Source organism: Pyrgilauda ruficollis, unplaced genomic scaffold, assembly GCF_017590135.1.
Source record: "Pyrgilauda ruficollis isolate IOZ18807 unplaced genomic scaffold, ASM1759013v1 scaffold165, whole genome shotgun sequence".
NCBI lineage: Eukaryota > Metazoa > Chordata > Aves > Passeriformes > Passeridae > Pyrgilauda > Pyrgilauda ruficollis.
In genome coordinates this window covers 1,714,924-1,782,008 of record NW_024515320.1, presented here as the reverse complement: position 1 = coordinate 1,782,008, position 67,085 = coordinate 1,714,924, and the positions used below count along the sequence as shown (strand labels likewise).

Genomic DNA, 67,085 nt, shown 5'->3' with positions numbered 1-67,085 from the left:
ACCACCCCTCACCTCTCAGACAGGTTTCCTGTTGAAGTATTCAGCAAAAATGACACTTGAGAGGTGACACAACTCATCCCTGAACTGCCCCAATTCAGCTCTAAACCTTCAGGCTCTGAAAATGTCCCGTTTTTCTGAGAGACGGAGAATGAGGCCGGTGGAAGGGCCGGGGACAGGCACGATGGCGTGGGAGGGCTGGCCTTGGACTTCTCTGATCCTTGTGGGTCCCTTCCAGCTCGAGACATTCTGTGATCCCCTAAATCTCTGCTGTGACAGCATGGCCGGGAGCTTGCCTCACACCCAGTGCTGAGCAAAACAGAGTTCTCACCAGAAAAGAATGTTTGGCCCAATTCTGCAACAATCCTGAGCACGTTCCTTAGGAAAAGGCAGCTCAAGCAGTGGCTGCTTCCCCCCACTTCAGCATCCCCAGGTTTTGTGCCTTGGGGTGCTGACCCCAGCAGATTTCCGGGCTCCAAATGCCTTAGGGGGCCTCAGCAAGGAAATAAAGCCACAGAAAAAGCAACAAAACACTGTTTCCTCAGGGGCTGATTCCCAGCTGGAATTCCCTGGATTGCCCCATAGCTGAACTCAATGGCACCAGGAAACAGCCCTGAAATCAGTGATGCTTCTGCCAGCTGCCACCCGGGAATCAGGGAATCACCCGTGTGGAACCCTGGGGCAGAGGAGGAAGGAGCCCTTCGCCCAGCAGCTGATAATTGCAGGGCATAAATCAAGGATCAAATCCTCACCGAGAGCATGGATATCCCAGACAGATTGCAGGCTGAGATAATCACACTGTCCCTTTGTAAATTCTGGGTGAATTTTAACCATCCATGAATTTTCCTGTTTGGACATCCGGCTGTACAAATCCATTCATACAAATCCTCCAAATGCTGATGGTTTGGCTCAGATGCTGCACCCCCTCAGAGCATTGCAATAAACTGGGCTGCAAGAGTTGTGGTTTTCATACTATGAAACAAAATCCACAGCTTCCCCAGGAGGCATTTGGCTTGGGGGGGCTTATTTCCCATTTGGAGAAGTGGCCCTGCAAACCTGCCACAGGCAGAGGGGCTGGGGTGGAGAGGCTTTCAGTGGAGCTCAGCCAGTTTGATGGACAAGAATATCCCTTATTCCCCTGTGATAAAACCGGTTGTGGACTTGGAAAATCCTGAATTATGGCAAATCCTGCTTTACCCAATTAACACCATCCCAGAGGACTACTTAAATTAGCCCAGAGAGCTGATGAGGCAAAGGACCCACACCAGAGAGGGGGAAGAGATTTTGCTGAGCGGAGTTCCCGTCTGTCAGCATCTCTCTGATTCCCACACAAGTTGCATCCTTGTTCCCTGCCTCGGTTTCCCTACCAGCCCTGTGGGGATTTCCTCCCCTGCCTCAGTGCCTGCCCATGCTGGGGTTCCCCAAAAAGCAGCACAGAGCAGCTGCAATCTCTGCCAGAAGCTGTCTGCTGATTGCTCACTACCACCAATTCAATCAGAGAGTCTCCCTGAGCGAATGACACAAGCAGCCTCTTTTCCCCCCACCTTCTATTATACATCACTTGCATTTTTTATTCCCTGCCATTTGCCTTATTTTGCTTCTAAATAAAGGTGAACCACCCATCTCATGCCATGAGGTATTTGAGAGCAAAACACAGTGCCCAGCACACATGGGGAGAGGGATGGAGCATCCCCAAATGCAGGGGGCATCTGGGCACTGAGGAAGCCCCACTACCAAGAAAACCACCAAACATGGTCTCTGCTCAGCTCTATCTCCAGCCACAGCCATTCTGGAGACCATGGGATCTTCCTCCACTCCCAATGCTGCATCTCACCCCCTCTGGTAAGTTGGAAATGGAGGATACTTTGCACTGGCTGCATTTTCTCCCTGCCCAGCTAAGTCAGGATGGAAACAGTAAGACACAGAATGGTGATTTCTAGCCAAGGCATCAAAAAAACTGTCATCCAGGAAGAAAGTGGACCATGGAATCACAGACTCCTCAGACAATCTTATTCCACCCCCTACCATGGGCAAGGACACCTCATACTAAGTGGTTGCTGTTCTCCCTCAAGTTCTCTCATTTTACTCAAGGAAGCACTGGGAATGCTGAGACACCCAGAGCCATGCACAGACTCAGCCCCAGGCTGCTCCACACGTCCAAAGCCTCCTGCCAAGATCCCACACATCCAAAGCCTCCTGCCAAGACCTCCACCATATGAGGCATCCCACAGCCTCCAGCAGTGCCAGGACACCTGCACAGCAGCAGGACCAGTATGGTGAGGATTGTCAATATTTGCCCACTTTGGGCTCCCCAGAGGAGGGGCCCTGCTGAGGGTGCACGGCCATAAAAGGTGCGACCAGCAGCACCTTGGGCTCACCAAACCCTGGAGCTGCCACTGCCAGAATGAAGCTCCTCTCGCTGCTCCTCTTCTGTGAGTATCCCCCACCAGCTCCCACCCCGGGGAAGCTCCCGGGTCCAGGGCCACATGGGAATGGTGAAATACCCATTTTTGCTGTGGAAAGGTGGGATGGGAGGTTGCTTTTCCTCATGCTCTTAACCCCCCTTCTCCAGTCCTAGGACTGGCCTTTGCCAGCTGCAACCTGGCCCAGTTTGCAAGGATGATTGAGCTGAAGACGGGGAAATCGGCGCTGGCTTACAACGGATACGGCTGCTACTGCGGCTGGGGCGGCTCCAAACAGCCCCTGGATGCCACCGACAGGTACGCTGGGAGGGGAGAAGGCAGAGCGGGCTCCCTCCTCACCCCCCGGGTACAGCACGTGCAATGTCGCTCCTGCTCCTGAGGGTGGAAATAGCCATGAGAAAGTTGTTGCTTGTCCTTAAAGCCTCTGTAGAAGCGGCTCAGCAGCAGCAGCCGATAGCGGAGATGCACGTGGCTGATGTTTGACCGTAGTGTCCCAACTGTCCCCTGCCCTGACCTCGGCTCTCGTGCCCCCAGGTGCTGTCACGCCCACGACTGCTGCTACAAGAAGTTGGTTGCCTCCGGCTGCAGCCCCAAAACGGTCACCTACAAATACGCGTTCCAAAGAAACCAAATAATCTGCGGTGAGAGCGGGGCGGGCGCAGAGCTGCAAGCGGGGAGGCACGGCCACCCACTCAGGGAGCTTGACTTCCAGCATCCCCTTTAGATCATCCTGGCCTGGAAATCACACACAGTGAAGTGGGTGGAAATACAGGAAAAGTGCCAGGAATAAGGCAAATTAGTATTTGCTGGATTATGGTGAAGTTTAGAGCTTGAGGAGGAGCCTTGTCCTTCCCAAGAGGCCAAACACCAAGGGTTTGAGAGGACCCTCCCATCCCAGACAGGGACCTGGCACAGCTGCCCTGACTCCCCCAGAGTGAACTCATTGTTCCACAGAGCACAGCAAAGCACATCCCAGAGATCCAGGCAAACACCCAGAGACACATCAGAGGGAAAGTGACCTGAATGCTCCCTCCAGGGCCAGGTTGCTGCACACCCCAGACTCAACAGAGAGGCTGCACACGCTGTGGGGATGGTCAAAAAACACCCCCTGACCCTCACACCCTTCACCTGCCTCCATCCTCCCCAATTTTCTTCCAGGAAACGGGAGCTCATGCCAAAAACGGGCGTGTGCGTGCGACAAGAGGGCGGTGGAGTGCTTCCGGAGGGCAGCCAGCTCCTACCGCAAATCCTACAGCAACTACCCCAACCACAAGTGCCGGGGCCGGACACCCTCCTGCTGAGCACTCCTGCCGTGCTGCAGCTCCAAACCGGCAGAAACCATCAGAGCTGGGGGCTCTGCCTTCCCTCTGGCCAGGCAGGACACGGCACAGCCCTGTGGCACTGAAAAAGTGTCCAGCACCTTTCCCTTAGCACAGGGAAAACCTGCTTCCCGTTGTTTAATAACTCATGGAAATGAGGTAAACCCTGCAAATAAAGATTTTAAATGTTTCAAAATTGTGGCCAGTGTTGTGTTTTGGGAATCAGTGGTGGGAGGGGTAGGTAACAGCATGGAACTCGGGGGTTGATTTTTTTGAAGAAAATGTCCCTTCCTGCATACATTTTGTCTTAAAAAATGACCAGAAGTGACATTTTAGCAGCAAACCAGTACATCTTAAGAGCTCCAGAGTTAAAAAAAGCCCACAGAAACAGCAAGTGGCTGCTGCACCCCAACCCTAAAGCAGGCTCCGAGCCCAGCTTCTCTCCAGGGGTTGAGCCTCAATCACAATCCAACCCCATCCCACATCTAATGACTGTTTAAGCAATTAATACTCACTGAAGGCATGGGGGAGCCCAGGGGTGGGGCCTCAGAGGCTTGGGTGGCTCTTTCTAGTGGACAGACATCTCCTCAAGCTGCAGCTCCAGGCAGCCACCTTGTCCCACACTACAGCTGCACATGATCCCAAATGAGCCCTAATTACCTCCAACAAGCCAGGGCTGGCTGTACCCTGGGCCTTGATGGAGGCACCTCCAGCTGTAATGCTGCCTCTGGAGACGCGACCTGCCTAAAATAAAGGAGTTTTAAGGGTAATTTATTTGATTTCCACATCAGTGCTGAGGGCTCCTACCTGGCTTGATTAAGTGTTTGACTACAAGCAACAGCACCCCTGCCTCAAGCTCCTACAGTTAATGTGGTATCTTTATAACTCCAAACCACTAATTTCTTCTCATCTTCTACAGGCAATAAGGATTCTAGAAGCTGAGACAGAGCCAATGCTGCCTTCTAAGGCTGGTGCTTGCACCCAGGAAGCTCCAAGGAACCACCCCACAGCTCAACACCAGCACAAACCATCTTCTTTTATCCCACACTGGATTATGGATCATTCTTCATCCCCAATTTCTCTCCCTTTCTGCAGCTCCCAAAGCTATGGAGACCATGGCTGACGTGGCAAAGCTGTGAGATAAACCAGAAGGCAACTCCTAAGTAGGAACAAGGGAAAGGAGACACTGAGCAGCACGGGCAGAAGATCTTCCCCATACACAGACAAGTTTATGGAGGTCAGCCAGAACCTGCCTAAATGCTTAAAACTTCCAGTTCAACTGAATTCCTGACCTGCAGGGGCAGGATTTGGGAAAGTAAGTCCAGGGAAGATGATGGTGGGAGACAGGAGGCAGGGAGAGTGGCTTTCTGCATCCTCCTGCTGCCTATTCGCCCTCGAGAGGCTCACAGTGACCCTGCTGCAGCAGCAGCCAAAACACCCTGATATTTGTCAGCCAGCTGCTAAGAACAAACAGTCATCCTCCTCAAAGCCCAAGGGAATATCCAGAGCTTATTGTCCATCCCTGGCCCGTGGATTACGGAGCACTCAGCTCCACCAAGGAGTAAACACACATGATGTATGAATCACGGTGTTGTTCTGCTCTGCTTTCTTGCCTCCCTTCCTCCTCCCAGGAAAATCCACCACCAGTTTTAAAAGCAAATTCTCTGCGTAAACTGAGTTCTGTGAAGAATGTTGCACAAAGATTCCCTAGGGAAAAAAGTTTAGATTGGGAAGGTGGAAATTTCAACGGGAAAAATGTGAAACAGACAAAATCAGTTTTAACATCTTTGGATATGGAATGGCTGTGCAGGCACAAAGCTACCCTGGCAAGATAAAGGGAATTTGACTGGTTTGTCAAGATTTATGAGCCCAGCACATTAGGAGTTTATTTTAATCATATTACACTTCAAAATTAAAGCATTTTCAGCTGCAGACTTTGTTCCATGTATCAGAGGCCACGAGCTGCAGGCCATCTCTCCCTCTGCTGTTGGTGCTGCTTTGCAGACCCCCCCCTTTCATCCAACACACGATGGGGTGAGGTTTGGGTTCCCTGCTCAGCCTCCAGACCAACTCCCTTCACAGCCCTCAGGCTTCAGGCAACAACGAATGCCTTATCAGCTCTGGCTCCACAGGACAAAAACCCAATTCATTGAGATCAAACCTCTTACTCACAGTGTACAGCTGCAATTTCTTATCTTTCCAAACCTGTAGAACACACCTGCCTTTCAGACCAAAACACAGGACTGGGCAGGACACATGTGACACAGTCACCTGCACTGCCTTGCCAAACCTGCTGTCACAATTTATCACCCCCTGAAAGAACTTGCACTTTCTCCCCACTAAGCTGTGACTCACCTCCCTTTCCACTACTGTAAAAATTACTGTCTTGGAGAAAAAGGAATTCCTACACCACCAATTCTTACAGGAGATCTCCTTTCTTTTTATTCTTCAAGTAACAGCAGCAGACCACATCAAGTACCAGCCCAGTTCTTAGCAGTTCAGTAAAAAAAAAAAAAAAAAAAAAAAAAAAATTAATATTTCCATGCTGATTTATAAACTTTAAAGCAGAGACAAATTTTTCAAATGCAATAGTCCTTAATTTTAAAAAATCCCTTTCACCTGTGCCCTGGCTGATGAGGTGTCTCCTGTGTGTAAGTGCACATGTGCTTTCTTCAAGCTTAGTGTTTATTACAAGCCCAAAAACCTGAGTCGAGCTGAAACACTGTGAGCTATAAATCAAAGGCTGAGTCCCACAGTCCTTTCACCTCAATCCAAATTCTCAGTCCTACGGTGGAAAACATCACAGGAGTCAAGCTGTGCATCCTACTTGGTGACCTCACTAAAAGGGAATTTAAGAAGAAAAAAACCTACCCTGGAAAAAAGCTTGATTTATGAAGTGAAATCGGCAGGTTTCCCAGGGATCACTGCTGCCTGGAAGCTTCTTCTCAGGACTCTTGGTCCTTTGGCTATACTAATTTCATTTGGAGACTAATACCTATCCAGCTCCTAACTTGGACTAAAGCCCTGGAGTAGCCCAAAAGCTCTGGAACAGGGCAAAGGGGACAAGATTCCAGGTGTCCGAGTAACAACACTCATCAGAAACTTCAAGCCTGCTCCTGTCACATTTTACCAGATCGAAGAATCAGCTCTGCATTCTCATGAGTCCACTGGGATTATTGTTTTGGGGGTTTTTTCCCCCCTACAGGTCTCATCTTAAAGGAGCTGATCCCAAACCTCAGCAGGCATGGATGCAGCAATCCCTGTCTCCCTCCATGTATTCATCACTTCTGAACCTGCTCAGTGCAATGCCAGCAGTTCTAGTGAGATTAAAACTTGTCACTGTATTCCTGCATGGCAAACAAAAGAGGAATGTTTTATTTGAGACAGTGCTGGCTGACACACTTTGCTTTGGAAAGGATTCTGAGACTCTGTTCCCTTACTTTATTTGAATTTAAATACAAAAAGATCCACCAGAGATATTCCTGAGTTGAGATTTGTTAAGCTTTCCCTGACAACAAGGTAAAATAAAGCTCCTCCAGGCATAACCAAATAAAAGAAAAAAAACCCAATGAAACAAAACCAGGCACATCAAGAGATGTCAAAACAAATCTGACACCGTTGTGTGAAGAAAAGGTCCTCACCTTCATGTAACTACAAGATTATAGACCCAAGTCTCTACTTCCTGTTAAGTTTAAACAGCTCTTCCCACCACAGGCTGATGCAGAATCAATGAGCAATTGTCCTCCCCAAAGCAAAGGAAGAGGAAGTTCTCTTGTGTTTGGAAACCCCAGCAGAGATGGACTTTAAGATAAACATGGGTGCCTGGAAATTCTCCTGGGGGAATTTGGTCTTCATCAGTTTTATTTGCTTTTCTCATCAGAGCACTGAGTCATATGTTTAGGGCTGCCATGGCCTTCACCAGGGTGACGTGGCTGGCTGGGTCTGTCTCTGTCCTGGTGTCTGCACTGTCCCTCTTGGTGGCCAGGACCTTCTGCCGGTGCCTCTCCTCCTGCCGCTTCTTCTTCTCCAGCCGCTGCTGCTCCTTCCTTTGTTTCTTGGCCACCTGAAAGGGAAGGATGAAAACACAAAGTTCAAACCCCATGTGCTCTGCTCAGCTGGGGAAAAGTAATAAAGGAGACAAGCAGATACCAAGGCAGCTGCCAGAGGACATTCCTAACTATTTATCAGGACTTTATTCTGAACTGTTTTGGGAAGAGTGCTGCACGTCACCAGGAAATGTTTGTGGCAGAGCAGTCACAGCTGCAGCAGTGACAAAATGCAGTGAGCAGAAGCTCTTTTTAACTGAAAGGTGAAGAGAGCTGCTGAGTAAGCAGTGCTAAGGCATCCCCCAATCATTGAAGGGTGCTCGCATTGCTGTCAAACCCCTCACACACCTTTGGGTTTCTGCTGGCTCGGTTCTCTTCCCTGGATCCAGCTTGACCCTTGTTGTTTTCTACTTCACCTTGATTTCCAAAGATTCTTGAACCAGTTCCGTTCTCTTCCCACAGTGTCCTGCTGCAGGATTTCTGCTCCATGCCCAGGGGCTCCTGCTGCTCCTCAGTACCTGCCAACAGCAGAGGTTTTCCTCAGACATGCTCTACCCAGGAGTTGTTGCACTGTCAGCCAATTCTTTTTCCCAGAAATCCTGGGGATTTTTGGAAGCTGGATTGAAGCTGCCCTCACTAACAACCTTCCTCAGCACAGAAGGCTGAAGTGGCAGTACATAAACACCACCTCTCCTGCTCCCATCCCCAACACCAACATTATGGTCACCCGAAGCCTCCAGTGACAAACTGTGCACTCACCTATTCCTTCCCCTTCCTTCACCTGCAAGATGGCAAATATTGCAGATTCCACGTTGTAGTCCTCCACCTCAAGAATGTGGCTTACTAAATCCATGTCCTGTCCACAAGAGGGGAAGGAGAACACTGAAGAAGTTCAAATCTCTGACCTACATACACTTAACAACACCTGCACCACTGAGAGGGGGCTGCTGCTTTTATGATCATTTACTTGGTCTGTGCTCCATTTCTGAAAGGATGAGGGGGAAAATCTTAAATTCCTGAAGCTATCAGAAAAAAGGAATATGCTGTTTTCAGTGTAAGATTCCCCTTGGCCCTTTCTGTTCTATGCACCTGCACAGTGCCAACAGCCAGGAGTCACAGATTATCCAGTTATCTGGGATCTTCAACACCCCCAAAGGATTTCAGAACTTACAGGATTTGTTTCCAAGTGAATTTTTATGACAGCCTCAAGACAAACCTTCCAAAATTATCAGGCATCCACAAAAAAGTTGGTATTTCACCTGCATTTAAGGGTTGATTCTAGGATGAGATGCACCCTGATTGATGGCCATGGTACTCAAGTTTGTACGATATGAGTTTTTTAGAATTTTTCCCAGGACTGCTTCCATGTATCAAGGTTTGAACATTAAGCCCAGAAAGGCTCCTCAATACTTACTGAACACCCAGTTGCACTGCACACTTTTTGTACAGCATCTTCCATCTCCACCTCAGTCTCATCTTCAGAGTTGCCCTTCTGTGGCTTCACTTCCCCTGCCTTATTTGAATCGTTCTTGCAAAGCATCTGAAGAAGATCAAAGCCCAGCAGGTCACACTGATCACACACCCAGCAGATCACACAAGCATGCAATACAACAAAGTCTGGCATCCTAAGAATAGTAATTATCATGGAACACTTTTCTCAGGAACATCCCTTGTCAAACCCTCTTGGAAACTGTGTAACTGCCACCATCCCTGAGGGCTTCCCACATCTCCTGCACTGCTGAACAAACTCCAGTGTACTACAACATAATGAATCACAATAAACGAGCTTTTAAATGGAATATTTTTAATACAATACCACACCTCAGCTGTGTGCAGAGAACCTCAAGCACAGCACAACTGCTCCTCAACATCAAAAAAGGAGATACGAGGAAGACAACCATATCCAGCTGTTGCATTTCCAGCTCTTTCCTCCCTTCCCTCTGTTTTTCCATTTGAGGTGCATGATTACATAATTTGCTTCCAGACAGCCCACATCACAGCATCAGCTTTGAATTCATTTCCAGCCCAGAGGCTGAAATCCTCCTTGCAGCCCCTCCCGAGAGAGCCAGCAGCATGAGCTACAACCTCAGGGCTTTGCTGTCCCAGCACAACACAGCAACCCAGCTCCTCCCTCCATCCCAAGTGAGAATGGAAATCAGCTGGCAGCATTCCCCAGCTCTTTGTTGTCACCATGATATTTTTATGAAAATCCTTTGCTAGGATTTTTCTCCTATTCTAGCTGAGAAGCCTCAGAAAAGAAATATAAACAATAACTATCTGATGGCTGTGGAATGTGGTCCATTGTTTACCAACAGGTGCATCTGTGATTGGTCCATGTGAGTTGTTTCTACTTAATAACCTGTCACAGATCCAGCTGTGTGGACTCTCTTGAGAGTCACGTGTTTTTGTTATTCATTCCATTCTTTCCTTTCCAGCTTTCTGATGGATCCTTACTCTCTATTCTTTTTAGTATAATTTTAGTATAGCACTTTAATATAATATAATATCATAATATAATAAATCAGCCTTCTGAAACATGGAGTCAAGATTCTCATCTCTTCCCTCGTCCCGGGACCCTCGAATACAACCCCACAGTGTGTCACCCCGAGCTGGCTCATTCCATCAGAACCCACCTCCATCCTCAGGCAGGCCGGCGCCTCCGAGTCGTCGCTGAGCCTCCTGACGCTGTCGTAGTGCTCGCCGTGCCTGTAGGCGATGTGCAGCTCCCGGGCATCGCTCCTGTCTGTGCCGCGGATCTCAACAAAACAAACAAACTGCAAGTGAGCCTTTGGAATCGGCTTCAGCGCCCCATTTTTCTGAGTTTTCGTTTTTTGCAGCGATGGCAAACACCGGGAAGGAAGAAGGACTGGTTGCTGGAGCGTTTGAAACGGGAAGAGAAGAAGGTATGAAAGCCAGATGTAAAATATTGGGCAGTTACATCAGAACAAACAAAACGTGGAATGAAAATATTTTTGTGGAAAGCTCAGAACTATTTCCTGAACTTTCCACAGGAGCTGTTTTCTGATCATCTTCCCAGAACCAGCTTCAGCAAGAGCTCCCAGGGAATGTACCATGTCATTTTACTCTCAAATACGAGGGAAGAGAGGCCATTCAAGTGACAGCAACACTGGAAACAGTCACTCAGAGTAAATTTTGATTTGCAGCCGGGACAAGATGCTGTTTTAACAGCATTCCAAGCAGCTGTGTTTTGTTTTTAAAGGAAAGCAAATCCATGAAAATGTATTAACTCCATTCAGGAGCACTGTTAACAACCAAATGTTGCTTTGCTTCGTCAGCACCAAGTTACAGCAATTTCCACAGAAAATTCCTGCTCTGAGTATTATCTATACTGATGTGAGAATAGTTCCTACCCTGATTATCGGTGTCTCAAACTATTAGATAAGAGCTACACAGCATTCCAGCTCCTGCCAGAAATGCAGAAAATCCCACTGCACTTGCAGACCAGCTTGGCTTGACCTGCCAGCCCAAGTTCACCCAACAGCTCTCCAGACGTCAGCAAGCAAAGGACCAGAACTCCTTGCTTTAGGGCTTCAGAGTTTCCCAACCCTTTTACGTCTGTGAACTGCCTTATCTCACTCAGCTCCCAGACCACACACCAAGCCACCTTTCAGCCCTGTCTGCCATCTGTGCTGCATTAATGACTTCAGGTTTTCCAACAAATAATTCTCCATTCATCTACTTTACACTTGCTCACTTTCAGGTTCCAACTCAACACTTGGTTATACTTAACTCCTGCTTTCTATTCTATTACACTATTCCACTGCAGAAACTTGGTAAGACTTATTAAACATTTCTCCTCTGCCAGAGCCTGAGTAGGTATCTAACAAATCCCAAAGCTCTTGAAAGATTTGAAAATGAGCCAATTTAGCTCTCATTAGGGAAGCCTCTTTCCATTCTGGAGTGGGCCCAGAGGAGGCCATCATACTGATTTAGAGGGATGGAGCACCTCTCCTGTGAGGAAAGGCTGGGAGAACTGGGATTGCTCAGCTTGGAGAAGGCTCCAAGGTGACCTCATTGTGACCTTCCAGTGCCTGAAGAAGCTGACAAGAAAGATGGAGAGAGACTGTGGACAAGGGCGGAAGGGCCTGGAGCATCCCTCTGCCCAGGAAAGACTGAGGGATCAGGGGCTGGAAGACAGGACCAGATGATCCAGTGTGATCCCCTCCAACCCAACCCATTTTGGGATTCCTATCAGAAAACTCAGCTCAAATGCAGTATGACCTTCAGGAGACAGAGCATGGCACTGAAGGTCATAGCTTAAAACCCAAGTAAAACACATTGCTCTGCCCCCACATACCCATCTCCTAGCCAAAATCTCAAGTGTTCCCCCTCTTCAAAAACCAAGCACAGCTCTGCACCATGCCCAGTACATTGCAGCTACTGCTCTTTTTTAATAAATCAGGAATTTTCCACAGTATTTATATCCTCCAGGTAAAAATTAGGCAAAAATGTAGAAGCTTTGTGTCTCACCTGCCACAGTGGAGTGTTGAGCTGATGAATAACCACATTCATTTGATTGTTCCTTGCAAAGGCCACAATAGCATCATTGCCAGCAAAAGTACCAGGCTTGGCCAAATTGGCAACTAAAGGAAAAAGGATTCACAAGAATTGAAACCTAATTTCTGATACTTCCAAAAGCAGTGGAGGGATAACAAGGGGTGAGATTTCAACATGAGCCCAAGAAATTCTGGAAGGGAAATCCCACCTGTGAAACAAGAATTTGGCTGCAACATGAGGTAATGCATTTTAAGGACCACAGAAATCTCTAAAAAAGGCACTACACCCTTAAACAAAGCAAGGCCACTGGCTCTGTTAGCTCAGAAGGAGGAGTGCCATGTACTGCATGACCAAACTACCTTCATGCATCATCTCCATGGTACCTGGCACATCAAAGGCTGTATTTGTCTCTGGTTTGGATCTTCCTAGGAGGAAATACTGAGTGTCAAGGAGAAAGAAACCCAAAGAAATCAGCCACTTACTGGAACAGCCAAATACCCACCAGTACTCAAGAAGAATGAAACAATTTTTCTTAAGTTCCTTTTGAAAACACCTAATTTTTACTCCTTGCCTTTTTGGTCTTCTTTCCTTCTCCAAGTTTCTCCCAAATGTAAATAATGTCTGGGACAAATTCAATGCAGATTAAACAGCTCACCTTCCCACAGCATGACAACAACCATAAATGCAAAGTCCCTGATTCTAAAAAGTAGAGAGGAGCCCCAAGGTAGCTCTGGGATGAGGACCTGGTTAGTAAGAAGCTGCTCTGAGGAGATGCACGACACAAGGATGCCTCCCAGGACGTGCCCTGGAGCACATACCATGTTTGTCAAAGGGCACATCATCCTCCACGAAGGGCTCGAAGTCCCCCCGCTGCCTCACCATGAACTGCACGGTCTCCTGGCGGTGCCGCAGGTGATTCCGGGAGTGCCCCTCCAGCTGGTCCCCCAGGGCCCGGAACAAGCAGTTCCTGCGGAGGGAAAGGAGGAGTGGGTGTGTCTGAGGCAGCAGGAGGAATACAGCTCACAGGGAAAGGGGCTGTGCTCATTGTGCCCAGTTTAGCAAGGCTGTGGATGCAGAGGAGTGCTCATTCCCTGGGCCTTGAACGGCTGCGTCTGAGTGATCGTGTCATGGTCAAACTGCTGGGCCAAACTGTCCCACACCGACAAGGGACACAAAGCAACGACGGACAAACAAATGCCCCACTGAGCAACTTCTCAGCAGGAACGTTTATTACCTTTTCACCTTCTAGAAAAGAAGGGGGTGAAAGTATTCCTTAAGAACATTTATGGACCTTCCTATGCTCAGTTCCGCTGGACACCGGAGCCCGCGGCCCCCCGGGCACCAGGGATGGGACGGGCCGAGCCGTCGGGCCCTACAGCAGGCAGAGAGCAGCGGAGATCCCTGAGGGGCACAGCGGGGAAGCCCTCACCCCTGCGGAGGGCAGGGCCCACTCAGCCGGGAGGGGACAATCCTCGGCCCCCGGGACACGGGCTCACATCACCCGGGGAGGAGGAAGCCCTCAGCCTTCAGGGCTGGATGTCCGGAGAATCCCCGGGGTTGCTGGGGTCACCCGTCGCGGCGCTCACCCATCTCCCGGCACCTCCCGCAGCTTGAGGCCGAGGGCCCGGAGCTGCCTGGCGAGGCCGCCGCTGCCGCCCGGAGCGGGGCCCGGGGCCGGTCCGGCGGGGGAATGCCGGGGCCGCCGGCCCTTCTTGGCGGCGGCGGCGGCGGGCCGGGCCTTGCCCGCCTGTTTGCGGGACATCCCCGCCGGGGCCGCCGCGCCTGCCGCACCGGGCCGTCACGTGATCGCGCACCGGGCGCGTCTCACGTGACCGCGGCGCCGGTATGGGGTCACGTGAGCGCCCGCCCGGCCGCCCGCGGATCCTCGAGGAGGAGGAATGGAGGAAGGGAGAAAGGGAGAGGGAACAGGGCACAGGGGGGTCTCGCGGGGAAACTGAGGCTGCGGATGGAAAAGCGGGAGTGGCGCAGGGAAGGACGGCGCAGCCAAGCTCCGGGAGCGGTGTGTCCGCGGGGAAGGGCTGGGGAGGCTGCGGAAAGCAGCGCCACAATCACCGATGTTGTACTAAAAGCTGCCGGATTCCGGCTAATTGGCCTCTGCTACCAATTGCACTCCCTCCGCCCGAGAGCACTTCCCTGCTGCCCAGCCCAGCTCCCGGCCTAGACCTCACGGGTGGGCGCTTTCTGCTGCCGCTCTGCACCGGGACACGCCGCCCCAGACCGTGTGTGCTCTGCCCCAGATCAGCACTCCTCACCCCAAACCACCGCTGCTCTGCCCCAGATCAGCGTGGCGAAATGAATTCGCAGCAAGCAGGGAGGTGAGCAGATGGACTACCCGCGAGGTGGCACCAGGAGAACAGGGCTGACAGCAGCGGCAGGGCAGGAGCGGAGCCGAGACAGCAATGATTAATTAATTAAATGTGATAAGTGCAATAAACTGAACCTCCGCGTCTTGCTTCCTCTAGCACTGAGGGAGACGCCTCACAGGATGCTGGAAAAGGGGCACAGCAGGATGGGTGATTTGTCTGGAGCAGGGCTCTTGGGGAGGATTTCCTGTCATCCTCCTGCTCTTTGGCTCTTCTACTTGTCCCACAGGAACCGGCTCAAGGAATCACCCAGCAGGAGCAGCCCCCAGGGCATCGCTGTGCACCTGACTCTGGTTTTCTCTGCTGGTGTCGTGACAGAAACTGCCCGATGGCGTCAGAACTGCTGCACATCGAGTCCACAGGAGGCCAGGATGAGCAGAGGGCACCTCTCCCATGAAGGAAGGCTGGGAGAATTGGGATTGTTCAGTTTGGAGAAAAGAAGGCTCCAGAGTGACCCAATTGCAGCTTTTCAGTACCTTTCTCATCTGGGAGCTGACAAGAAAGATGGAGAGAAACTGTGGACAAAGGCCTGGAGTGCCAGGGCAAGGGGGAATGGCTTCCACTGCCAGAGAGCAGAAATAGATGGGATATTGGGAAGAAATCCTTCCCTGTGAGGGTGGGGAGACACAGGTTGTCCAGAGCAGCTGCCCCTGGATCCGTGGAAGTGTCCAGGGCCAGGCTAGACAGGGCTTGGAGCAGCCTGGAACAGTGGAAGGTGTCCCTGCCATGGCAGGGGAGGGGGCACTGGATGGGCTTTAAGGTCCCTTCCAGCCCAAACCAGTCTGGGATTCTATGAATTTCCAATTCCTAGCTCAGAGGGCGCATCCAAACAGCTTTGTGAGGAACACCAACAGAACAGTCCCAGGAATACAAGAAGAGGCTTCACAGGGACTTTTGTGTATCATTTTTCTGTTCCTCTTGCCCAGAGTCAGGACGGCCTGAACCACAGCTCAGCACAGGGAGAAGCTCACGGGACTATCCCCAGGATCTTCTGGGATGTTTGGCTTGTGGCACATGAGGATTTTACTAGGAATGACACAACTGCCCTTTTATATCTATTTCCTGCTATAAACAATTCCACATAAAGCATTTCTAGAAACACATTTTGTTATGCAAACACACTAAAAGAGGGAAAACAGTATGAGTACATAAACTTACTGCAAATGATTAATGAGGCAGTAATTAGCCAGAGGAGCGTTAATGGGCTGTGAGCAATTCAGATAAGCACAAGGCACATGCCAGCCTGGGAGCATCACTCGTGACACCAGAGACAAAGAGGAGCCGGAATCAGGGCTTGGCTGAAAACTTTGTCAGTGGAGGACAAGGAAAAACCATTTTTCCAGCACAAGAGACAAAAGACAGACAAGTCACCCCCACCCACTGGTAGAACACAGAGCAGATAGACATGGAGCATAGATTTATCCCAACTAGTTCTAAACTTTTTATGTTGGGAGTGTAGTTGTCCCTCTTGGTGTCTGTTCCAACTTCCGACATCTGCAAGGTGTTTTTATAATGTTCTAGTAATTATAAATCAGGAGATTTTAAGACATTTCCATTTTGGACGTGGGAACTGACACAGCAAATTTGAAGCTTCTAAACTATTGTAATAGTGGTAAATCTGTTTTTCTAGTTTCCCAGTTCTTTTTAACAGCATGAGCTTGCTGACAGAGTTACATGAAATGCAAAAGAAAATTTTCTTTTTAGAAAGATAAATGAGTCTTGCAGTTCACCAGCCTACTTCCAGACATTCCTGCACTTTGATACCAACTTCTGCAACCTAGAGATACTCAGGCTTCTAAAATTTGGGGTCATCCAAAAGTCCATCAAGCACCACAACATGCCACATCAGCAGAAACATAGCAGTGCTCAGGCACTTTGACGAAGTTTGCTTACGACAAACCTTGTATTTCTCAGCAAATAAGAACAAGTTCTCACCTCATCCCCCTCCAGCGAGTTCATGAGATTAGAGCCTTCCTGAACTCCTTGCCCTCCTCATCTGCAGTTGTCTCATTTCTTTCTGCTGCTCCTCTCTGGGAGGGAGGGGCTGGGGCTTGGGGGCACAGGCAGTGTGAGCATTCAGGTGCACTTGAGGCTACCAGTGTGGTACTGCGTGTATTCTGCTGGTAACACTGACCTCATCTGTCTTTTTGGGATTAGTGATCCTTCCCTTCTTTCTTTCATTCCTTCCTTCCATGGGATTCTTGCTAAGAAACAATCTGTATTTTACTGCTCAAATAAAATGGCAGAAAGAAATTAGAGACTGAGGGATTTTGTTCAGGCATTTTTTTTTCAGTTGAGATGAATATTCACAAAATCAGTCAGGAAGGGCATTCCCAAGTGCACAAGGTTGTTTGGTGAACACCACAGGAAAGAAGATTGTCCCACCATCTAGGACACTGGTCTTGCTTTTAGTTTTCTGATCTCTTTCGTGGACTCTGAGAGACCCTGTGTGGGCCTCAGTCATGCTTCAGTTTGTACTGGAAACCTTCTGATGACTAAAACAAACAGGAGGCTGAAAAAAGAGATACCTTAGGATAAAAGAGCTAATAACAATTGGACATTCAACAGTCAAATTAATTATTTCAATCTCATTCTTCACTTGGTGTTGTCAGATAGTAAGTGTTTCTAAACCAAGAGCAAATTTCCTACCCAGAGAGCCCAAAACTGGTGATACATATGCTTTAATCAAAGCACTGCATTCAATACACCAATGTCAGAAACAGGTAATTCCCCAAGCCTGTCACTGTCTAGCAGAGCACTGTTTGGAGAACAATGAAATTGCTTTCATCTAAGAGAGTTCTAATTTAATAATAGTGTCTGGCTGTCACAGTGGTCTGCTAATGCCATGGAGTCTGCTTCCGGACAGGAATTGCCCACTGATATTATCAGTCATTGTAAACTGTCTTGGCTGGGAAGTCAATCATTAACTCTGGTCCCCATGTCATAAAAACATCATATTGTAAGAGCATGACTCGCTTAAGGCTCTCACTAATCAATCAGGCATACAGCAGAAATACAGCAACACATAAAAGGAGCCAGAGACTCGGGAAATCCTTCAGCTAAGGGGAGAGAAGCTGCACCGAGGTTTATCTCCATGGAGAAATCCACTGACAAGCCAAACAAGGAAAACAGATCGTCAGCTCCTGGAGTACTGCAGGCTGAGGCAGACAGTCCAGCGCCCGTGGCAGGAGGTGCTGCAGAAATGAGCAGAGCAGGATCCGTAACACAAAACTCAACACATGAGAAGAGAGTGGGATTCACTGAAGAGTGTACTGAAGAAATGGAGAGACCTTCAGGAACCGAGAGAGACAGTCCTGCTGCCTTTAAACCAGCAGTTTTGGAGCGAGACTCTCCAAACTCAAGGCCGCTCGCTGTGCTAACGGACACAAACTCTCCCGAAATGAGCACGTTGGAACTGAACCACCAGTGCTCAGACACAGCCACCCTGGACATGGACTGCATGATCTGCTTCAACAAGTACAGCATCTACAGAGTCCCAAAGCTCCTGGACTGCCAGCACACCTTCTGCGCTGTCTGCCTCAAGCTGATCCTCAGGAAAGAGGAGAACACCTGGACAATCTCCTGCCCTCTCTGCAGAAAGCCCACCTTTGTGTCAGGAGGGCTCATCCGCACACTCCAGAATAAAGAAGACGTCCTGGAGCGCTTGGAGAACCTTGATTCAAACCCTGAGGTTTACGTCTGTGCCATGGGGCTGGATGGCAACAGCTGGACTCAGAGCAGCCAAGACATCTTGAACACAGAGGAAACCGGCCCAGCACACAGCAGCCTGGCTGTGCAGAGACTCCTGCTGCTCCTGCTGCTGGGGGTGATCCTCGCCATGCTCATCCTCCCCTTTATGTACTCAGGGAGGGTGAAGTGGGTAATTTGTCTCCTGCTTACTTTGGGGTTGCTCATGTCTATGGTGCTTTGCTGCACTCCTAAATTCCACTGCAGGTGCAAGAAGGACTCCCCTGCCTCCTGTGACAAGGAGATCCAGGTTGTTACTGTTGCCTGAAACAATTAATGTGTCTGTTCCAGAGATCAGGGACTGGGCCAAGGTGCATGCTGGGCACACCAGTGAGTTTTGGACTTAAAAACAATCTCTCGGAGAATAAATTCAATAGTTGGCTGAGCTGGCTCAATGCCAATGCACACTGTTGTTAAATCTCATTACTGCAAACAAAATTAACTATTTATATGTTGATATTTATGTGTTTTCACACTTTTTTTTTTTTTTTTTTTGTAATTGTGTTGGTTTGCTTTTGCCATTTTGTTCATGTCTGTGTCCCCTCCTGATTAGCTCTGCAGGATGTTATCTGGAACATCTGGGAGGTGATGTCCTGCAAAACTCCACGGTTGTGGTTCCCACTCTGAAAACACGGACATCTTTTCTTGGGACAGAGTGGGAAATAAGGCTGCTAAATCAGGGAGCGGGTGTTTGGAAGAGAGATTTTTAACCCAGATTATCACCTCAATCCCTGGCAGGGATGGGAAAAGGGGATGTCAGTTGATGTCATTTGAAGTTACACACAAAATTGGAAAGGAAGAGGCAAAATCAATATTCCTGATCTTGGTTTGTGGCTTGCAAAGGGCAAGGCTCAAAAACCTCATGACCCTCCAAATTCCCCATTTCCCACATTATTTAGCACTGAAATAGTTCCTCTCACCTGTATTCCTTTATCTGGCAACCTGCAGGACCTCTTTTCTTGCCCCCTTTGCATTGCCCTTGAAGACGCTCACAGAGGTAAACAGAAATCTCTTGACTGCGCCACACCATGTGTGATATTTTAAAATGGAATGTCTCCATTAAATTTAAATAATATGAATTGCTCATTGACTTCTTTGTTTCAATTCCTCATTGACAATTAATGTCAAAACAATTCCTAGTTTCCTTATTGACAGGAATTGTAACTGAGAAAGTGTATTAGAGAGTCTGCAGAGCTGAGGTGGTGAGTAAAGCAAAGCAATAAAGTGTTGGAGTGTTCCTTCATTTAAAAAAATACTTAGTTGCTAAGAAAATACCCTGAAACCCAACTAAAATTAAACTGAGGAAAAAAATAGATTTCTCTGGTTAAACTGCATGTTTAAGAGTGTCAAGGATCTCAGGAGACCTTGGATCAGGTAAATATTTGTGTTTGATAAGAATGGAAACTGATGTCCTGCAGTTGCTCAGTATATAAATACACAGAGTGTCTCACAGCAGATAAAACAGATTAGACTAAGAGGGTAGGAGCTCTTGTGCAGCCAAAGTCTTGGAAAACACAGTTTTGTTTTCTGCCAGGAATGGGAGCCTTCAAGGGATATAAATCCTTTGGATATTCTCATATCTTTGGACAGCAACAGGCTTACTGCAGAATACATATGACATTTGCTAATAACCAACCAGAAAAAAAAGCTTTCCAGCTGGGAAAAAAGGCAGGTAGTTTTAAACCCAAATACTGTATTATTCCAAATATAAAGACTGGACCAGATATTTAGCTGCACTGAAAATAATTTCAGAAACACTGGGCAAGTCTTAAAGCTCACAGACAATATTGTTGTCGAGTTCCCTTCACCAACACCAGTGGGTGACTGGTACTGTAAAGGTCTGTAGCAAATGAATTAATATTGGCCTGAACAGATCACTCACAGGGGATCCTGAAAGCCCATGTATGTTTTCAGCACATGGATGTGAAGAAATCAAAACAGAATGAACATGACCAGTGAAATCTGTTACTATGCTTCACCCTGCCCTTCCAAAAGATTTGTTTCACTACACTACTTTCTACAGAGCCCCCTTTCTTTTAAAGAAAAAAAAAAAAAAAAAAAAAAAAAAAAAAAAAAAAAAAAAAAAAGAAAGCATACAAAAGTTTGATTTCCAGGGCAAGACTGGCCCTCTGAAAGAATCCTTATGGATCCACAGAGTTATAGAGCAGCACCTTCCAAGTTTTCCTTCAGCAGTTGCACTGAAATGTTTTCCAGCCTGAGAGCCACTAACAGCCAGGTGGTTCAGAGCTCACCCATGCTGGTGGCAGCCATGAGGCTCTGGAACCTGCTATCTTTTGAACAGATTCCCATCTGACAAGATAATTAGGCTCAATAACCATGCAAGACTTTGAAGCGGCAATTAAGTTTATAGAGAAAAGGCTAATGGGATTATATTCCTATTCCAAAATGTAAAGGATTTGCTTGTACTCAACTTTAATTCATGCTGGTCATTTTGTTAAGAAAGTTTCAACTCTGAAGTCCCATGCCCTGCTTACCTTACCTGGCTAGCTCCTGATTTCATATAGGGACTGGGTAATACACTGTGGCCTGATAGAGGGAATTATAATGAGAAATGGGGCTAGGCAGCATCACCTCATCCCTCACCACCCCCTCATCCCTCACCATGCCCTCAGGGGATCCCGGGGTCAGCTCGGTTGGTTGGAGCATGGTACTGACAACACCGAGATCGTGGGTTTGATCCCTTCTATGGGCCATTCACTTCAGGAGTTGGATTTCATGACCACTGCGGTCCCCTCCAGTTCAGAATATTCTGTGATCCCTCAGTGCCCTCCATCCCCTCAGCCCAGCGCCGCTCCCGCCCTCCCCACGCACTCGGCAGCGCCGATGGCGCAGTGCCGGCGGCCAGCCCGGCCCGGGCAGGAAGGGGCGGGCGCTGGCGGCGGTAGTCGGTGCTCGGTTCCCGGTGCTCGGGACTCGGCCGGGTCGGCGGCAGGTCGGGGCCGGGCCGGGCCGGGCGGGAGAGGGGCTGGGCGGGGGCAGCGCCGCGGGCTGAGGGGCGAGCGGGCGGGACCGTCCCCTCAGGCCGCTCCCTTGTTCCGGCCGCTGCTTCCCTCCCCTCAGCGTGGCCCGAAGCGCCGCTTTCCGTAAACAGGTGCTGTGTTGGATCAGCAGAGACTTCAGACGTGAAGGACTTGTGGTAAATGTGACCACGGGCAGCTGTGGCGGTGTCCGCCCTCACAGCTTCCCCAGCTGAGGTGCTGCCTTCACGCTTCTCGATGTGCTGTTCCCTCTCCGCAGCTTTGCTCACTTCACTGTGAGGACATCGCTTCTCAGCCGTTGCTGTGCACACCTTAGGATGCAAACCTTAACTGAATTAAACACGCTCACTTTTCTAACTACTTCTGCTTTGGGCTTCTCCGTGTCCCTGTCCCCTCGGGCTCTGATCCCTGTGCCCATCCATAACATATTTGTGTGTTCTTCTATGGAGACAGAACTGGATTAGTGGCATTTCATGTTTATACCTCATATCTACAGATTAAAAGCAGAGGCTGTGATGCTTCCAGCACCTCTGGAGTCATGTGCAGGTGCCCAAAAAAATCTCTTTTGCCCAAATGTTTCCACAGGCACAGCGTTGTGTGCGATGCGTAACCACAGCTGGGCTGTGCTTTCCCCACTGTGCCTTACACGGAGCTCTTTGGCCAGCCCCGTCTGAATAATTACCTACGACCGCTCCTCTGAAGTTAATGAAATGCCTCATTAACTTTGGGAGGTTGTGGAGATGATGGTTTGGTTGCCTTTGTCACAGTTTAGTACAAACACGATGCCAGCCTATCTCTATTTCCTCTTTCAGCTGCAGGGAGCACGTGTATCGTACAGCTTTAGAGCCCAGAGGAATAATCTTTCTGCTTTCCAAACAGGATTGTGTTATCTGCTGTATAAAATACATAATTTCTCAAGAAAACAAAGAGCTTTGTTTGAAAAATGAGAGCTGGAAGTGATAAAAAATTCTCTTTCAAGCGACATTTCAGATTACGGCAATGCTGTTGATTGCTGAACTACATTGTTCGAGATAGGGATAGGAATTCCAGTGCCATGAGACTTAAAAGCTTTTGGAATAAATAACTTCTGGAATATGTTTCTAACTCTCAATTCCCTCATCTTGGATTTGTGGCAAAACTTCTTGGCCCAAGTTTTCTTTAGTAAATCGTACATTGCCCTTTTTTTAAGCTGTATGTCTAAAAATTCCAAGCCTATTATTTCCTACATGTTTATAAGGAAAAATATACCTGTGTAGAGGGAAGTACATTGATCATCTTCAGAGCAAAGCCTTTCAGAAACTTTCTCTGGGTATTTTAGCTACTCAGCACTCTGAATGATTTGTTGCATGCCAGGAGCCATTGTGGTGTTGCTCCATTATTGCTCTATATTTTATGTTATTAGGAAATTAGGTTAAACAGTTGTACTGCTCATGGATCTGTTTTAGCTGCTACTCTTTTCTTATGAGCCCAAGTTAAGAAATCAATACATCTGTCAGGGAAGGGAGTTTTATTTTCAGTGCTGTCTCCCATAATGTATACAGAGGTAAGCAGACATGACAAATAATTGTAGAATTATTGAAACTTTAGCGTTAGATTATTCCTGGGAAAACTGGTCTGGAAGTTTGGATGTTTAGGGTTTCTGAGTGGGAAGGCAGGACAGGCACCTTTCCTAAAGGACCATGACAGATGGCATGCAAATAATAAAATCTCTTTTAAAAGAGCAGCTCCTGTTGCAGTTTTTTCTTTTAGGGCTCTGAAATGATCCATAAATGGTCTGCATCCCCTGGGAGTCACTTGTAGTGTCATGGGCTCCTAATTCCTATTTAGCCAGGGTGTGGAAGAAAGGAAATACTTTAATTTGAACTATAAAATAAAATGGGTGATTTGGGCCCCTTAGAAACTGATTGGATCTTAAGGTAATCAGTAGAAATTGCAGGTGATGGAAGTGAGCCCTGGACCAGGTTGTTATCCAGGCTGTATCTGAAATGAGCTAGCTGTTGTCACCTGCCTGACGTCTCAGTTTGCTGCTGGCACCATCAGGGGAGCAGCTGGAAGCCCATCACTTGGAAGTGTGCACATCTACATTCTAAAAAATAACATCTTGGTCCAGCTCATGGTCCATGTGGTGCAGGGATCTTATTTTTAGGGAAAGAGCAGTGGTAGGTTTTACAGAGGAGAAATACTACAAGCAAAGCACAGCAATGACTGTGGGACACATCAAAGTCCTTCTCAGAGGCTGCAGCTGGACTCAACTTTCCTAATGCTGTCAAAAAAACAAACAGGAGCAATTTGGGCTGAGGATGAGAGAGGAAAATTATTTCCCAGGCAGCTGTACTGGTCCCTGCACCAGGGGCAGGACTTTTATTTTCATGTTATTTTTGCAGTAAATGTGGGACTGATAGGCCTGAACGGCGCCCAATTCTTTTGCATCCCAAAGGGAACTTGTCCTTTTTCAGGTTGAAATATTTATTGTCAGCTAATTTTGTGCAAAACATTTGAGAATTGGTGAACTGTTAATCTGTGTGCTGTTCCTGTGTCTTCTTCGGTCACAGCAGTGTGTTGGGGGCAACAGACAGGCTGGACCTGGTCAGACCTGACTTAATTCCAGCAGCAAGTGTGGCAGTAAAAAACAAAGGCAATTTGTCTCCTCACTTCCTGGTTTCCAGCTGTTTGCTATTGGTTTTTTTCTGCTGCTTTTTCCTCCTTGAACTTGCAGGTGAAAATGGCTGCGGAGAAGTGGAAAGGCTGGGCTTCGAAACAGCAGAAGGAGGCTGAGCACGGCGGGGAGAGGGAGCCGGGCGTGCTCCTGGGCCGGCAGCTGCCTGAAGCCGGGAGATTCGCGTACGCGGCGCTTTGCGGGATATCCCTCGCCTGGCTGTTCCCTGAAAACGAGCAAAGGTACAAGTGGAGCTAGGCCTGGGCAGGCCAGGTGGAGTTTGGGTGGTGGCTCAGCCAGAGCTGGTATCACACTCTGTGCGGGGCCTCTGAAGCTGGGGGAGTGGAAGAGCCTTTCTGTCTTGCACCTCTAAGGCTTTTACAATTCAGCAGAAAACACATCCCTTAACACTGCAGACATCAAAGCATGTTCTGAAGCAAGGTCTAGTCCCACTCAGATTGTTTCCTTGTTTATTTAGCCAGTTTGTTTAGCAATTCACCTTCTTCTGACTCCTGATGCTTTGATTTTTGTGTGAACTGATGTTTGAAACCAAGGGCTGTTCAAACCTTCCAAAAATACCCAGTTGTGGAGCCTTGAAATACCCACTTGTGATGCCTTAACTGCTTCTGTTACCTTACAGCTCCTTCAGGACAGAATTCATCAAGGGCTTTGTGAAGTGGCTGGACCTGCCTGATGCTGTCTTACCTGCCATGACAGCCTTTGCTGATGGCTTAGGAGGTGAGGGCACAGAAACTTTCACTGAAATTTTGCTGAAGGATCCCATCTTGAAAGAAAATCCACTTCTCATTACCCAGGTAAGTCTGTGTGCTCCCCTCGCCCTTGTTTGCTTTGCAAAAGAGGTTTGTCATATCTGTCTGTTTGCAGCTGAAGTGCTGTTTGTGCAGTCAGGGAAATAAAATCAATATTTCTGATAGGCATTTATTTGTAAGTAGCTGTGGGAGGACTGGCAGTCTATCCATAAAGACCTAACGGAAATGATGAATGTGAAGCATGGTCACTGTCTGCTGAGTTGTGTCTTTGATGGTTTCACTCTACAGAACAGAGAACTGACAAAGTTTTTACTTTGGTTGTGTTACTGCAGTGGTCTCCATTCATACATGTGTTGTACAGATTATAGTGACACCCTGAGCACAGTAGACATGATTCTCACTTGTTTGAAAGCCCCTTCACTATATATGTATCACAAACCACCTCCACACACATGCTCCAAGGAGCACAATTTCCAAAGTCTTTTTCCCAGAGTACATTTTGACCAGAAGGAAATTATTGTGACTATTTTCTTTCACTGAGGAAGTGAAACTGCTCCATAATGTTCTGTTGTAAAAGCTGATGGAAAGATAAAAGAGGTGAAGCATTTTGGCAGCGTTTGCTTTTGCTGGGGAAGATCTCTCCTCATCCAACCTCATGTTATGCCAGGCAGGATGAAGAGAGCATTAGGCTGCTGCTGGTGCCACACAGAACGAGAGCACTGTCACCCTGTGCCAGACACCCCAAGTGCACCCAGTGCTCTGATATTGGCTGATTACGGGTTATCACACACTCACCTTGAGCAATGGCCTGGCAGAGCAGCAGATGTGAGAACTTGGCTGTGCTAGGGGAGATAAGAGAGCAGTGAACTTCTCTGGTCACCTTGACCGGCTCCCATTTCCTCAGCCACCTTTTTTTCTCTCCAGTCTACAAAATGCCTCAGAGGATCTGCTCCTGGTCCAAATGTTCCAGTGCCCAAAGTCCTACAATAATACAAGGACAGCAACAGAGATCTTAATCTTAATAATTCAGAGCAGATCTTCTAAGTGGCTCTTTGGATGATGTTTCCCTAAAGTTCAGTACATCTACACTCATATTTTTCTGCCTTGATATGCTTCCTGCTTTGTTTCCCTCATTCTCTCTGCCTCAGGATAGAATCTCTGCATTGAGGCAGGTTTTCCTGCATTGCTGCTGAGTTTATTAAGGATGAAATTTAGCTTGTGCTTGCTCCGAGCCTATGCTGCATGAGGGCTCCATGTGCTTGTACAAAAGTGGCTCTGGATCAGCGGAAGAATACAGGATTTTGCCCTGACAGGAAACTGAGGATATCCCCTGGATTTTGGTGGAATACAGAAACAATAGACAGCTTTGATCAGTTGAAAGCAAAGATGAGGAAAAACTATCAGTCTAATGCCACAGCAGCAATCCCTTACACAGTCATCTGCATGTGGGCAAGATGATTGATTTTGTCACAGGACAGAATGAAAGTCTTGAGTAGAGCAAGGCAGCAGAGGTGTGTCTGGAAAAAACCCTGGTGTGTGGCAAACATAAATGATAAGCTGAGATCAGCTTTTTCCTTCTTACCTGGAAATAAACAAGCTATGGGACAAAGCTTTATGAATTATTGATCTTTTGCTTTATGGTTCTAGTGCTCCTTTGTATTCAGCCGCTGCTGATGCAATATTTACTGTTTATTAAGTATCTTCTTAATTGCTCAGTATGTTCAGTGGCAGGGCCTTACTGGCACTAACGCTGCATTTTTGAAGGCCCTTTGTGTCAAAGGAGCTGAAGAGATGATCCATGAAGTCAGGAGATTAGATGTGAGCTCACCATTGATTCAGTGAACATCTGAGGATTATGGATTGTTATCTTTGTGTCTTTTGTGTCATTGCAGATGACTAACACACAGGCAGATGGTGGTAACTGAATCCTTTAAAGACAGTAGTCATAGCAGACTATGGGTGTGGTATGGGAAGGCCATGTAATAAAAGAGGTGTAGAAGCTGTGATAGCTGATTAGATGTTGAAAATTCTTATTATGAATACGTTTTTTCTCTCAACATACTTGGAATGCCTATTTTCCAGTGGTTTCCTACCCACATTCACTGTAATGTGGATTTGGAGCTCTCTGTTGTTAAGGAAATGGGTTTTGAACTTGCATCAACTCAGAAAAAGCTGGCAAAGACTGAATAAAGACTCCCTTCTTTTGTGAGGCTTCTCAGTCATATGGGTGGTTGTCTTGTCATGGGATTTTCATGGAGATTCAAAACACTGACTTCAGAATAAGGCTGCAATATAACAACTGCTGCTTAGGGAGGAAAACAAACCAGTTGTGAACTAATCTAATCACTGCTGGTTGGATTCCAGCTGCCTGCATGTGCAGTACGTGCACAGCCTAAACTGCAGCCTAAATTTGAGTGTGCTAACTGGCACGGATGCCATAAAAACAGTTGTTATAATTTATCTTCTGTTTACCTACCTGCATCCCTGACCTTTTGAAAGGCACGTGTGTACATGCTTAGGCCAGATTTATCTGGGGTGGTTTGATACGAGGTGCCATAGGTGATACTGGGCTGACAGGACAGGACATCAGTCACAGCCCCAGGTCCCTGAGCCTCACTCAGGGAGAGTTTATTGCCCACAAACCATCACCTCTTCCAGAGGCTGCTCATGGCAGTCCATGGAGAATTGTGGCAACAAGGTCACAAGCTTCACCTTATTCTAGACTCGAGGCCTTTTGCTTGGTCAGCTTTTTGCTCAAGGCTCCCAGCCCTACACCTTCTGCTGGGCTTTGACACCTCTGTGCCGACTCTTCCCCCAGAAAGGAACCGATGAGGAGCTGATGGTGCCCACATAGTTGATCCCTGGGCACTCCCAGTACTCAGCCTTTGGGAAACCAGTTACATCCCTCCCTCTGTACTGGTGTCTCCAATTCCCACACCCCACCAGCCAGCCTGGGGAGCATTGTGCAGTTTGTCCCTCTTCTGGTTGGTTCAGGGTGGTTTGTTCTGCATTCTGCACTTCTCATGTGTAGGACTCTCAGGTTAGAGACGTTTTTACTATACAAACTGCTTGGGAGCTTACAGGACTAATAATCATAAACTCCTTGGCAGCCTTCTACATCTTTGGCTGCATTTTTTGTGTTCCCAGAGGGCTGAAAGGATTCTGTGTAAAATTCAGCTGTGCTGTATTTGTGTGTAGGAGAGGGAAGCAGCTCAACTGAGCTGGTACTTAATGTAGTCACATAAAGAGCTTAGAATTTGTCCAGTGGCAATAAAAGAGGAGAACACAGTTGTAAAAACACTGGCCTCTTTTTCATGGATTTATCCATAGAAACCATCTATTGATTTGTTTTTCCATTTTTTTATGGTAAAAAGCCAACACAGAAGGCAAGTCCCTCAATCTTGACAGATGGCCATAAATTCTGAGTTTTTTAACTCACTTAATCCAAAAGAACTTCATGCCAGTTCAGCCTTACTGCCTGAAGCTGTGAATTCCCAGAATGCCAAAGAAAATAGGGGCCATTAGAGGAACATTCAAACCTGTTGGTGATGTTGCATATGTGACTGTAGGGAGCAGAAGGCATTAGAGTGGGAGGATTAGAGCCCTGCTCCTCAAAACTTTGAAGTCTGGTGTAAGATCAGGATCATAACAAAATAACAAAAAAATGTGGGATGCCTCAGCATATACCAAGCATTATCTGCTTTTGTCCAGCCCTTTGTACTGGCCTTCAGAGAATTTTGGACTGGTTTTGCTCTGTGCTGCCTCACTGAATTGTAACTTTCTGCTCCCCTCTTATGAACTGAGCTGCTGCAGTAATTCAGTCTGATGGGTTTTATGCCTCCATTTTGATCCCTCCAGACCTACATCATCAATTTTAAATTGAGGTTTTGGTTTGTTTTTTTTTTTCTCTTTAGGACCTTTTATCGTTCTCTCTTCAAGATGGTAAGTTTACTTTTTCTTTGTAAAAATAATATAGTTGAGTTTACATCTGATACTTTGAAGTGCTCAAAAAGGTACTATCCTATTTAATCTCAGCTTCCTCTCTGGCAAAAGCTGCACACTCCTTCACTGCATCCCCTTCAGGAAAAACAACTCTTCTTTTAGGAATGGTTAATAATACCCACTGAAAATTGAACAGCTCTTCACCTCCTTACCTTCACACATCACACATTGTCAAGCAGATGTAAATGTGGTGGAGTGGGGTGATTTTGCTCCAGTGTTTCCAGGGAATCAGGTGATCTCTTCCTTTAGGAAGGCAGTAAAGCTGTTATGAAAATCTCAGCCTAAAATATTTTCTGCTGGTTGCCTAAAAGAAAAAAAATATATCAGGGTATAAATTCCAGAGTGTCCTGTGAAGCCCATTATAAATAAATGTGATTTTTCTCATATATTATATTACACATAAAACATTCTCTGGCTTGCAATCCATTACATGGATTAGTCTGATAAAATTAATGAAATAAAGACTGTCTGCTGAACAGAATGTTCATTTCTAAAAGAAGCCTGGATTCTATCACTACTTGCATTTTTTAAATCTCTGTGTTTTAACATGTTCTCACAGGAAAGAACTCACTGGTTGCTGATAGCCTGTTGCACTGCAGAACAAAACAAGTTTTGTTCTTGCTTTATTTTTAATGGACAATTGACAAGTCAGCTATTGCAAAACTGCTTATTTTGTGAAGCTGGAATTTAGGAGAAATCTCTTTCCAAGCCTCACTGCCTTCCCATCAGGCTGGTGAGGAAGGAGCCCAGCAGTGTCAGCAGACAGAAAAAAGAAGGGGGCTCATTCCACCTGCCTGGACTTGCAGGACGTGCCACATTTCGGGAAGGAGTGAAGATAAATCCTGTCCTCATTTCTCAACTACGCACAAACCTGATCAAGGGTGTCATTTAAGGCTGTGGAATTAGTTTGGTATCTTGGTAATGATGGTAATAAATAATCTTAATAGATTGCCATAGTTGATCTACGTGCAGCGGGTATCACAAACATTCTTTGTAATTGGATCTTGCTGATATCTTCACCCACCTTGAGAAAAACAACTGTGTTTTTCATCCCAGAGTGCACCGAGAACCCTTTATAAAAGCCAAACATCAGGAAGTAGTAGGTGCTGCTGAGAGAAACATATTGAAAAACCAAGAGTTGGCACAAATTATTTAAAGTCTATTACATTTAAGATGCCTTTTCTTCTAAGATGTCTTTTCTTGAAGAACACATGCTTACAAAACCAGGAGTATTCACTTCTGTTGTCTGCTGTTGTCTGAGTGCACTGTCCACTCCTGCATCTCCAGCAGGGACTGTAAAAGCAAACATTTGTCTGTGGTGCTGCTGGGGGAGCTAGTGTGTAGCTTTACACTCCTGAGTGCCTCTTGCTGCCACCAAAGAAGACAAAGCTTTTGCATGGAAATGCATTCTTACAAAATGCCACCTTCCTGCAGTGGTGCAGTTGAGGTGGGCTGTGCCCAGTTACCCACACAGACATGTTTGATATTTCCAGTAAGCAGTGGTCCTGCTGCATCATTTCTCTGTTGAAAAGTTGCCAGCAGGCCTCTACCACAGAGGATGGAGACCAAAGGATCTGAGATCTTTTTCCTGCCACAGAGGAATTACCTGGTGTGGTGGCTCTGTTTGCAGGGAAGAAGGATTTTCCATTTATCAGTCTCTTCTCGTGTTCCTGGAAGAAAAAAAGGGCCTGGGGGAAGGAGCTGCTCTGTGACACGTTCCTTGAGTACTCTGCTCCTTAACTGAACTGTGTCATCAGACTGGTCAGACTGATTTCCTGGGCTTTTCTCTCTTCAAGGATCCTATGATGCTCGAGCCAGGGTGTTGATCTGTCGTGTCAGCTGGCTGCTGAGAATTCCCTTGGAAGATCTGGAAGTCCTGGAGGAATCTCTGCTTGAGAACCTGAAGGAACAAAAAGAGGAAGAATCAGAGTAAGAACATTTGGGTTGATATGGGATCAAAAAACACTGCCAGTGCTCAAAAACTTAGCAGTAATTACTTGTGCCTAAGTCCAGTCTCTGATTATTCCCCTCATGGCTCTTACTGTAATCATTTATGGCTTGATTAGGGTTGCAGAGCCCTCATAGCACTGACAAGAAGAAAAGCTCAGCATTCTTAAAATCAGAGCTGAAACCTGGCCTTGCACACTGGTACAGGCTGTTCTGCTCTGAGCTGCCTCCTTTCCTCTTTCCAGTTGCTTCTCAGAGACTGTAGATTTTGCACAAATACATCACAAAGATCTTGTTGTCTCTTGGCCCAATATCCTTCAAACAGAACTGCCTCTTGCAGAATGAAGTTCCTACACATAATCAGGATTAGATCCTCAGATCTTAGATCCAGATCCTGTTCATTGTCTCTGGATCTGTCTTTAAGCATCTGTAAGAGACAGCTGAATAACTCCTATTGAAGGGGGATTTCTGAGGGCAAGAGGCTGAATCTTCAGATATGTACAGACCTGGCTCTTAATTCTATGTTATTAACATAGGATTAATTCTTGGTATCTATAAAAAATGCAGTATCTTTATATTCCTCTCATCAGGCAGGAATTGTGTGACAGTTTAGCAATATTGAAGGCAGTAAACAGTCTGTAGTAGACTTTCAAGGGAAATATTTTCATCTGTCAACTCAGCAAACGGGTTATGAGATTACCCTGAATGCTAATAAAGTCTTTAATCGACACCCTTGCCATGGTTCAGCTCAGATGTTTACCATGGGGTCCAGCATGTGATGGGTATCTTCCAGTAACAGCTGTGTTTAAATAATGCTTAACTTTATAGCACACTGTAAAAAGGGAAAGTCAGAATAATCTCAAAGATCGTGGACTTCTAAACACTTGGTGTGCAGGAGCAAGGGTTGGTATTAATGGGGACTGTTTTGCTGTAGTTTGTGGAAACCAGCTCAGTGCTGGGCCTTTAAGCTGTGTCTGATAACAGTGAAAGAACAGTGTGGATTTGAAACCCTGCTGCCAGCCCAGTGGGCTTCCTGTGTGTCTGCTGTGGGATTCCTAGCTTGTCCTTTGCCCAAAATGCAGCCATGGGAGTAAATGTCTGTTGGATAAAAAGAAAAATAAAAATCCTTATGATGAGAGGAGCCCAAGACCACAGTGTGAACACATTGTTGTTGCTGTGCTTAAAGGAGGCTGAGATTTGTGGGGAACCAATGACCCTTTCTTTGGTTTGAAGTCAGGAGTCAGTGGGGAAAGGAAGCAGAATATAAACCTGTCACCACTTGACCTCACAGATTTTGGGGCTGGGAATACCATTATGTGCTTGGGATGCTTCCAGCTTTGACCAGCAAGAGGTTTTGGAACAGAAGTAACCAACCAGGGGTTTGGCAGCTCCTGCACAGGTGTTTTTACTGATATTTGTTAACAGGAGGTTTTTCTCCTGCCTTTGCTGCTGTGGATATGTTGGATTGAGGCCCAGAACCTATGAGATTAAATGCACAATCCTCTAAAGAATAACACTCCAACAACTTAAACCATGTTAGTTGCACCAAATGTGCTCTGACCTGCAGGTGAGAACCTTTCTTTTGTACACAGTTCTGCAAGAAACTGGAAAACATCACAACATTCGCTTGCTGATGTGTGCTCCTGCACCTTTCCTTACTGGAAAATCACCTGAAATTCCCCATAACAATCTCTCTGAATATAATTTGTGGTTCAGGCAAGAAGCTGCACATCTGAGCTCAGTGAGGGTGGAGAAATACCAGAAGCAGCAGTTAATTACCACAGTGGATAAAAGCAGTCTGGTAATCCAGTGATAATGGCAATGGAGGAGCCATTAGGAAGCAGCTGCTGGCAGCTCCAGAAGGGAAGCAGTGACAGGCAGAGCTTCTCCTTTTATTTACTGCATTGGCAAGCATTTAGCTGCCACTCTCTTTCTCCCCACATAACTCAAACTGCTTATTATTCCAACTGACTCCAAGTTAGCCATGTTCCAACTCTCTTGTCATTATTCTCAGCCTGAGACATAGTGCAGTGATTGTGAAAGCTGATGAACCTCCTGTAGAACAGAAATTACTGGGTATTGCCAGCTTAGGTATGAACAGCCTGGCTGCAGCACTCATATAAGGAACTCCAGGAGCAATTTTATCCAAAGCCAAGCATTCAGACTGGTGACTAAGGCACAAAGTAGAGCATTTGGAAAGGATGAGAGGAAATGGCCTCAGGCTGTGTCAGAAGAGGTTCAGGTTAAATCAGGAAGAATTTCTTCATGGAAAGGGCTGTCAGGCATTGGAAGGGGCTTCCCATGGAGGTGGTGGAGTCCCCATCCCTGGAGGTGTCCAAGGAACAATTGGACATGGCACTCAGTGCTCTGGGCTGGGGGACAGGGTGAGGGCATTGGGCACAGCTTGGACATGATGGTCCTGGAGATCTTTTCCAAACTCAGTGATTCCATGATTCTCTGATAGCCAAACCTTGCTTTGTCCGTGGGGCTGTAGAAGTGGCTGTGGCTGTGCAGAAATTGGAGAGGTGCTGCTCTCTGCAGATACCACGTTTGCAGCTGCATAAAGTAATGAACCATGGTTTTTTGGAGGGGCTCTGTGGAGACAAAGTCTCCATGACGTGCAGGTCCATGGGAGTTCTGCCAGTGAGTGCAGTGACTCAGGGATTTCACCCACTGAGCTCCATTCCCCTCCTGCTGCGCCTCACAAAGCTGCATATTGTTTGGGACTCGTGTAAAATTGTCTTAATCAAAATTACAGCATGCTTAGGGGGTTCCAGGAAAGATTAAGCAATTATATGGATAATGAAAATCCAAAATTAGGGTAGGATTAACAGGGAAAATATCCAAGTTTGGAAGCAAGATAAATTGTCATGTTTCAAGGCCTAGATTAACTGCTGTGCAAACAGGCCAGAAGGAACCTTCCTCTTGAAACAACTTATTCCAGTATCCTCTGTTTCTCCCACTTTCCTCTGAAATGGAAGGACGTCTTGTAGGAGAAAAAACAAAGACACTGGAGAGAAGTCAAAAGTAGTGGCTAATAACTAGTATTTGTTCATTTTTGGTTTATTTACCTCTTTCTGATAAGCTTGTTAAAATACAGCTTAAATGCACACTGATGACTGTGTTTAATTCCTATTGTATTATTGTGATGTGCAATTAGAAAGCAGCTTGTAATAAACACTGCTTTTGAAAAACAGTTTAATTGCATCTCTGTATTCCCTTTTATTTCAAACACTTTTCCCTGTTTCTTCTTAGCTTTCTTGTGGTTTTTTAGGACACTTAGGCAACATATAGTTAATGAAATGCTTTTGACTTTTTGTTTCTTTCTTTTCTTTACAAGCTTCAGCCCTATTAGGAAGGGTTTTCTGAGTAAGTAATATCTGTTGGCTTTTGTCAGCAATTAAATTGTTTCAATTTAAATCTGTGGTCCATTTAATCCATTCAATTTAAATCTTAAATCCATGCTCATAAATCTCAGTGTGCTGTCACAGTCCACACCTGCATGTTCCTTTTTACTGTTCCTGGGAGGGAAATTAGACTGAGGAGAATAAAAGCAGATTCTGATGCAGCATTGTTATCCGTTGGGCTTTTCCCTTAGTTTTTGTCCTTTTAATCCCCCCACAGAACTGCAGAAGTCTCAAGAAAAAAGAAGGAAAGAAGGAAAAAGCTGAAGAGATACCTGCTGATCGGTCTGGCAACTGTTGGGGGTGGAACAGTGATTGGTGAGGCTGCCCCTGGCATTCTGGGGACACAGCACCAGGGACAGAGAGGGGTGTGACTCCAAGAAAAGTATTTTCAGCCTCACAAAAATAAAGATGAAAGAATTAGCTGGAAAAGTTATTCCAGTGTAGCTTCACTAACTGGGGGAAGTATTAAACTGAGGTTGTCACCCCTTAAAAATGTTTTCTCCTTCTTTGCTGTCATAAGAGGATCAGATCTTAAACTCTGAAATCAAAAGTGTGAGATTAGATCAATGTTTCCTGAGCAAACAGAGCTCACCCCAGATCACCACATAGTCTTCCTTTGACTTTGAAATTATTCTTCATTCATCTGGAGTCAGTCATAGAATTTGGGCAGAGATTCAGGGCCTGGGGAGGGTCTCAGAAAGCCTCTTTACTGGACATGCAAAAAGCTCTTCCAGCAGCAGTAGCAGCACTCTCCCAGCACAGGGGAATGCCTGCCTGGGGTTTTTAAGGGATAATAGTTTGGTGATATCTCTTTCTGTGTCCTCAGGTCTGACAGGAGGCCTGGCTGCCCCTCTGGTTGCTGCGGGAGCTGCCACAATCATCGGGAGTGCTGGAGCAGCTGCTTTAGGATCCACTGCTGGGATTGCTGTCATGGCATCCCTTTTTGGAGCAGCAGGAGCTGGTCTTACTGGTAACAGAGTGACCACACCATTCTCAGCCAGTGGGGCACAGTATCATGTGTGCAAACACAGTTAATGACCCCACTGAGCTCTCTGCAGAGTGAGGGAAGCAATTTGAGATGTAATCCGTGAGACTTTGTCTCAGTGCTGATTAAGGTACTGTGCAACCCCTGGTGACCAAATAGAGAAAGAATATTTGGTGTGTGGTTAATGAAGGAAATGAAAACTTCCTGCTTTGGGTTAGAAAGATGCTGCCATGTAGAAAGCAGCTGTTACAGCAAAAAACCCCTTCTGCTGGATTCCCTCAGATTGCACAACCTCAGAAAGATCATTTTGGCTCCTTACCAAGCTATAAGAAATGCATGGGCTGACTGAGGGTTTTGGAAAGGAAAAAAACCCCTCTCCATATTACCCAATTAATTTCTTAATGAACTCCTACTGTTAGCAGAGGATGTCCTTTCTGTGCCATCCCTGAGCCATGTGTTTCTTCCTGGCTGTGTGTAGGATACAAAATGAAGAAACGTGTGGGAGCCATAGAAGAGTTTGAATTCCTCCCACTTACGGAAGGGAAGCAGCTCCACATCACCATAGCAATCACTGGATGGCTGTGCACTGGCAAATATGGTAAGAACATGATGAGAAGCTGAGAGGAGCTCCAAGAGCTGTGGCTGTGTCCTGCTCCAGGCTGTGTTTGTGCTCACAAAGCACCATGTCTGCCCCATATTTCCAAGGCATGGTAACTGAACCATGTGAATTCTCACCATAAGACTTTGCAACTCAATCTGCAATCCCAAGCAAACAGAGGAAAAAAAAGAGGGCATTATATTGGTGGTGATAGCAGGACTGAGAGTAGTCATAGCAGGATTGTTTCTGATAGGAACTCTTGCATGGTTTTGCCAGAAGAGATCTGTCTGGGAGATGATTGCCAGCACTAGTACAAAGTGTCTCTGAGACCTTATGTTTATCCACCAGGAATTAACAGAAAATAGTGTGGTTTGGCTCTCTCCGTATCTGCCAGCTAATGAGGTTTATTGGCAAGAAAGTTCTGTCAAGTGAATCCTGTTAAGCACAGCACTCTGGAGGTGACTTACAGGGGAAACCTTGAAAGGTCTGTAGTACTTTATTTTCCAGTGTAGCTTGTCACATAAAATATGTTACCTGTCTGCTAATGTGCTCAGCTTCAGCTGATTGAACAGCTGCCAGTTTATTGAGAAGCACCATAATTAACTCTGGATATCATTAATGCAGAAGGATGCCTCGTCCTGTCACTTGCCAGGCTGCAGCTTGCTGTCACAGGGAAGTTCTCATTTTGCAGTGTTGTGCTTTGGCTTCTTTCTTCACTTGCCAGAGGTCCAAATCCTCAGAGCTGGAGGGCTCCCAGGCACAGTTAGAGAGGCAAGTGTGTCCCTCCAGGAACATTTTGTGTCTGTTTGCCCGTAAAAGGGAGTTACAGATGATACACATTCTTCTTCCATAACTAGCAATCTGCTAGAATGTTTTAAAGAACAAAACAAGGGTTGTCATCCATTTTCCTCCTTACAGGAGTGTGTGTCTGTGTACACAGTCCTTCAAACAGAAGGACTGAGGCCAGGAGTTTTATGGAATTTGCCACCTTGTGATTTTGGAGCTGCCAGTAGTTGCCAATCCATGTGTCCCCATATAAGACAGACTACTGGGGGGATCTTGTGTCACTTTGATCAGCAGCTGCCTCAACCTGACCTGCATTGTTTGGGGAAGGAACAGTGTGGGAAGGCTTTTAATTAACTGACAGTTCTGCTCTGCCCTTCAGTGTTGATCTGTCATTAACAGCATTGCTAGAATATTCCAGTGTCCTGCAGCTCTGTTGGCCTCCTCTTGCCAGGAATCAGCCATTGTGTTCTCTCCAAACATGAATTCCATCTTTGCAACCTTTCCCAGGGAGCTTCACAGCCCCGTGGAGCAGCATGTTGCACTCGAGTGAGCAGTACTGCCTGGCCTGGGAATCCAAGTACTTGATGGAGCTTGGCAACGCTTTGGATTCCCTGCTGAATGGCTTTGTGAACATGATGGCTCAAGAAGCCCTAAAATTCACTGTCTTGTCAGGTAAGAAAGTAAATCCTATCAGATCTGTTTGAGTGGCTCTTGTGCAGTTTCAGTGTTAAAGGAGCTTTCCTAAAGAAGGAATGTTTTGGAGGAGGCAGTGCTGGCATTGCCCAGCAGAAGTGACCTGAGAACCTCCTCTACTACACCTGTAATTTAGCTGTGCTTTCCTGGACTGCTGAGCCACCATGTCATTGCATCATTCTGTTACAGTTACAGCTGGAAACACCTTCCTTCACCTGTGACTGTTCATTTCCCTCTATTATTACACATTTACTGCTGCACAGAAACGTCCCAACACACGGGTTGCACACACCCCCCCTGTGTCAGAACATCAGATTCTTTCTTATCTTTAGTACAGCAAAGCATTTCTCAGCACAGCTAGTGGGAAAGAAGAGCTGGAAATGACATAAGCTCCTAGGCTTAGCCTTTAACTTCAGTGAACTCTCTTGCTTTTGATGTTTTCTAAGGAACCTCTGTGTGTTGCAGGGATTGTGACAGCCTTGACTTGGCCAGCGTCACTCCTGACTGTTGCCAGTGTCATTGACAACCCCTGGGGAGTGTGTCTGCATCGCTCTGCTGAAGTGGGCAAACACCTCGCACACATCCTCCTCAGCAGACAGCAGGTAACTGGCCACAGTTAGCCAGGAGTAACAGCTGGAAGGGAACTGGCCCAGGGAGGTGAAATTTTATAGTCATGCTGGTTAAATGGTGTCTTTCTAAGGGGACAAAAATTAATAAAACAAAAACACAGAGAGTGCTGCATGAAGGTGACCAGCAGATATCTGGCTTACTGGGGAAAAGGAGGAGGTCCCAAGTGGAGCAGAGAAATCCTGCTGAGATTTGTTCCATTTAACCTAAGGCTTTTGTCATTGAGGAAGAAGAGATCCAGGTCATAAATGACCTGTGGCTTAACCATGTCACAACACAGCCAGGCCCACTCACCTAGTGGAAGTCAGAGAGCAGGAGGTGAGGATGGGTGAAAAGGAAAGGAAAATACAAAGTTTTAAAAATATTTATGGATCATTAAGAGGCACCTGCACAGCAACCTGAGAGAAAAGTGGGTGGCAGCCAATGCCCAGTGAGCTGTGGCTTTGCCTGCAGAGAAGGGAAAAGGCTGGTACCAGACAGAAGTGACAGAAGTCTCTCTGAAAAGGCTTGAAAAATGACATTTCTGCCCCCCAAGAACCTGCTGTCATTTGGTGGGCCAGAGCTGGTGTTTGCTGGCCATGTGTTTGTCTCACACCAGTCACTGCTGATCATAGGGGAGCCCAAGGGGAGCTGTGGCCCCAGCAAGGTGGAACAGCAGAGGAGGAACAAACTTGATTTCTCATAAAAACCCAATCCTAGAAAACTCAATAAACTTTTTTTTCATACAAGCCCTTTCTTTTGCTATGGGGCATTTGTTCTTGTCTGTTAAGCATTTGCTGTTGTGAAAACACATTCCAGTGTGCTGGAGAGTCTGAAACTAGTTAATGAGATGTCTGGGGTGTCCATTGCACACCTGCTCCCTGGATATTACAAAGACCATTTTTCATTGATGTTGGGATTAGGCTCCCTTTAATCTTACAGAAAATCTTATTAGGCTGTTCAAAATAAAAGCTTGAAGCTTAGAAGCCACATAATCTTTTATAACTATCGCATGCTGCTGCTGTCACTCAGCCTGAAATCTGGAAGTGGTCAGTATTTTTGTATTATGGCTTCTTCCTCTGTGTATTGAAACATTTCTAGGAAAATTTTGTTCCTTGAATAAGGTTTTAATTTGGAAATTTCAAACCAAGAGCAGCATCTCTTTTGGTCCTGTTTGAGACATCCCCTTCATTGTAACTTCTGATCACTAGTTTTCAGTTGATTTTCTGAAGATCAAAACATACAAAATACACATATGTAGCATTCTCCACGTTGAACTGGGCATAACTTTGAGGAGACCTGATCCCTTTGAAACCAACCAAATTGCTCCACTATTTCAAAGGTGATGCACAAGCAGGTGCTCTGTGTCTCGGGCTCTCAGGGATCCCCATCCTGATCTCTTTCCAGAGAAAACACCATTTGGTGACATTTTTTCCTCTCCTTCTTTCTCAGGGCCAGAGACCTGTCACACTGATTGGCTTCAGCCTGGGTGCCAGAGTAATTTACTTCTGCCTGCAGGAAATGGCTCAGGAAAAAGGTAACATTCACCTTCTAACCATTTTTTCCTTTATTTTCCTTACTCATACTGGAGAAATTTTTCTTCCAAGAGGAAGAACACAGGTTGGCTCTTTTAGGATAGGATGAAAACAAAAAAACCCCCGAGGTTTAAATGCCTTTGGAGCCAAATTCTTCTGTCATTTTACCCCAGTCCAGCAGAAAAAATCCACTGTCTTCACTTGAGGGGTTTCAGTTGGTCATTTTGGTCTGTAAACAACAACGTGACATTTGTGATCAGTCTGAGCTGCCCGTGCACTGCCTGATCCCAGCAGAGGATGCTTTGCCTTTCTTGGGAGCTCTCTGCAGCTCTTGTATCTGATTCCCTGAGTCCTGCCTTCCATTTTAGTCTCTGAAATGCCACTGTCATCTGCTATTTTCGTGGTAATTTTCCCCCAAAGTCAAGTATAAAACCATCTGCCAATTTATTACCCATTGTGGTTCTCTTTATTAATAGATTTCTATTTTTAATTTAGGAAAAAAAAAAGAGTAAAATCGTTATGATCAGTTGATGGAAATTGTATCTTGGAGTTGAGTCAGCAGTGAGTGTGTGCAGCCTGCCTTCCCCCCACTTAGCAATTTAACTCATTAACCACTTACTTCACAGTAAATCATAACTAAGAAATTTTATAAAGGAAAATGTCCAGTAAAGTCCAAGAAGGTGGGAACAGAGTCAAGTGAGCATGGAGAAGGTCAGGACTGACAGATGCATGCCAGAACTTCACTTCTGATTTAAGATAAAAGTCTTCAAATACAGGAATTCTGTTCTCAAAATAAATATAATCAAATCCAGAATAATCCTTATGGAGTTACACTGGAGCCAGAACCAGCTCTTAATCTGGCCCTAGATCTACACTTTTTGTGTCCTGAGAATGCCAAGGGCTGAGGTATTTCCAGGTTTTTATTTCAGTCTACAGGCTCTGGAATGACACGGGCCCATAGCTTAGGGAGGAAATCCTTAGGGGTCTGGAAGGTTGGCTGCCACTCCAAAGAAACGCAAGTATCGTGGTGATGCATCAGAACAGCTCCCACCATACACTGATTTTTCAGTTCCTTAATTGAATTCTGAAAGCTGAGCTGTTTGTGAGATGAAAAGCAGCATGTTCAGCACAGATTGCCAAGGCATTCTCACAGGCACATTCCAGAGCAAGCCACAGAAGGAGCAGAGCTGGGACCTGGGACAGCTGAGACTGATTTGGGTTTGGACTTGGATGTCTCACACGAAAGGAACATACGGCCTTGTCATGCAGGGCCCTGTATCCAGATGGCACTGGCATTTCTGAGGACAAAGAGCTAATGATGGATTGGCCAGTGAAACACCATGGCAGGAACACAGATTCTGTTCAAATGCTTCTCTGCAAAGCAATGGAACAACCTTTGGATAGTTCATCACAGATCACTTCTGGAGCCAGAGCTCAGTAGGTTTCCAGAAAATGACAATATGGTAGAAGCTGGTGTAAATGAGCCATCAGAGACACGTTACTGCGTGGGAGGATCATTGCTCTGATTTCTTCATCGTGATTCCCATGCCTTTTAGTAAATACTTAGCAATTAGCAAACTAATGCAAATTGATAATGGCTGTTACCACCAGAGACGAAACCTTGAAACCCAGCTGTGTGTGACAGGAGTGAGGTGTCACACTCTGGGTGTTTGGTACTGATCACAGCTCATGTGACCAGTATCCCACCGGGCTGTGATCCCTGCTGTGCTCCCTGTTGGGAATACTGCTGCCAGCTCTGCCCTGGAACATCTGTACACAGCCAGAGCTGAATTTCAGTGCTGTTCTCCCTCCAGTCAAGACTGATGTGCTGAGCTGCTTTCCCTTTCCCAGTGAGTTGCATCCATAGGGCACAGCAAAGGCCAGCTCCCAGGATTGGTTATGGTCTCTGGGACAGCTTCTTTCTTCCACACCTTTTCTGGAGAAATCATCTTAATCAGGTTTGAATTTTGGCCTCTCATTCTCACTCTGTTCTCACCTGCTTGGACTTGATTGGAAATTTTCCTTTATAAAATTCCTTATTCATTAGCCACTCTCTATGAGGGTAAATGGTTAATTAATTAATTTTTTCTTTTCACCGCTTTTACAGACTTTATTGTTCTTCATCATCTAAAAGATTTACAAACTGTGAAATAGATTTCATTTATCTCGAGCCTCAGCTGCTCTGCAGGCTAATGATCTGTTCCCAGCTTTCTATCCTGTCAACATTCAAAGAAAATGAGCATTTTTCAGCCAAGGCTAAACTTTTTTTGTTCTGAGCAAGCAATAAGCTTGATAAAGGACTGGAGAAACAAAAGCTTCCAACACCTTGCCCAAATATTCAGGATCCTGATGAATTAGCTGATTGTTTATTCATTTGGCTCACACCATGGACATGGAATTTAGAACCTTGGTTGGGATGAGCTTCCTGCAAGACTCTGTGTTTCCTTTTCATTGCCCATAATTATGGGAACAGGGCTTTATTGCTCACAGATTACACTCACAAAATTGAATTGCTCTTTGCTCTTTTTGATTGGTGCAAAAATTGCTCTGCCATAATAAATAATTCCAGGAGTGCTCATTTGGATTTGTCAGGCATGGGATTTACACAGCAGAGAAGGTTGCAGGCACTGCAGGCAGCTCCAATCCTTTACTGCTCTCAGGGAAAGGAAGCTAAGTGATTTGCATTTCAGAAGTGCCCAGGCAGCACCTCTCCCTCAAATGCAGAGTTCAGCTCAGGTCTGTGGGACCTGGTCTCCCACAGGTGCAGAGTATGGATTTGGAATGTTCTGCTCATGAGTCTTCCATTTAACTGCTGTGGCATCACAGGCCTCATTTCTCTTTACAAAGATTTATGGAAGATACTGATATATTGTTCAGGAGTTTAGGAAAGTAGCAGAGCTGCTCAATATTTCTTATTCCATCATTATTCCTCCTGAAATTGCCCAGCTGCAGCTCTCTGATAAGTGAGGAAGATTTATTATGCTTAAAAGTCAACATTGCTGTTCAGCAAATCAGGCCCTGGGCGTTCAGGTTACAGCAGAAGGAAATCAAAGCAGTTTGATGGATCTTCACTGGTTATTGGCAAGTCCCTCCATTGTTGCTACTTCCAAATCAATATTAACAATTTGGGATTTCCTCTTGCCTGTTCAGGTCATGTTTTTCATGGAATCAGCTGTGGGAAGAGTTCCTCATGCTTCACGTATGACAACATTTGCTCACTCTGTGGGATCTCAGACCCTTTCACAGAGGGGCTGTTTCAAAGCTCTGTGCAAACCCACATCAGTGAGTCAGCAGAAAGATCTTTCCAGGGGTTTCCAGACCTTTCTAGAGGTTTCTGCTTGAACAGCACCTTTCTGGGCAGAGGCCAGGCCACTTCTCCCTCTTGCCATCCCACTTCTCCCTCTTTGCACTGTCTGAGGATCTCAGTTTTTCACATTTACTAACTCCAGGTGGATTGTGGACACTTAAGTTGTGTGCAGTTTTTATGATCCTCCTTTCCATTGTTTCCGTCTTTCAAATTGAAGCCACCTAAATTATGATCTTTGTGTAGTGCACATCTGAACACACTTCACATAAGAATATTTTCTGATCCATCTTCTGAATCTGAACTGTTCTGCTTTCTCCTTGACAGACTCACAAGGGATCATTGAAGACGTTGTCTTACTGGGAGCTCCAGTGGAAGGAGAAGCCAAGCACTGGAGAGCTCTCACCAGAGTGGTGTCAGGCAGGATCATAAATGGCTTCTGCAGGTCAGTGTGAGCTCAGTGCCCAGCCTTGTTAGCCTGGAAATGGTTTGGGGCATTTATCCCTTTCAAGTACTTTGTGAGTGCTGGTGAGGACATTGAGCAGTGCCAGAGCCTCGTCCCTCCAGGCCTCTGCCTCAGATCCCTTTGAGATGGCAGCTTCAGGAGGCACCTGGAGCCTGTTTGATGCAGCTCTTGGCTCTTTGTGCCACTGGAAGCCCATGTTCATAGAGGGACAATGTTCCACTACTCACAGCCTAAAGCAGCTGGGTCAGTGTGTTTATGTGTGTAATCTGATATATTCTGAAGGCTCTTTAAATCTCAGCTTTGTGTGAAGGCAGTAAATACAGCATTAAGTTTGCTGACTTAAAGAATGGGAATTAGCATCTATAAAAGCTTTAAGGTGCAGTTCACTTGTGGCTGCTTATGGGGAAAAATATGTGAAAATCACAATGGAAGGGAAGGAGCTCAAGCAAATTGAAGGGTTTTATGTCTGGAGTGGGTTTCTGGTCAAGATAGTCCACATGAACAAGACATTTAACTTGCAAAGGATGAATAGCTGGAATAGCTATAGAAAATTTAGTAAGGATATGAAAGAATACAAAGAGTGTCTTCCAAACAAATACCAGCCCTTTAAAACCACATTGAAAAACATTTTAGAAATAAAAGCAGACAATTGTTGTGCAGAGTTATGGGAGCTGCTAGGTGAGAAGAGGGAGGTTAAGAGGCCTGAAACAGCTGAAGCAATCTCAGTAAAGCTATTAACTAGTCAAGTGACAGCTTCAAACCTAATGACTGTGTCTTGGAAGATAATTGTGGCAGGAACACTGCTTACCAGCACAATTAGATAAGGGGAAATTAAAACCAAGGAATAAGTGGGAAAGACTAAGAACATGGGGAAATAAATTGAGAAATAACCAGGCAAGAAAATTAGCAAAGAACCTGCAAGTCAAGACAGTTTATAAAGCTGTGAGCCCTCGGGTCAAGGACAGGTGAAAATGCTGCTGGTGTTTTCCATGCACAAATCCATAGGGATGCCTACACACGTACATGGAAGGTGGGGAAGTACTGCATTACTGTGACTCTAACAGAGTGTTTTCACTTAGAAAGAATAATTAAATAAATAAATTTAAAGTATTCAAGGTTAAAACAACAAATTATCAATCCTATCTTTCAGCTAGGCTGGGAATTGTTGCTTTTGTCCTCTTTGGATCTCAGGATTTTCAAGGATGCCAGATGTAAATACCACTTGCAATGTTTCTTCCTGTGCCATAAGGAAAAGCTGCCTCCCTCATAGTGCTCTGAGTTCCTCCAAGAAGCCATAAATTATAGAAATTGTTGCATATAACTGAGTTTACCCAGAAAATATTCTTCCTGTCTATGTTCTACAAAAAAAATTTCACTGTATCACTGCTCGGTGTATCCATTTCCTAAACATGCACACAGACACACAAAAAAGATCTTGTTACAGTTTCTAAGCCTGCCTATACTGTTGGAATAAAATACAGTGTGTGTGTCTAGAGAGTTATTCAGGCAACATGAGGGGCAGCTAGAGGAGGGAATTGAGACATTTGGGGAATTTCTGTGAGGATTGAGGTAGAGAGAAAGATTATACAGACATTTTGTGGTAAGGCCTCACCTGATTCTGATTTCTCTGGTCTCTTGCTTGCACAAAGGGTGGCCTCATTCTGTCACTTCAGGAGTAACTCTGTTTAGGTTGGATGAATTACACTGAATAGAATTCCTGTGAGATCAGATTTGAGCCCAGTTGTTGAGCTTCAGTCCTTGTTCTCCTTTGGCTTTGGAATATGAGGGTACAGGGTGAGTGAGAGCCCTGTCAGCTCTTGGAGCTGTCCCATCCCACTTAAACAGCAGAGCTGCAAATTCCCAGTGGGAAACCTCACCCAAATCAGTTGGACTGGCTCAGCTTTTGAAAGAACCCACACCTGAGCAGTGTGAATGTGTTGTAAAGGTTTTGCAGGGCTCTGCGTAGACTTACAACTCCTAGTGTGGATTATTTGGGAGTAGCCAGGAATGGGCACCTTTGCCAGGAGCATTTCACCTGCTGCCATCACAGAGCACAAATCTCACTCATGTCCCACTTAAATCTGCTCTGTAGAGTACAGTGGCATTTCAGTACCCAGATTTTATGCTGTTGCTCACTTTAGAAGAGTTTTGTATTTCCTCCTGTCCTCATGCTACAGTTTACCCTGAAACTGTCACAGTGACTTATGGCACTGCTTTAGAGTGGGAACAAACCCTTCCTAGTTCTGTCACTGAAGCCATGTATTTCTACAGTACCTATAAATCAGGAGCACTCCCAGGAGCTTCACAGTCAATATTTATGTCACAACATCAGTGTTGTAGGTCTCATCACTTTTACAGCTTTATGGCCTGGAGAACCTATCAGTGCATTAAAAAGGTGAAATACGTCAATGTGCAAACCCTGAGCAAACATAGAAATAAACAGAAGGGTCAGATTTTTAAACTCACTGCAGGTAAAGAGACGACAGCCATGGATCAGGATTCAGTTCAGACTTACACCCCTGTGTCCCAGGAACCTGCCCTGAATCCAGCAAGCATTCCTGGTGTGATTGCTTCATCACACACACCTGCAGCAGGTCTTGGTCCAGACATCACTGTGCTTCCCAGCACATCCACTCTCCTTGTGGTCTGAGTAGTAACACATTGGGAGTGCTCCAGGTCAGGTTGGACAGGGCTTGGAGCAAGCTGATCTAGTGGAAGGTGCCCTGCCCATGGTAGGGGGTGGAACAGGATAAGCTTTAAGGTCCCTTCCAGCTCACACTATTCTGGAATTCTTTGATTCCACATGGCATTGGCTGGGCAACAAGATTATTCCCACTCTTCTCTGCTTCCAGGGGGGACTGGCTGCTGAGCTTTGTTTACAGAACCTCCTCTGTCCAGCTCAACGTCGCAGGCCTCCAGCCAGTCGACCTGGATGACAGGAGGATGGTGAACATGGACCTGTCCTCTGTGGTAAGTTCTCATATTCTCATTTTTTCTCCATCATTCTTTGTCTACAGCACTGTAACCCCACACTGACTGTTCTGGGGAATCTGGGGACTGAAGACAGCCCCTCTAGGTACATTGTCCCTCTTTCCTGTCTTTGAGAGAACTCTTATCCACACTTCCCTCTGGATTTTGTTGGCCTGGCTAGCACTCAACACTGAGCAAAACAATGAGAATCTATCTCTCCTGTTGGATATGTTTGGGGTTTTTTGTTTCTGACATATCTCATAGTGGAGATAGAAAATGGTGTCACTCCTCAAGTAGGGCCTTGCTGTCAGAGAATCATGAATGGTTTGGGTTGGAAAGAGCTGAGTCCCAAGCCCTGTGAGTGTGGATCCCGGGGAGGTGGGATCAGCAGCTGGAAAACGTGGATCCCAAACACGCGCCCGCATGGCAGGTGCAGCCCACTATCTTATCTTGGTGGAGCCTTCCACACTGCTCAGGTTCAGCCAGGGACAGGCTCCTGGCCCTTGTACCTTGGTCCCCAGGGCTGCAGGAGCCGGAACTGGTTTGGAATTACAGAAGCTCTGTGATAGCAATGATTGGTTTGCCAGGTCCTGCTGCCTTTTTGGAGTGTTTGTCTCCAGGAAACAGGGAGAGATTCACTGGTATATCTGGGAAACATTTAGCTTCCTCAAAGCTGTCTGGTGTCATTAGTGATAAGCCACTGTTAGAACATCTGGCAATATATCTAAGCAATATTCAACTCAATTAACTTAAATTCATCACCACGTTGTTGTCTCTTTCACAGAAGAAGTGAGCTCTTCCACAGAAAACTAAGCAGAACTTATCTTGTGTATCCATATTCACAGAAATCTTGGACATGTCATTGTGTTTTTTCCATATCTTAATGTTTTAATTTATTGTTTACTCTCTGCAAACTGGAAGATGCCCAGCACAAAGCTCAGGATACTTCCATGGTTGGGTCTTCTTCCCAAGTGTCCCCACAATCTGGCAGGGACTGTCAGTGTTGCTCTGGAGCTAAAGGCACTTTGAAGAGCTTTTAGATTTTTTGGAGCACCAGCTTGCTGAGCCTATAAATACCCAACTGTTCTCAACTCATTTCATTCATGATAACTGAGCTGTGCACAGCCCTTGGCAGCACACGCAGGGCTTGGTGCTGAGCAGAGAGAACAGACACTTGGAGGAACAAAACAGGGCTTCCCAGGGGGAGGGGGTTTAGTGGAGGCTTTTAAACATGGCCCATGTATCTTTGCATCTCTCTGGGTTGTCAGCATTTCCACACTCCCACACCCATTTTCTCACCGTCCCAGAGCTGCCAGTACTCATTTGCTCTCTGACATTCGTTGCTGGCATGAAAATGGCCCAAGATGCCAAGTGGTGGCACAGGGGTGACGTTTCCTGTCAGTCAGTCCATGTCACCCCTCTCTTTCTGAGTTCTCTTCAGAGACCCTCCTTCTCATGACCCTCTGCCTCCTGAAGCATGAAACCCCCTGGAGCCCTGCACACTTTATCCTGCCTGGATCACAGCAGCTTCTCCACTCCCCTCAGAGGAGCAGGATTTACATTTCAGCTGAATGAATAAGGTTTGCAGAGCTGCTCCCTGCTCATCTCCCAGGGCTGTGTGTCTGCATCCTGGCTGCCTGCTGCCAGCAGTCAGTCCCAGTGCTGCTCTCCTTCAGAAGGAATTGACACTTCCTTCATCTCACTGCAAAGCTTTGGGGAGGAAAAATGTATGTTAAGTAGGTGTCATTGCCTTGATCCATTTTCCAGACCATGGGAAGAAATACAGTGCATTCTGGTGAACATTTTAGAAATAAAAGGAGCAAGAATGGGGAAGGAAATATCCAGGGGCAATATTTTTTAAAGTGGCAAGAAAGCAAAGATGGATTTTGCTGCGAGTACAGTGCAGTAGCATAACAGAAAAAAAAAAGTGATATTTAGAGATATATAGAGATGCAGGTATTTTCTTTCTGGAGACCAGCTCCACCCCTGCAGTTGCCCTTGTTGGAGGTCCCTGTGAGTGTCCTGCCAGGAGAAGGACAAGCTGTGATAGAAGAATAAAGTATAGCTGATACAAAGGTGCTCAGCATGAAAATATTACGAAGGCACCATCAGTATTTTTGGCATCTCCTGGTCCATCCATAATGAAAACTGGTCTGTATCCAAACAGCTTGGTTCTCTTTGCTGTGGTAGCACCAGAATCCTCAAAAGAGTGGAGGATTAGGAGCCCTCAGTATAAACAGCAATTCACCTCCAAGGCCTCTGTCTCATGTCTCTCTTGATTAGTGTGGTTTTATCTGACTGTCAGTAAAAAAGCAGAGAGAAAAATGTCCTCCCACTCAGCAAATGCAGTTATAAAATCCTTCCTCATGGTTACAAAGGGGCTGATTTATTCTGTGGATTTATTTGACAGCACCTGTTAGAGACCAAGGAAGCTGTGGAGCTGCAGGGGATTATCCTGATTGCTGTTTATTCCCAGGGGAGTTTGTTCAGTGCAGTCTGAATTAATATGTGAATATTGCAGAACTGCTCAAGTAGCACCTTCAGGGAGGCTCAGGAGTCAGCAACAAGTCAGGAATGGACAGTTTCACAGCAGCAGCAGTTAGGGGCAGTGAGAATGCATGGCTGGAAGTCCAGGTGAGAGCAGGGATGGATCTTAGAATCATGGAAATTGTGAGCAGGGAAAGGCTCTCAAGAGACCATTGAGGCCAGTTGTTCCCCCAGCACTGCCAAGGCCACCACTAACCCATGTCCCCAAGTGCTACATCCACATGGCTCTTAAATCCCTCTGAGAAAGGGAGTTCCATCCTTGCCCTGTGCCAGGGCTGAACAGCCCTTTCCATGGAGAAATTTTCCCTAATATCCACTCTAAATGTCCTCTGGCACAGACTGAGGCCGTTTCCACTTGTCACCTGGGAGAAGAGACCAACCCCCCACCTGGATCCACCCTCCTGTCAGCTCTCAGAAAAGGGACCAAAATTCCCATTATGAGGGAAGACAGATTCAAGGCACTCAGGTATATCATAAGCAGATGGAAAGTCTGAACTTTGTGAAATCCATTGATTTGGCACTTCTGTGAGTCAGGCTTTTTTTCTCCAAACACATTAAATTGTGGTTTTACCCACTCTATTCCCAAGACTTGCAGCAAAGAATTAATTGTGGTTACAAAATGTGGATTAATTAAAAACCCTGGGGAGTTGGAAAGGCAAAAAAAGGTTGCCAGTATGTCATTGCTCCTTTGTTTCACTTCTTCCCAGTGAGCAGTGCCACCTCCCCAAGGGCAGGATCAGAGGAACAGGAGTTTGGAGCAGAACTTGGCTTCAGGCAGCTGCCTGGAGGATCTGGGAGAGCCCCTCTCCCTTCAGGGCAATATGCAGGGCCTTGTGGAAAGAATTCCATCTGTCTGTTAGGCTGTGAGGTCACAGGGATGGCTTCCACACCTCTGGAATCATCAGTGGTTTCATCTTCTGTGCTCCTCGTTGCTGTTGATTTGGGAGCTCCAAGAATCCCACATTAAATGCATATTCAATATGTTTTTCCCCTTGGGACACAAGCAGAGGGTGCTGGCAGTGTCACTGTGTTAGAACAGAGGAAGAAACTAAAAAAGCTTTTCCAAAAGAAGAGTGCAAAGAAGGCCATTAATAACTTGCAGTTTGTTTTTGCTTTGTGGCTCACAAACCTCAAAGGCCGATGTCCCTCCTCGCTCCAGCACACACGGACTGCTCGGCTGGATGTGCTTTGAGGGAGCCTGGGGATGCTCAGCTGCTTCTAAAGGCAGAGAGAACCACTTTACAGGACTCATATTTGATAAGGCTGGTGCCCAAATTCCCACAACTGGGAACAAGCAGAGAGCCACAATTTCCTGCAGATCTACAGGCGGGATTTTCCCATTCCCCCATGGTGCCTGGAACACGTGTGTATCCTTCCACAGGGGATTCCCACGTTATCTGTGGAGTGTGTAGAGTGTTCATAGTCCCCAGCTACCCTGGGCAGGGCTGAATTCCTGGGACTGCAGCTTCTCCTTCAGAAGAGCTGAGGGAACCAATGCCACGTTTGAGTGACTCACGCGTGGTCTGTATTTCCATCAAATGCAGTCCAGCAGAGGAAATTCACTGTTCCTTTGCAGAGCCAGCAAAGCTGGGATGCCAGTACATCTTTCTCCCATGAAACATAACAACTGACATCACCTTTGACAGATTTTCTATTCCCCCTTAGAGCACTTTGCATGTGGAAATGGGACAATTCCTGCAAGTGCAGGCACTGCACCCCTATTCTTTCCTGGTTTGCAGCTGGCAGGTCTGTAGCTGTTGACTTTGCAGGCAGCTTTCCCCATCCCAGCCCTTCTTGGAGCAAAGCAGTGGGAGTTTTCCCAATGTACTGTTCAGCTGGATTCCTCAGAAATGGCCACACAGAGCCCAGGCAGGTGAATTAAGGATAAAAAATTCAGCTTTTAATTTCCTGTCTTCTGCTGGAACATGAACACTGATTCTGTATTATTTCTCTGCTCCCTTTCAGCTCCCATTCTGACCTTCTCAGCTAACATGGAAACAAAATCCCAGTGCAACAGCCAATTAGAAGTGTTAATCAGGGGGAAGGCTGACTTTGCTGACACCTTGTGCACATCATGTGTTTGAGATGCTGCAATTAGAGCAGCTGAATTATTGATAGGAGCTGAATGTCACTGAAATACCACGAAGGTGTCACTGCCCTGGTGACACTGGGGGAAGGGGAGGGCTTAACCTACTGCAGATCCCCATGAGGTGGATTTATGGGATATCACGTTGCTGAGGAGAGACATGGCACTGCTCCACAGCTCTTGGAATTTTCCAAATGCCCAAGACTTCTTGCCCAGACACATTACTGCCATCAGCTCATGACGGATGAGTCAGAACAGGTCATTGTCCCCAAAATCAGCAAAAATCCCTTTAATTAATCTCAGGTGACCTTGTTTTGTGGGGTTGAGCTGAGAACCTGGTTTGAAATCAGCAGAGATGGTAATGTTTGAGCTGCCAAATCTTGTGTATTCTTGGAACAGGATGGGGAGAGGAAGGGTGACAAGCCCTTTGGGTGTTACAGGAGTCACCCTCTGCCTCAGGCTGGTCCTGGTGCATCCCTCTGGTTATGGACACCAAACCTCATCTCAATGTTCTTGTGAGGAATCCTGAAGATTTTTCCATAATCCTGGTGTGATCAATATGTCCAGTATTTTGGGTCACTAGTGGCCTGCTGTGGTTTCTAGTGGCAGACACCTGCATCCCCTAAGCTCTTTCTAGGAACACTCCAATTCAGTGCATCAATCCAGTCTTTATTTTTGGGATCTCTTGTCCTCCATGGCCCAAGACATTATGTCCAAATTATTTCCCAGTGATAATTATATGCACAGTTTATACTGGGTCTTTTAAAACACTCTTTAAACCATTGAATTTAAATTTCACTTGGATTAGCACCAAAAAATGATTATTTAAGTGTAGCTACCTTATAAACGAGTGGCAGTTGTTGGGGAGAGCATCAACAAAAAATAGTCAACAGCAGCTCCACAAACAGTTGAAAAATAAATGGAAGAGCTGTTTCCTTCAGGGGGATGGCTTGGAGTGAATTACTGCCAACAGAGGGACATTTGTGAAGGCACATTTCCCTTGAAACTCTTTCAAGGACTCTGTTACTAATTCAGAATATTAATTCCCAATTTTGTGCTGTCTGTTGTCACTAATGTACAGCTGCTCTCAATTTGTCCCTTAGATCTCCAGAATTTGATTCCTCCATTTGCTTCCTAGGTTTTCTTGTTGTATTCTGTATTTTACTCTTCTCCATCTTCCTCTTGGAATTGCTGAAGGTAAATTGAGAATAAAGTTGGCAGAGATTTTCAGCAATGGATGAATCCAGCAAAAGCCAGTGTTTACTCAGAATTTTCAACATTGATCACAAAACATATCAAAGTTTGATGGAAAAAACTCTTGGAAAAAACTCTTGCCTTGGTGTCAAATTGCCTGAGGGTGTCTGAGGGGAACATCCCTCAATTACCACCCTAGAAGTGACAATGACTGGATCAATCTGTTGTGGCTGAAAGATGATTGCAGGGAAAAATTACAGTCTGGCTAAAAAAATATCACTGCAATGAAAGAAGAACTTTTACCAGTCAAGTGAGTTTTGAAATTAGAAGAAAAATAAGAATTGAATGCCTTATTCTGTCCACAAGGACTGTGATTGTGCAAAGGGATGATGTGAAAGCAAAGCCTCTGAGCCTCAGCAGAATAAGTCTTTATTCCCTCAATTTGGCAGAGCAGAAATAGAAACATTAAAGAGGAATAATGCAAATGGCATTGTCAAGATTTCCAAAATAAATTCAGCTCTGTCAGTTTTTCCTCAAATACATTTTTTATTGGTTTCTCAAGGATTGCTGGTGCCCAGGATGCACTACTGCTGCAGGTGCCAAATTCAATTGGTGAATTGAATAAATTTTTAAATAAATCCATTTAAATTGTAGCTTCTGAATTATTGGATGTATTCACTGTCCTCACTTTGACATTGTTTCCTGAGGATCCAAACAGAAGAATTTTTTTCCTATTCCAACTACATTCAGCACAGCCTGTGTCAAGGTATGTTGAATGTTTTCTGTTTCCTGATGTGCAATCTGCTCTGTCTCTGGTTTTCCAGCTCCTCTGCCCAGGCAGCATCAGGGCTTTGCCATGAGCTGTCAGAAAACTGTGGGAAAACCCAGGACATTTTCTGCCAGGCTGAGAGGGGATTGTTCAGCCTGGAGAAGAGAAGGCTCCAGGGAGAGCTCAGAGTCCCTTCCAGGGCCTAAAGGGGCTCCAGGAGAGCTGGAGAGGGACTGGGGACAAGGGATGGAGGGAGAGGACACAGGGAATGGCTTCCACTGCCAGAGGGCAGGGATGGATGGGAGATTGGGAAGAAATTCTTCCCTGTGAGGGTGGGCAGGCCCTGGCACAGGGTGCCCAGAGAAGCTGTGGCTGTCCCTGGATCCCTGGAAGTGTCCAAGGCCAGGTTGGACAGGGCTTGGAGCAGCCTGGGACAGTGGAAGGTGTCCCTGCCCATGGCAGGGATGGAACTGGAGGATCTTCAAGGTCCCTTGCCTTGCAGCCCAAGCCACTCTGGGATTCTGTGGATGCCCTCTGTCATGCAGGATGTAGCCAGTCAGAATTAAGGCTTTCACTGACATGTGGGAATATCTGTGACCAAAGAAGCCTGCCAACTTGGCAGAGCTGACTGGATTTTGAGGGATAGCCTGGCAGAGCTTGGGAGCCCTGCAATCCATCAGCCTGTGCCACCATTTGGGCTGTGTGGGTTCTGAGGCAGCATCCAGAACTGAGGAATTTTTGAAAGCAGGAGAGACATTTCAGCTCCTTCCCTTCTGCACTGACAGCTCCAGACCTGGCAGTTCAGTTCAGAGCAGGGCTGGACTCCAGTGCTTCTCCTGGACATCACACTCACTGTAGCTTTGGGAAAGGGAGAGTAAAACATAGCAATACCCAGAGGGGCTGAGCTGGCTCTGCTGCTTGGTTTCACTCTGTGTGTGACACCCAGGGCAGGTGAGCTGTGACTGTCCACTGAGCTCCAGAACCTTCAGCTCACTCCAGGAACTCCTTCATCCCCCACAAAATACCATTTGCTATGAAAACAGACAGTATTAGCCAATAGGGAATCCTGAAGGATCCCCTCCAAGGTTGTTGCTGCTCCTGCTGAGATAACCAAGCTCTGCAGAGGTGTTTGAACTTGAGGGAATCTTTTGCTGTGGAATAAAGTTGGTCTGTGGACTTGATGGGCTTAAAACACATCAAAGCAGTGAAATTCTCAGGTGTATGAGTGACCTGTGCATTCCCCACCACACTGCTTGCCTCCACAGTGATTCCCTGTGAATCCATGGGGGGGTTTGTTGAGGGGGAGCAGGAGGAAGGCCCAGCTGAGCTGTCATGTCCTTCCCCTGCCCACAGGGAGCAGAGGGGCAAGGGACACTCAGCTGAGCTCTGACAGTTCCATAGCCCTGCAGAGCATTTGCAGCCATGTGCACTCCTGTGCTGGCTGCTTGGGATGGGTGGAGGAGCTTTTATTGAAGGACACTGGACGGGATCTGAAGGTTCCTGGCTCTGGAGTGAGCAATGAAGTGTTATCTTGCTGTACCGAGCTTGTCCCTGTGATGTCATTGATGTGACATCAGTGTTGTGATAGCCGTGTTGTGACTGAGTCCTGGCTGTGCCTGAGTCGGTGAGAGCCAGGATTCGGGGGCATGTCTCCTTTCTCCTTGCCCTTCCCTTGGCATTCTGGGGAATAGCTCCTTTCTCCTGGCCCTTCCTTGCCCTTCCCTTGGCAGCACCTGCTCTGGGACACGCCGAGTTCCTGGCGGTCAAACTGGAGAGAAGCTGGGATTGTTAATCCTCTGTATCCAACAAAAACACTGCCCTGGCAGTTTAATTGCCATAACTGATTGTTCTCAGGGACTTTTTTGATACTTTTGGGTGGATTTGCACCTGAAAACCTTTCCAAACATGCTGAGCTGACCGGCTGATGGATCTTCCTGGGCAAAGCCATCAGCTTTGTCCTGTGGACATCCCCAGCGTGGCACTGGAGTCCTGCAGCAGCAGTGCCAGAGGCATCTGGCTCGTGGCTCCCAGTGAGCCAAAGCAACCATAAAGTCAAATGGTTGACTGGGATCAGTCAACCAAATATATCTGAGGCAAGTCACCTAAACAATCCCAATAAATCCACCCCACTGCTTTCCTTACAACAAGCAAAAATGTGTTTGCTCTGGTGCCAAGCACACTTCCTTTTGTCCTAAATTTCCCCTGCACTTTGTTCTGACAAATATAATTCTTTATTTGCCTTTTAAGTTTTTATTGACAATGTTGTAGGTGTTCCACTCCCATCTCCAGCACCACCTGCCCAGCAGAGGAATTCAGGCTTTCAGACTGAAGATGAAAACAGGCTTTAGTGAGTTGGAATTGCTGGCTTTTCCCACCAGGATGGCTTTAAAGAGGCAAGACAGTTTGTTTGCTGTTCTTTTGCTGGTGGCTCAGTGCAGCAGAGAAGCGTCCTCCCTCCTCTTACCCTTCTCAAGGGTTGCTCTGGTCCAGCTTTATGGAATCCTCTCCTCTGCTATCCTAGAGACAGGAGTGTTTCTTTGGAAGAGACTGAGCAGAGCTGCAAGAGGGACAGACTCTCACGAGGTCTCAGCTTTTCTTTCAGCTGCATGAGCTCCTCAGAATGGCTCATACCCAGCATCTCTCAGGGATCATGGTGCTCAGGGAAGAGGAATTCCCTGTTCTTTTAGTGGAAGCTGCTGGATACTGAGGAGTAAAGAAAATCAGTTCTTAGGGTGGCAGAGGAAATTTGTTCTCTCTGACTAATGACTCAGTAACAACAGGCTGATCATTCCCAAGGCAGGGCAGGCAGATGGTGTGACTGGAGAGGTTCTGAATGCAGCAAACCAAGAGCCTTCAGCCCCTGCTCCCAGTAACCAAATTCCTTCCTGTCTCTGCCCACTTTGCCCAAGGCCATGCTCATTCCTTCCTCCAGCCCCCCTGACTGAGAAGTAAAAGGGTTGTACTTTTCCAGAGGACAATGTCCACAGCTCCCAGGCCTTCCATGGTTAATTATTTTAATTAACTAATCTGTTCACAACATCCAGAGCCCATTGAGCCATCTGGACGGATTCAAGTCATATATTTGTATTCCTGATGAGCTGATTAAATCCTTCCGTTTGCTCCAAGCCCTCAGTGCAGCCAAATGTGCCCCTCCAAAGCTGCTTCACACAAACACCTTCAGGGGGTTGGATTTGGGGGAAAAGGCTGTCTTTAGCTTTGGGAGAGGTGTGCTAGGAACCCTGGTGCTGGCACAGCCATGAATCACACAGTGGTTTGGGTTGGGAGGGACCTTAAAGCCCATCCAGTGCCACATCCTGCCATGGCAGGGACACCTTCCACTGTCCCAGGGTGCTCCAAGCCCTGTCCAACCTGGCCTTGGGCACTGCCAGGGCAGCTGAAGGATTGCTCTGGCACCAGGCAGGAGCAAGCAGGAGATGAGCAGAGGGCCCAGGGCTGGGGTCTTTACAGAGCTCTGTGAAAAGCTCTTACCATCACCATCCCTTCCTGGGGGTGTCATCCCTGTGCTTAGAGAAGCAGGAATCCTGGGACTGGGGTTATGGGTATTCCCTGCCGTCCAAATTCCCTAATTACTAGCAAGGTCTGGGAAAACAAAAGGTCAAGACAGCTCTCTGGCTGGGTCAGGAAGTTTTAAACTGCTAAAAGCTGGATTTACCAGAGAGGCTGAAGTATCTGGAGATGCTGTTGGTACATCAAGCGCTTGGGACACCTGGAATGGGGAAGGAATTTCAGCCTCTCCAGCCACGTGGCTTTAGCATCAAGAACAATCATATGCAGAGGAGATTTCCTCTCCTCCTGTGCCCTGATTGGAAGGAAAGTTTCCAACTTCCATCTCAGAAAGGGTTATCTTGTCGTGGAATTCATTTTACAATAAAACTGTCTGGGTTTTTACACATACTGTTGACCTTTATTTGGTATATGAACCCATAACTCCTGGGCTCCCAGTTTTATACAGGGCAGGATAGATCAGTGCAGCTTCCAGCTGAGCATCTCATCTTGGGAGTTGTGTGAGATTTAATGACTTTGTCTTAATTTAAATAAGATAATCTTGGCTTTTACAAGGGAGCTGAGGCACCTGGAGGACACCTTTAGCAAGAGCAGGCAACTGAACTAAGAGAACTCTCCTGCCTGGGTGTCTCTCCCCATGGCAGAGCTCCTCCTTTACCCTCCTGGCACCCAGGATTTGGGGGGTGGAACTCAGCCAGGCTTTTAAACCTCTCAGAGGAAAAGTCATCCAGCACCAGAGTGCCCCAAACACTGCAGCCACTTCAGGCTGGTCGATGGACACCTGCACTTACCCAGGGGTGGAATCACTACTCCTGGAAATGTGCAAAAAACATGTGAATGTGGCACTTCAGGACATGGGTTAGTGGTGGCCTTGACATGATGGACTTGATGACCATAAACATCTTTTCCAACCTTAACAATTCCATGATTCTGTGATTTTTTCCCCAACCTCATTCTTTCCATCTGTCAGAGCCAAACCCCAGTCTCTCGGTGGTGGTGGCTGTTGGGATGAAGGACTTGGCTGAGCTGGATTCCTGTGGCTTTCCCCCTCACAGGATTCTTGTTCCCTGCAGGTAAATGGCCACCTGGACTACATGAAGCAGATGGACACGATCCTAAAAGCTGTGGGCATTAAAACCAAGGAATGCCAGCTGGAAGAGAAGGGCAGTCTTTTTTCCCCTCAAGCCAAGAAATCCCAGCAGGCAGCTGGCAGCAAGGCTCGGGGACAGGAAAACACCAGGAAAGAGGAGAACGAGGCTGGGAGTGAGGCTCTCCCAGCCAGCTGTGCTCACCGACAAAATTCCTCCAGCTCTGCCCTGGGAGAACCCTTGCCACCCTGCCCAGACTGCTCACACAGCACAGACAGCAAGGACCAGGCAGTGGGGAAGGGAGCAAATTAGGGCAGAGCTGCTCAGCCAGCACAAAAACCGCTGTCAGCACATCCGTGGCACTGGGATTCCCAGAGGATGGAGCTGCAGCTGCAGTTTCCAGCCCCTCCGGAGAAAAGTGTGGCACTGGCGTGGCACTGGATCAAAGCGCTTGGAGCAGCCGCCCACGGCACCTCCCCGAGGCGGGAGAGGGCTGATTCCTGCCGGAGGCTGCACTGCTCCTCAGGAATCCGAGACAGATCCCGTCCAAATCCTTGCAGGAAGCAGCTGCCCCCCTCGGCACCGTGTCCCTGCTGTGACTGAGGGGAGGGAAGCAGGTGGCTCTGAGGGGATTTTAAGCATTTCACAGAGAGGGGTTCATTACTAGGAAATTAAAACCATTTTTGCACTGGAGATGAGTTTGGTTTAAGGATCTCAGGTGTGTTCCAGGCTCTACCTGCCCCACTCTGGATGGATCTGGATCTGCTCTCCAGCTCTGCTGCCCAGGAGGGTAAAAGCTCGGGCTGCCAGGCTTTCTTCCCCCGCCTGCTGCAGGTTTGCTGCCAGGGCTCAGGCACTTTCCCATCTCCAAGACAGTTTCCCTCTGTCCAGGCTGACGTTGGTGAGTGTTGGAGGCTTGGAGGCCCTATTCCTGTTAGAAACATGTTTGGGACCCTGGAGGAAAGCAGGAGGAAAACCAAGGGGGTTTTGGATGGTTTATGGAAATTCCTCCCGAGTTCTCCAAGCCAGCAACCCACTTTGACTTTCCTTTTGTGTCCCACAGATATCTCCAGCCTTAAAAGCTCCATCCAGACGTATTTTTAATTGGATTAGAACAAAGCCAATACTTAGCACAGAATAAATGTGGATCTGTTTGATTTCTACCTCCTTCCATAAAAGTGTGTTGGCTCCACTCTCTTCATCCCCAGTCTCAGAGCAGAGGAAAGGACCCAGCTCTACATCCCCCGCCAGCACAGCTCCAGAGCCTTGTGGGAATGATCCACATCTTCCATAAAAGCCCCTTTTCTGGCCAGTTTTGCTGCTGAGCCCAGGCAAGTGCACCAGGCAGGAGTGTGGCAGGAGGGTAACCCCCTCTGGGGTTTTATGCTTTGTCACTAGGGAGGGCTCAAACTCTCCCACCTCTGTCTGGGGGGGTCCTGTTGACTTACGAGAGGGAAAATACTGAGATTGCACCTTCCAATTTTTGTTCACACAGGGTTCTCCCCCTCCTCCTCCCCACTGACCCAACAGCCATGTTAATCCCCCCTCCCATTCCCAGCTTCCTGCAAACCTTACCTGCAGATCATTCCTCATGGAGTCAGACACAGCTGAGTTTGGGGGTGATGCTGTGACCCAGCAAAGCACCATGGTTTGGATGCAGTGCCTGGCAATTCCTCTCCCTAAATCCAGCATCCCAGGGGGCTCAGACCTGCCCAGCTCTGACCTGGAGGGGTGCCTCACTGCAGAGACGACAGGGACTGGCTGTGGGATCCCACAGGGATGGGGCTGTTCAGCCAGCTGCTGGTGGTGCCATTGGCTGCAGGGTTGGGATGGGATTCCTCTGCTCATCCGAGGGTTTGTCCACAAGAAACACCTCCTTACACAGAACTGCCTGCATGAGACAGGAAGGAATTATTGCTTTTGAACATTTGGCTTGAAGAGGTGACTCTCCCTCTCTCTCCGTCCATCTCCCAAGGCTGATTTGGTACCTAACAAACTTCCAGACTCCACAGTACCTTTTTCTGCTCCTTTTTAACTTGGGTTGTAGTCCAAGCTTGTATTTATATAAAGCCATTGTGGGAAGATGCACATCTTGATCTGGGTGCTCAACACCAGCCCCAAGCTCCATCTGCAGCAAAATGCATTGAACAGTTTGAGGTTTGAGTCTGTGCTCAGCCCTCAGTGTGTCCCAGTCACTCATCCCTGGCTTCCAAGGGATTTGTGGCAAAGAAATGCTGGGTTGGTCATACAAACTCCTGTTCGGTTCTGGAAGAGCCGTGGGCAACGTGGAAAGAAAACTGAAAGTGGCCTGGTGTGTGGCTGCTTCTTCCAGCATCCTGTATCCAGGGGATGCTCTGTGTCCATTTGGGTATCAGGGAGTTCCAGGAAAACAGTATTGGAATTAGGCAGAAGGCTTGGAATGAAGGGTCCAGAGAGGGCGCAGCAGCTAGCTGCCAGCCCAAAGGCACTTGAGAAAGAATTTACTAAAATAATTTCTTTTATTGATTTTTTGAAGTGCCCACTTGTCACATTTACTCAGTGTTCCCTCTGCTTATGGCTCTGGGAAGGGGGCTGGCATTGTCATTTAAAATACAATTTTCCTTTAGATTCTTATCTGAAGGGGGGGGAAAGTGTATTTTCTAACTGCATCATCGAGGACATGATGAATTGTCGGAGGGAAGCGAGATGGTCCTGTGCAGGAGTGGGAAGCTGTGGGATGGAGCCTGTGGGAGGAGCTGATCCCATTACTACTGCGAGACACGCATGGAGCCACCGTGAGTCGCACCCCACACCCCCACTGAACATCCAAAAATCGGTGTTGGACATTCTGCACAAAATTCAGCCCCCGCAGTGCAGCTCTGCGTGACAAGGCACAGCGGTGCCGCTGAGCTGGAGCGCACTGTGTGACAGGAACCTGAGACAGACGCGACTCCAGGGAGGAGATCCAGCCCCAGCTCCAGGAAGATGTGATGTTCCGTGGGCTGAAGCAGCCCCAAACCTCAGTGTTCCTGCTGAAGCAGCTCTAAACCTCTTGCCCATGAGCCACAGGATGTTTTTCCACCACTCCCCTCAGTGCACTTGGAGAAGATCTGCTGAGCTCTGTGTGTGCAAAGCCAAGCCTTGGCTTGAGGTTAGTGAGACACAGAGTCTGGAATCCGAGGTTCAGACTCACCAGAGATGGAAAGGCTGCAGGAAGGGTTAGGGGATGGTGGTGGTGGTGAGCACAGGAGGGATGAAAGAGAGAGAGGGACAAAGCTGGTTATTTCAGCAGCAACACCTGGCTCTGCACGGTTTGATCCTCCTTGTGATAGCGCCCGGGGCCACCATCCCTTCCGTGAACTGCACTGTGTGCTGGAACAGGGAACTGGGGAGATGGCTTGCGGCAAATCAGCCACAAAGCTCCCGGAGGGTTTGTGTTGGGCCCCGATGATCCTTCCTGTCACACAGCGCTGTGCGTGCCCGCTCAGGCCACGGGCGTGCCGAGCTGCAGCTCCGTGTCCGGGGGCTCCGCATCCCAAAGGCTGACGGAGCGGGCGCCAGGGCCCCGCGGCGCCGGGAGCAGCCTGGGCTCGCTCCCCGGTGCCCCGGAGTCGATGGAGTCGGTCTCAGCCTGCAGGGTGAGGACGTTCTTGAGGGATGTGGCAGCGCGGGGCCCGCTGTTGGAATTCCTCATGGACAGGGAGATGGCGCTGGGCCGGGGCTCCGCGGAGCGCCGGCAGCAGGGCAGGAATTTGCCCATGGCCCTCTTGAAGTCCCTCATGAAGAGCGGGTAGATGATGGGGTTCATGGTGCTGTTGCAGTAGCCCAGCCAAGTGAGCACATCGAAGAATCCGGCTGGGACACAGTCACAAACTGCCTGGGGGAGCACAGCAGCGATCAGCAGCCTCCCACCTCAGCCCCAACCCAGAGAGGTTTCCCAGGCACACCAACATTCCCCTTTCAGAGGAAACCTTCAAATCCCCTTTGAAGGGTTTTTTCCTTGCTGTTGCTCCCTGGGGAATTGCATCCTTGGTCCCGGAGGTCTAGCAAGACCTGGTGCCTCCAATTGAACCCACCTGGATTCCAAAGGGAAAGCTTCTGGAAACCCGGCACAAAGCTCCCACAGGCTCTTACCTGAGCTACATTGGTGACGAAGAAGGGCAGCCAGGCCACAAAGAACATGCCCAGGAGGATGCCCAGGGTCAGGCTGGCCTTCAGAGCCTTCTTGCTGTGCTTGTTGGTGAACCTCCTGCTCTCGCTGCCAGCCAGGGGCTGGCTCGGGGTGCGTGGGACCTGCGGCCAGAGACAGGGAGCGGTGGGCAACTGTCCCTGGCAGCAGCACTGGCCTCTGCCAAAGAAAAGTGGCATTTGGTGCTCCAGATCCTGCAAAAACCCTGCCAGTAATTCCTTTCTCCGAGGGGCAGGAGCTGGGCACACACCGCTGAAGCACAAATTAGGAAGGGGAAGCAAGAGAAACCCTCAACACTGAGGCTATGATTTTATTTACTGTAAAATAGCGTGTTTGTCATTAGGCTGCTCTTTAGAGAAACACCCAGCTCAGTCCATATGAGGATAAAGCCTGTCCTAAACAGGCAGCTCCAGTTGCTGATTACAGCAGCAAACTAATTATGGTTTTAAAATGAGGACATGAAACATTTCAGCCTCCAAACACCATAACCCAGCCCTCCATCCCCTCCTGCAATCTAAAATTAAGTGATTGTCTCAGCCCTCCCCTGTAATTAAATGATGCCCTGTTGCAACTCAGCTTCTGGCCCAAAAAGAGAAAAAAAATCTCTAAAATTAGATGAAGATGAAAAAGGTTAAAAGATTAATCTGAGGGTTCCCTGGCTGACACCTTGTTCCTCGGCCAGTCTGGGTCTTCAAGGAACCTTTTGGGCCTCAGCTGAATGACAGGGGGATGGAGCTGCTCTTGCATGGCACAGCAAAGCCCTGAACATCCCCTGACTCTGTGGAGTCCAAAAACTTGGCATCCTGTGAGAAAATAAGCACTTTATCATATTGTGTGTTTATTCTTTAATTCTCCTTTTCATTTGACCGTCTGGTGCAGCTTATCACGTGTGGGAGAGCTGGCCAGAGTCCTGGCTCTGCTTTTGGAGAGAATAAACTCAATCAAGGTATTTAAAGGCAATTAAGTTTGCCTTTTCCCTGTAGGATATGTGGTCAATAAAGCCTATTACAGGGAATTAAAGCTGTTAGATTTAGTGGCAATTACCTTCTCCTGGAGAAATACAAACAAGTGCAGCCACGTTTTTGTTATAAAACCCACACACTCCGGTTCCACCGGCGAGCACACGAGGAGGGGTTTGGCAGCTCCTGTTATAGAGCAGGTAACAAAAATAGAAGCTTCTGTTCAAAATAAGGTGCTCTTGGGAATCTGGCATTTGCTATTAGTTAAAATCCTTCTCCCCCATATGTCTCACACCCACCATGGCCAAGATTTATGAGTGGAAAGTCAGATAAGATTAAACCCCTCGGGGATGACGCCAGCCAAGAGAGGGGGGAACTGCATTTATTTTGCACTGCTGAGCATTTTTGCCTGAATCTTATTTATTTCTCTGCTTCTGCTCACGCTGTTTCTGTGCTCATGAGCAGCTTCAGAGCTCTCCATTGCTGGGATGAGGCATGAGACACCTCAGAGGATGTCAAGGAGGTGGATGTTGCCCAAAATCTCCCTCCCTGCAGTTGTCAAAGCTGGCTCCAACCCTGAGGCCATCCAGGAAGCAGAAACAGCCCAGACACCCAAACTGTGGGGCCTGCCAGAGCAACGTCCCTGTGGGCGCCTTACCTGTGGCGTGGCCTCATCGGTGGTGGCCACGTTGGAGGCCAGGGAGGCCACCTGCACAGCCTGCTTGCGCGCTGCCAGCAGGATGCGGCAGTAGGTGAAGGAGATGGCGGCGGACGGCAGGAAGAAGGTGAGGCAGGAGGCCACCAGGGCGTAGGGCAGACTGACCAGCAGCCGGCACTGGTCCTCATCCCCCCGGCCGGTGACGTTCAGGGGCTGCACCTCCAACTCCAGCTCGTGCCACCCCATCTTGATGGGCAGGAAGGAGGCCAGCGCGGCCAAGGTCCAGGTGGCCAGGATGAGCGCCAGCGCCCTGCAGGACGTCATGCGCAGCTTGTAGCGGAGCGGGGACGTGATGAGCAGGTACCGGTCCAGGCTGATGACGCACAGGTTGAGGATGGAGGCGCTGCAGCACATGACGTCGAAGGAGGCCCAGAGCGAGCAGAAGTCCCCCCGCAGCACCCAGCGGCCGTAGAGCTGGTTGAGCATGGCCGGGGGCATCACCACCAGCCCCACCATCAGGTCCGACATGAAGAGGGACACCAGGAAGTAGTTGGAGGTGTTGCGGAGGGAGCGCTGCGTGACGATGAGGAGGATGAGGAGGAAGTTGCCCGCTGTGGTCAGCAGGATGATGAAGCAGAGGAAGGCAGCCACCCAGCTGCTGCCCATGAGCAGGGAGTGCTCCCCCAGCACGCTGGCATTGGGGGCCCCCAGGTCCCCCTCCATGAGGAGCCGGGGGCAGGGCTGGCCCTGGGCTGGGGACCTTCTCCAGCGTGGCCTGTGCTATGTGATCATCACCGGGGCTGGGGAAGGAGGATCATCTCTCTCCACTCTGTGTCTGTCCTCCCTTCTCCTCTCCTCCTCCTCTCCCTCTCTTCCCCCACTGTCTCTTTTCACTGGCACTCAGGGCAGGGTGACATTTCCAGGAGCCGATCAGCAGGACCAAGGTTCCCTCCCCATTACTCACAGCAGTTCCTGTAAATCCCCCTGCTCTGGGATGTCTCTGGATGCTGCTTCTGGATGCTGGGGATGAGCTGGAAGGCAGGGCTCCCAAGATGCCAGGGATGGCAGGATGCTCTGGATACCCTGATGCTCTGGATGCACTGGACCAAAGAATAACACAACACCGAGATGCTCTGGATGCTCCGCACTTCAGATGCTGGGGATGCTCTGCATCCCAGGATATTCCAGATGCCAGGGCTGCTCTGTACCCAGGATACCCTGGACGCTGGGGATGCTCTGGACTCCAGGATGCTCCAAATGCTGGGAATGCTCCGGCCCCCCGAGGCTCAGCTGTCTCCCCCCAGCTGAGCTGGCTCCCTGCAGAGCTCTGTCCCCGGGGTCCCAGAGCTCCTCCGCTGCTGCAGCTGCTGCAGCCAAAGCCGTCAGGAGCAGCACGGCAGCCTCAAGCGAGGACCGGGATGCTCGCAGCCAAGCCCGCCCGGGAGGAGGAAGATCCGGAGGGTGGAAGGGATCTCTCCCGCGGCAGAGGAGCGTCCAGCCCACAGGGAGGTGTGGGTGTGTGCAGGTGCCAGCCCGACTTTCACCTGCTGCTGTGGATGCACACAAAGGATGCAGAAATGCCGATCGAGGAGGTGGGGCTGGGGGGGAGAGGAGGAGATGAAATGAAGCGCTAATGAAAACAGGGAGCTGGGCTAAACTCCACAAAGTGGCAGCCAGAGAGTTCCCGTTTCTGCCTTAAAGAGACAGCCCCGTGCTCTGCCATCCCTGCCATCTGTGTCAGCGCTGGAGCCCTGGCTGGAGGCACCTGAGCCAGCAGCTCAGTGGCCAAACCCAGCCGGCAGCTCCGAGTTCCAGGCTCCATCCTCCACACTGGGTGATAAAAAGCAAAATTTTGCAAAGTCTAATAAAAAATCAGCTGCACACAACAGCCCTCAGGCAGCAGCCAGAGGACTCGCTAGCAGATCTTCCAGCAGTCTGCAGCCAGGGATGGAGGAGCAGAGACAAGGAAGAGCCTGGCCCCTCTGCTCCTGGGTAATTTGGACTGGCTCAGGGCAGCACAGCTCCCTGCCTGAGGGGCAATCCTGGGTGGCCCCACAGCAACCTGCCCTTTAGCAAGTGGGAGGCAACATGTGAGAGGAGCCAGCTCAGAAAGCCCTTCTGAGTCTCTGTGTGCTGCTGGGCCTTCCACACTCAGGGCAAATACCTCAGAGTGCTGGGCAGGGACTGCTTGGGGTTTTTTAATTACCCACCTGCCCAAAGGTGGGGTTTTCCCAACAAATGGCTGTGATTTCTGCTGTGGAGACTGGGACTGAGGGCAGTGGCTTCAGCACAGATCAGAACTGAGGGTGTGCTCCTGGCACCCACCCTGTGCTCCCAGCCCTGCCAGCTGCTGCCCGTTCCTCCCCAAGTTCCCACTAAAGCTTTCCTTAACACGCCTCCCTGGGCAGTTGTGCTGCAGATGTGTGGGTGAGAGCCAGCTGTGCACACTGCACTCCAGCCACCCACCCTGGGACAGAACTCAGCCTCTTTACCACGTCCTGCTCTTCCAGTCACCTTTCCAACAAATTTGTTGTGCTTTTCCCAGTGCCTGAATGGGCATTCCAGGCCTGGAAACCATCTGTGAGCAAGGCATGGGGAGGTGGAAGGCAGGGACCCAAACAAACACACACAGTTATCCCCCAGGATCTCTGTGTCCTGCTGCCACTGGGAAAGCAGCTGCTGTCACCTGTGTGCCAGGACAGGCTCTGCCCTCCCTCTGCTGCCCCAGGACCCTCTCCTTGGATGCTCCCAGCCAAACCTCCCCAGCCACCTCAGTGTCACAGTGTGCTGGCAGCAGTCCCAGGGCAGCAGCACTTGTGATGCTCTGATTGCAGCAGGAGGTTTCCTTAGAAAAGCCTTTGCCCCAGGAAACCCTCATCTCCCATCTGTGCTGGGAGCAGAGAGAAACCCCACCACAAGCCCACCCTGAGCAGGATGAGTGAAGGCAGCAGCACAGACTTCTCCCAGCTGGATGCACAGTGAGGAAGTGGTGCCACAGTGCAAAGCCAGCCTTGCTTCTCAGCCCTGCTGCACACCAGGAGCATCCCAGATTGTCTCCAGAGCTTCTGCTTCTGAGGAGGAGATTGGGTCAGAATCATGGAGTCATGGAATGGTTTGGGTGTGGAGGGGCCTCAAAGCTCATTCCATTCCACCCTCCTTCCACTACCCCAGGCAGCTCCAAGCCTCACCCAGCCTGGCCTTGGACACTTCCAGGGATCCAGGGGCAGCCACAGCTGCTCTGGGCAGCCTCTTCCCAACATCCACAGCACATCCTCCACACATGGTAGATTTGTACACTTGGTTTGGATGTGTTTGCTGGGGCAGTGAATCTGAACTGATTGAAACAAAATGTGTTTTAAAAAAAAAACCTGCCTTAAAATAAAGACCAAATCCTACCATTGTCCCTGCAAAAGTGTCTCCATGCTGGCAGCTGTCCTGGCCTGTCTGTGCTCTCTCCCTGTGCTGCATTTCTGGACACATCTGCAGGGATCATGGACTCCAGGACCAGCTCTGCTCTGCAGTACCACTAGCAGGGAAAGCAAAACCAGGTTGTCAACAGCCACCCAAGTGTCAAGAGAAAAAATATAAAAAAAAAAAAAAAAAAAAAAAAAAAAAAAAGGATGAGACAGGCAGAGTCAAACTGGGAGTTGAGAGACTTCAGTGAGAACATCCAGGCAGTCCAGGGCTGAACACAGAAACATCCAATTGTGCAATGTTCTCTCGAGATGTCCTTCCAGGCTGTAACTGGGATGGCTCCTTGGATTTAAATTTGGGCAGAGCCAGGCTAACTACCTCGATTTATGGTTTCATCTGCACACCAGCCCTCACTGCCTGCCTCTGCTGGAGCTCAGCTTGTGTGGAATGGAGGTGGAGATGTCCTGCTCCAAACACCTTGAACTGCAGCTCCTGGAGTTTACAGGAACAGCCCCCTGC

At 47.8% G+C, this 67,085-nt stretch overlaps 6 protein-coding genes across 13 annotated transcripts; 4 read left to right on the top strand and 2 right to left on the bottom strand.

Moving 5' to 3' along the window:
• The first annotated feature begins 1,763 nt into the window (after nt 1-1,763).
• Nucleotides 1,764-3,879, top strand: LOC121351392 (basic phospholipase A2 caudoxin-like). Its single transcript, XM_041463511.1, has 4 exons — nt 1,764-2,429; nt 2,570-2,717; nt 2,955-3,061; nt 3,579-3,879. Exons 1-4 carry the CDS (start codon nt 2,402-2,404, stop codon nt 3,719-3,721), a joined length of 426 nt encoding a protein of 141 aa, XP_041319445.1. The 5' UTR covers nt 1,764-2,401; the 3' UTR covers nt 3,722-3,879.
• A 3,286-nt stretch (nt 3,880-7,165) lies between these two features.
• OTUD3 (OTU deubiquitinase 3) lies at nt 7,166-14,134 on the bottom strand. Of its 5 annotated transcripts, none has more exons than XM_041463469.1 (8): nt 13,890-14,126; nt 13,122-13,270; nt 12,277-12,389; nt 10,419-10,658; nt 9,200-9,325; nt 8,545-8,641; nt 8,134-8,303; nt 7,166-7,802 (listed from the first exon to the last, which is right to left on the bottom strand). In XM_041463469.1, the coding sequence occupies exons 1-8, from the start codon at nt 14,063-14,065 to the stop codon at nt 7,629-7,631; spliced, it is 1,245 nt and encodes a 414-aa protein (XP_041319403.1). In that variant the 5' UTR covers nt 14,066-14,126; the 3' UTR covers nt 7,166-7,628. The 5 variants fall into 5 exon arrangements, 4 of the variants coding, with proteins under 4 accessions (XP_041319403.1, XP_041319404.1, XP_041319405.1 ...); XM_041463470.1 differs by having other exon boundaries at nt 10,419-10,541; nt 13,890-14,124; XM_041463471.1 differs by having other exon boundaries at nt 13,538-14,026.
• A 1-nt stretch (nt 14,135) lies between these two features.
• LOC121351379 lies at nt 14,136-15,354 on the top strand. The gene is made up of 2 exons (XM_041463486.1): nt 14,136-14,639; nt 14,917-15,354. The coding sequence occupies exons 1-2, from the start codon at nt 14,149-14,151 to the stop codon at nt 15,299-15,301; spliced, it is 876 nt and encodes a 291-aa protein (XP_041319420.1). The 5' UTR covers nt 14,136-14,148; the 3' UTR covers nt 15,302-15,354.
• Nucleotides 15,355-17,776: 2,422 nt separating this feature from the next.
• RNF186 (ring finger protein 186) lies at nt 17,777-19,451 on the top strand. The gene is made up of 2 exons (XM_041463480.1): nt 17,777-18,764; nt 18,988-19,451. Exon 1 carries the CDS (start codon nt 17,782-17,784, stop codon nt 18,700-18,702), a length of 921 nt encoding a protein of 306 aa, XP_041319414.1. The 5' UTR covers nt 17,777-17,781; the 3' UTR covers nt 18,703-18,764; nt 18,988-19,451.
• A 1,880-nt stretch (nt 19,452-21,331) lies between these two features.
• On the top strand, nt 21,332-58,060 carry TMCO4 (transmembrane and coiled-coil domains 4). Of its 4 annotated transcripts, none has more exons than XM_041463461.1 (14): nt 21,332-21,591; nt 24,150-24,331; nt 24,730-24,904; nt 28,774-28,801; nt 30,658-30,790; nt 34,433-34,530; nt 35,042-35,185; nt 35,679-35,798; nt 37,092-37,256; nt 37,743-37,879; nt 39,336-39,420; nt 43,050-43,167; nt 46,041-46,158; nt 57,353-58,060. In XM_041463461.1, exons 2-14 carry the CDS (start codon nt 24,156-24,158, stop codon nt 57,677-57,679), a joined length of 1,824 nt encoding a protein of 607 aa, XP_041319395.1. In that variant the 5' UTR covers nt 21,332-21,591; nt 24,150-24,155; the 3' UTR covers nt 57,680-58,060. The 4 variants fall into 4 exon arrangements, with proteins under 4 accessions (XP_041319395.1, XP_041319393.1, XP_041319394.1 ...); XM_041463459.1 differs by having other exon boundaries at nt 57,335-58,060; XM_041463460.1 differs by having other exon boundaries at nt 21,332-21,649; nt 57,335-58,060.
• A 139-nt stretch (nt 58,061-58,199) lies between these two features.
• HTR6 (5-hydroxytryptamine receptor 6) lies at nt 58,200-65,122 on the bottom strand. Its single transcript, XM_041463519.1, has 6 exons — nt 63,153-65,122; nt 61,481-61,639; nt 60,645-61,223; nt 59,383-59,495; nt 58,943-59,258; nt 58,200-58,321 (listed from the first exon to the last, which is right to left on the bottom strand). Exons 1-3 carry the CDS (start codon nt 63,873-63,875, stop codon nt 60,831-60,833), a joined length of 1,275 nt encoding a protein of 424 aa, XP_041319453.1. The 5' UTR covers nt 63,876-65,122; the 3' UTR covers nt 58,200-58,321; nt 58,943-59,258; nt 59,383-59,495; nt 60,645-60,830.
• Between the last annotated feature and the right edge of the window lie 1,963 nt (nt 65,123-67,085).

Coding starts and splice junctions, on each gene's coding strand:
- LOC121351392 (XM_041463511.1), top strand. CDS start 2,402: ATGAAGCTCCTCTCGCTGCTCCTCTTCT. Junction 2,430..2,569: donor CCTCTCGCTGCTCCTCTTCT/GTGAGTATCCCC, acceptor CCCCTTCTCCAG/TCCTAGGACTGGCCTTTGCC. Junction 2,718..2,954: donor CCCCTGGATGCCACCGACAG/GTACGCTGGGAG, acceptor TCGTGCCCCCAG/GTGCTGTCACGCCCACGACT.
- OTUD3 (XM_041463469.1), bottom strand. CDS start 14,065: ATGTCCCGCAAACAGGCGGGCAAGGCCCGGCCCGCCGCCGCCGCCGCC. Junction 13,271..13,889: donor CGGGAGGTGCCGGGAGATGG/GTGAGCGCCGCG, acceptor TTCCCTCCGCAG/GAACTGCTTGTTCCGGGCCC. Junction 10,659..12,276: donor TCAACACTCCACTGTGGCAG/GTGAGACACAAA, acceptor CAAACGCTCCAG/CAACCAGTCCTTCTTCCTTC.
- LOC121351379 (XM_041463486.1), top strand. CDS start 14,149: ATGGGGTCACGTGAGCGCCCGCCCGGCCGCCCGCGGATCCTCGAGGAG. Junction 14,640..14,916: donor AATTCGCAGCAAGCAGGGAG/GTGAGCAGATGG, acceptor CTTGTCCCACAG/GAACCGGCTCAAGGAATCAC.
- RNF186 (XM_041463480.1), top strand. CDS start 17,782: ATGGAGAAATCCACTGACAAGCCAAACAAGGAAAACAGATCGTCAGCT.
- TMCO4 (XM_041463459.1), top strand. CDS start 24,156: ATGGCTGCGGAGAAGTGGAAAGGCTGGGCTTCGAAACAGCAGAAGGAG. Junction 30,791..34,432: donor CAAAAAGAGGAAGAATCAGA/GTAAGAACATTT, acceptor ATCCCCCCACAG/AACTGCAGAAGTCTCAAGAA. Junction 35,799..37,091: donor GCTGTGCACTGGCAAATATG/GTAAGAACATGA, acceptor AACCTTTCCCAG/GGAGCTTCACAGCCCCGTGG.
- HTR6 (XM_041463519.1), bottom strand. CDS start 63,875: ATGGAGGGGGACCTGGGGGCCCCCAATGCCAGCGTGCTGGGGGAGCAC. Junction 61,640..63,152: donor CCGATGAGGCCACGCCACAG/GTAAGGCGCCCA, acceptor CTCTGGCCGCAG/GTCCCACGCACCCCGAGCCA. Junction 61,224..61,480: donor TCGTCACCAATGTAGCTCAG/GTAAGAGCCTGT, acceptor GTGCTCCCCCAG/GCAGTTTGTGACTGTGTCCC.